General features: G+C 41.6%; 1 protein-coding gene across 9 annotated transcripts; it reads right to left on the bottom strand.

The window, feature by feature from the left end:
* Positions 1 to 12,962: 12,962 nt before the first annotated feature.
* SYDE2 (synapse defective Rho GTPase homolog 2) lies at positions 12,963 to 63,289 on the bottom strand. 9 transcript variants are annotated; one of them, XM_054038446.1, is made up of 9 exons: positions 60,968 to 62,649; positions 54,241 to 54,969; positions 36,870 to 37,969; positions 32,906 to 33,032; positions 23,562 to 23,743; positions 21,000 to 21,231; positions 20,164 to 20,238; positions 16,031 to 16,087; positions 15,338 to 15,425 (listed from the first exon to the last, which is right to left on the bottom strand). In XM_054038446.1, the coding sequence occupies exons 1-8, from the start codon at positions 62,352 to 62,354 to the stop codon at positions 16,077 to 16,079; spliced, it is 3,843 nt and encodes a 1,280-aa protein (XP_053894421.1). In that variant the 5' UTR covers positions 62,355 to 62,649; the 3' UTR covers positions 15,338 to 15,425; positions 16,031 to 16,076. The 9 variants fall into 9 exon arrangements, with proteins under 9 accessions (XP_053894427.1, XP_053894419.1, XP_053894425.1 ...); XM_054038452.1 differs by lacking the exons at positions 16,031 to 16,087; positions 60,968 to 62,649 and adding an exon at positions 62,678 to 63,289 and having other exon boundaries at positions 12,963 to 15,425; XM_054038444.1 differs by lacking the exon at positions 16,031 to 16,087 and having other exon boundaries at positions 12,963 to 15,425; positions 60,968 to 62,642.
* Positions 63,290 to 72,089: the final 8,800 nt, after the last annotated feature.

The following is a 72,089-nucleotide window of genomic DNA, read 5'->3' as shown; positions in this document are numbered from 1 at the left end:
CCTGGAAAAGCAGATGAGGTACAGCACATGGAGTACACAGCTTGCTGAAAATACAGCCACCTAGAAGAATGGATTTCACAAACTAAAATGTGATCTAAAAGTTCACTGCAGGGTGCTCTTGTTGCAGGCAGTTGCAGCCACTGAAGACTGAAATGACTCAGAAAAGTAATCAATCATTCTGGTTATCCATTGAAAGGCCAAGATGATACTGAGCAAAGGAAAGTTTGGGCTATTGAAGAAAATGTCATTACAGCATCATCAATTAGACTGTGGAACCACCTCCCAAGGGAGGGGCTGCAACTCCTACCAAGTTTGGAAGTTTTCTAAAAGCTCTGCTCTAGGAATTATTTTGGGGAAGTTCTAGGACTTGTTATACAGGAAGTCAGACTAGATGATCCTTCTGGCCTTGGAATCTATGAATCTATTGCTTGAGTCATTTCAGACTGGACTGGACAAAGTGGAAGTAGGAGCCTTTCATCTCTAGGTCCATGGTTCAATTTCAAATTTAGAGACCCGGCAAACCACCATATGGTGAACCTTGTGGGGCAACCTTGAAAGCATCCCCTCAAGAGGGCTTTCCTGGAGGGCTGCGAGATCTGCAGTGAAGGGAAGGCCCCAATCACCATCCAACATGGACAGCTGCCCCACTATAGCATGCTGCTCAGAATTCATCCTGTGAATCTCCCTCTGGGTGCTCCTAAGAGACTGCTGAGGGGAGCCCCCATAGGAGCTAACACATTAACCCTGGGAGTTCCATCTAGAAATCTGCCAGGTTTGCAGGGGATTATGCTGCAGAAAACAACTGGTTCCCTACTTCCTTCCATGCCCCAGAGCCCTTGGGAGGATGATCCTGCGAGACACTCAGAGTGGTCCCAGAAAGGGTGGGTGGAAAGCACCTCTCCAGAGGGAGTACTGCCTCTGCATTTCTCCAAGGTAGGTATTCTCTGCTCGGATAAGCAGGCACATAACCAACCCTATCATTCTGTTGTGGTCCATGGGCTCTCCTACTGCAACAGTTTCCTCATGAGAGTGTGATTAAATTGTATTAGTGCAGATTCATCCATGATTTATGAGTATCACTGTCTAGCTGCATTGTCTTCATTAGTCATTCTTCCTCGCAGACTTGGGCTATCTACTAACTTAAACATATGCCCTTAGTGCTAAATAATGAAGCTGAGTACACAGACAGCTGGAATTTCTGTTTCACTCTGTTTACTTGTAATGAGATGGCCAACATCTCCATCATCTTACACTTAAAAGAAAAAAAAGGGGGGGGGGAAGGGAAAAACCTCCAACCCCACAGCCCTCTAGGTTCAGAACTGATTGTTAAAGCAACTCTAAAGGCAACTCCAAGCATTCAGAGAACAAAGCATACAAGTTACTTTGCAAATTACAAAGCATAAATATCCTAATTCTAATTACCGGGCATAGCTGTGGAGGAGGGAGAATATTAAGTAACATTCAAGGCATTTTAGAGGGTTTTTTCCAAATAAACAAGGAAGGTGCAAAATTAATTTGAAAAGCAAAATCATTGTTTAAAAGGGGTTAGGAAAGCGAGGACGAATTGTAAGTATTAGATCATCTCTTTTTTTAAAAAGTGCTGTCCTGCATCTTTTATTGTCCATGTAATCCACATAAAATCTTTTGTGCAAGTAACATGAGCTGAATTGCAATCCATGGCACTTGTGCTAATGTAACCACCAGAATTTTCTAAAGGAAAAGGTCTATTATTTTTCTGGGATATGATTCTCATTCATTAAACCAAAACAAATCTGCACAGTGTGAAGTATAATATTTGGATCAGATACATAAAGCCTAGTGGTCGGATCTGACTTCTCCCCATGTTTCATTAATAATGAAAATGTTTGGATATTAAGTTTAAAAGAAAAAAAGGAGTAAAATGCAAAATGTAAATCTCCTAAAGTTATTTGGTGTTTTCTACAGGCACAGCATAGCAGAAAGGACAAACTGTTGCTAACCTCACAAACACAGGTGTGGTTTATCACCTCAGCCAAGAGGTGGTGTGGATCTCGGTCAATTACAGACCTGTCTATCCCAACACCTACTGCCTCAGTCAGTGCACAAATATTGTGATCTGGCAAAACACTTTCTAGTGGCTAGGAGGAGTTTTTGTGCAATTAAAAGAAAATGTTTCACTTCCTTTCAGGTTGGAAAGGTCCTGCTAAGCACTACAGATATACGCTCCTGTGGGGCTCAAACTATTCTAAAATTGCTTACAGCAGTCTGGCCTCAGAGACAACGCAATTCAATATAATCCCATTATAAAATTCTCTCAACTGTTGCTGGTTTGTGAGCAGATACACTATAAAGTGCCAGCTGTTCTCAGTGGCTTCTTTGGAGGAAGTGTGGAGGGGAGGGTGAAGAATGTATCTCAGATTGGGAGGAACTGCGATGAGCCTGGTACATCTTACTTCACATAGGGGCCTACAAAACCTAGGCCCCTGCCTAACGATTTTAACCCCCTGGGGACCGGATCCTCAGTTTGTGGTAATATTGCAGCTATGCCCATTTACACAAGCGGTGGCTCTTGGCCTGGATCTTATCTACTCCTCCTGCCTCTTTGTTCTCTCTCTGTTCTTGCACCAGAACAGCACATAGTGCTCAGAGCTTCTCCTTGCCAGTCCCAGAGCGAAATCCAGGTGTGCTGTTACCCTGCCCCCAAATCAGCCCATTTCTAGTAAAAGTGACCCTAAATAGCTACCTTGCCCTGGCTTCTGCAAAGACATCTGCTCCTATGGCTCTGATGCAGTAATCAGGGAAACTGACTTGACAGGAGCATTTAAAAGAGTTCAGAAAAAGCGTTATACTAGGCAAGCAAACAGGACTTGAAAGCCAGACTCCCTGGACTTCACAGAACATCAAGGTCAGTTCTGAACTAAGGGAGTGAGTGAGGGAAAATATTGTTCAATCTGTGCATGGATGGTGGTAACGCTGCAGGCAGCAGCAGTTCTGCCCCCATCCTGAATTCTACCCAGTCACCAAATTCCAGGAGCTTGACTTTTCATGATTTAAAGAGCCACTGTGTTTTCAAGAGCTACGAACTTTAACTCATTCCGTGCCTTTGTCTGTACAGTTGCGTGGCTGCAGAAATGGACCAGTCCTGCATGTCATGACAAAAATACTGCTAAAAATGGGCAAAAGCCCTACACAATGGTGGCTCTGATGATGAAAAGCAGCTGCAGTTTTTTTTCTTAAGTACTAGGAGGGTTAAGAGGCTGGAACCAGCTCCATTTGGTCCACGTTGCCCCAAATGCCAGGCTTTATAATAAGACATCTCTGTCCAATGGAGGAAATTCTGAGCCTTCTTCTGACATTCTGATTGGACCAAGTCAGGAAGAGGATGGTGAGAGCAGACAAAGCAATGGGGGGTAGCAAGGGCCCCTCAGTTCTGCTGCTGTGCCCTGGTCCCAGTGGGCATCAGGTCAATGGAGCAGGGAACCAGGTTACTGGCAAGAGGGCTGGAGGCGGGGGCCCTGCTGCCTCCATCACTTTGTCTGCTCTCACCACCCTCTTCCTAACTTGGTCCAATAAAAAGATATTACCTCATCAGAGTACTTCTTTCGTTAGAGGCAGGAATTGGCTTTGTCAGGGCATTTTAGACAAAGTAAACAATTGCATTAGAATTCTGTACAACACTTTCTCCCCCTGCAAACAGTAATTATTATTGACCCAAAAGCAAGACTCCTGTGAGACAGTAGTTTCAGAGACGTAGCATTACAAGGCAAGATATTTTCCCTTATACCAATTGAATTACAAAATAGGGTCTACTGTAGAGTGAAAGTTATGTCCAGTGAGAGGAGTAGATGTCTTCCATTTTCACATAACTGCCTACAAGATTTAGAAGGAGAAGAAGTGGTTAATCACCTTCTCATAACTGTTGTTCTTCAAGATGTGTTGTTCACGTCCATTCCAATTAGGACTGTGCACGCGGCGTGCACACACATCAGCTCCAGTCAGGTCAGGTCCCGAATATCTGACCCTGCCGACCCGGCCTCTCCTCAGTTCCTTCTTGCCAGATACTCGGTCAGAGGGGAAGGTGGGTTGGTTTGGAATGGATATGAGCAACAGATCTCGAAGAACAATAGTTACGAGAAGGTGAGTAACCGTTCTCTCTTCTTTGAGTGAGTGCTCAGATCGATCCAATTAGGTGACTCCCAAGCCCTACCTAAGCGATTCCATAACTCCGACCCCACCGCCGATTAGAGCACCACTCTGCCGAATGTTGCATCCTCTCTGGAGTGCTGGATGATGGCGTAATAAGAGGTGAACATATGCACTGAGGAACATCTTGCCGCCCTGCAGATCTCTTGTATCGGGACCTGGGCCAGGAATGCCGCTGATGAAGCCTGCGGCCTTATGGAGTGTGCCATAAGAGCTGGAGCTGAAACCTTGGCTAGCTCGTAGCATGTCCGGATGCAGGACGTGATCCACGATGAAATTCTCTGAGATGAGACTGGGAGCGCTTTCATCTGGTCCGCCACGAACAGCTAGTTTGACTTCCGGAACGGCTTCGTGCGCTCACGTAAAAGGCTAAAGCCCACCGAACATCCAGTGAGTGAAGCCTCTGTTCTCAGACATTAGTGTGAGGCTTAGGGAAGAAGACAGGCAGAAAAACGTGCTGGTTGGTGTGAAAATGTTACACCACCTTTGGAAGGAATTTTGGGTGAGGTCTGAGTTGTACCTTGTCCTTATGGAAAACTGGGGGGGGGGGGGGGAGGGAGTGAGTCGGAAATGAAGGCCTTTAATTCTGACACCCTTCTTGCTGAGGTAATGGCAACCAGAAAGGCTAACTTCCACGACAGGTAGAGAAGGGAGCAAGTTGCCAGTGGTGTGAAAGGGGGCCCCATTAGTCTGGAGAGAACCAGGTTAAGGTCCCACGCAGGCACCAGTTGTCTAATTTGTGGGTATAACCATCCAGGACCTTGAGGAAAAGGGCAACCATTGGGGTGGAGAAGACGGAATACCCGGCCGCTCCCAGGTGGAAGGCCGAAATGGCTGCAAAGTGCACCTTGATGGACAATGCTGTGAGACCCTGCTGTTTCAGGTGCAGTAGGTACTCCAGGATGAATGGTATGGGCACCTGGAGTGGAAGTGTGCGATTCTGAATACACCAGAATGTAAACCTTTTCCACTTTGCTAGGTATGTGGCCCTAGTGGAGGGTTTTCTGCTGTTGAGTAGGTCCTCTTTTACCGGTTCTGAGCACAGGAGCTCTATGGCGGTTAGCCATGAAGCTTCCAGGCTGTGAGATGGAGGGACTGAAGGTCGGAGTGATGAAGGCGACCGTGGTCCTGTGTGATCAGGTCCAGAAGTAGCGGCAATGTGACCGGGGCATCCACCAACCGCTCCAGGAGTGTGGTGTACCAATGTTGGCGAGGCCATGCCAGTGTCACCAGAATCATTCATGCCCTGTCTCTGCGGACCTTGAGTAGGACCTTGTGTATGAACGGGATCGGCGGAAAAGCATACAACAGACGTCCTGCCCAGGGGAGCAAGAACGTGTCCGCAAGCGAGCCTGGGCTGTGTTTCCGGAAGGAACAGAATTGCAAGCACTTTCTGTTGCTCTGGCTGGTGAACAGATCAACCAGGGGAAACCCCCACCTCTGGAAGATGGAGTGTATGACATCTGGGTGGATGGACCATTTGTGATTGCAAAAGGATCTGCTGAGGTGGTCCGCTAATTCGTTCTGTGCTCCTGGGAGATAGGATGACTCCAGGTGAATGAAGTGGGCTATGCAGAACTCCCAGAGCTGGAGGGCTTTCTGACATGGAGCCCGTTACTCTCCCCTACCTTGCTTGTTGATATAAAACATGGCAGTGGTGTTGTCTGTCATAACTGCCACGCATTGTCCTTGTAGCCGGGCCAGAAAGGTTTGGCATACTAGTTGTACTGCCCTCAACTCCTTGATATTGATATAGAGTCAGAGCTTGTCCTGCAAACTTAGCCCTGTGTTAGGAGATCTCCCAAATGTGCGCCCCATCCCAGAGCTGACGCATCCGTTACCATGGACAAGGAGGGATGGGGGCTGTTGAAGGGGACTCCCTCGCACATTGTCTTGAGGGTCGAGCCACCATCGGAGAGACTCAAGTACTTGCTCTGACACAGTGACCACTGAGTCCAGGCTGTCGCGCCCCGGGCAGTAGAACAAAGTGAGCCAAACTTGGTGGGGTCTGAGCCTCATTCTGGCATGCAGGACCACGTAAGTGCAGGCTGACATGTGGCCGAGGAGACTCAGGCATCCCCTTGCTGTAGTGGTCGGGTACCGCCTGAGGCCTTGAATAATGTCTGCCATCACTTGGAAGAAGGCCTCTGGCAGAAACGCTCTTGCCTGTACCGAGTCCAATACCGCCCCGATAAACTCTATTCTTTGGGTCGGTAACAAAATTGACTTGTTCACATTGAGGAGGAGACCCAGTTTCTCGAAAGTGGATCTGACCAATCGGACTTGAGACTCCACCTGGTTCACTGGAGCATCCCCTGAGCAGCCAGTTGTCACGGTAGGGGTATACCCTGCACCTGCCTCCTTCGGAGGAAGGCTGCTACAACCAACATGCAGTTGGTGAACACTTGGAGGGCTGTTGACAGGCTGAAGGGGAGGACTATGAACTGATAATGGTTGTGGTCGACAACAAACCTGAGGAATCGTCTGTGTGCAGGCCGTATAGCTATGTGAAAGTAGGTGTCTTTCATGTCGAGGGTGGCATACCAGTCTCCCGGATCCAGAGAAGGGATAATAGCACTCAGGGAGACCATGCAGAACTTCAACTTTTCCATGAACTGGTTGAGTCCTCGCAGGTCTAGAATGGGTCTGAGACCCCCCTTGGCTTTGGGGATTAGGAAATAACAGGAATAGAATCCCTTGCCCCTGAGGAACCTCCTTTACCGTTCCTATGGCAAGGAGTGCCTGCACCTCCTGGGTAAGGAGTTGCTCGTGAGAAGCGTCCCTGAAGAGGGACGGGGAAGTGGGGTGGGAAGGACGGGAGCGGAATCGGAGAGCATATCCCACTTCTATCATGCAAAGAACCCTGCGGTCTGATGTTATTTGGGACCAAGCACAGTAGAAGTGAGATAGACTATTCAAGAAACAAGGGGAAGGAACCGGTATCGTGGCAGGTGTGTTGTCCTCGGGTACACCTTCAAAAGGGCTGCTTTGAGCCAGACGATGGCTTGGTCGGGCCCGGGCGGGGGATGGGAAGGTTTGCGCCTGCCATTCCTACCCCTCCTCCTTCAGAAGTCCTGCCTTAGCTGGCGAGGATAGGGGTGTGGCTGGTGTTGTGCTTTAAATGTTTGCGTTGGGTTGCCAAGGTATGCATGCCCAAAGATTTCATGGTCACCCAGGAGTCTTTTAGGTTGTGCAGCCTGGAGTCTGTTTGCTCCCAAAACAGGTCTGCTCTGTCAAACGGCAGGTCCTGCAGGGTTTGCTGCACTTCCAGGGCAACCCAGATGCCTGTAACCACGAGCCCCTCTTTATGACTATCCCAGAGGAAAGGGTATGTTCAGCTGAATCCGCAGCATCCAGTGAGGCCTGTAAAGAGGTCCACACCACTGCTTTTCTTTTGTCGACTATAGCCGCAAATTCGGCTCAGGAGTCTGATGGAATCAACATGGAGGCCCAAGAGTTGAAGTTATATCTACTGAGAATAGCTTACTGGTTAGCTATCCTCATCTGCAGGCCTCCAGTTGAGTAAACCTTTCTACCGAAAAGGTCCATCCGTTTTGACTCCTTTGATTTGGGAGTCAGTCCCTGCTTCCCGTCTCTCCTTCTTGTTAACCACTGTCACCGCTAAGGAGCAGGGCTGCAAGTGCGAGAAGAGATATTTGTACCCTTTAGAGGGTATGAAGTACTTCCACTCAACTCCTTTAGCAGTAGGCGGGATAGATGCAGGGGTCTGCTATAGAGTCTTAAAGTTGCTCTGGATCATTTTTATCAGTGGCAGAGCTACCCTGGATAGCCCTTCCAGAGCCAAGATGTCCACCATGGGGGCCTCAGGTTTGACCACCTCTTCCGCCTGCAACCCCATGTTGCAGGCAATCCTGGGTAGCAAGTCCTGGTGGGCTTTGTGGTCAATCGGGGTGGGGGCGGGAGGGAGATGTCCTGAGGCCGAAGCATCTGCCACCACCTCATCTGGGGACGAGGATGAGGAGGCCAGAGGTGGTGCAGGGTCTTCCTGACCCTCCAGCTCTCTTGCGTCCTCCTGCCCAGTGCCAAGGTCCTCAGCACCGACTGTTGTCGCGGTGGCCTGGATGGGTGGCGGGCTTTGTGCTGTCGTTGTCTTGGAGCCCCAAGGCATAGGTCAGTCTCTGGGCGGTGGGGGAGTTCAACTTGCGGAGGCTACCGACCAGAAGCCCCTGGAAAAAGACCCCCGGGCCTGGTGGTAAACCCAGGGGTTCCAAAAGGGCCACTGTGCAGGTGGCTGCCACTGAAGGTGCCAAGACACCACACCTGCATCCTGTCTGACTTGTGCTGGCTACGTCATAAATAGAAGGATTCCGAATCAAGAGTCCAACGAAGCCAGCCTCGACCATGAGGACCGTGGCGGCGCCGACGGGGACCAGTGTCGCTCCACCCTCGATGTCGGGGAGGGTGATTGCCACCCCGATGGTGTCAGGGAGCCTTGCCTGGAACCCGCCTCCAGTGAACGGTGCCGTAACATGGAAGATCAGGAGCAGTGCTGAGCTGGGGAGGGCAACTGCCTCATCATGGCTGGCTTGCTTCTAGACGGTGCAGGTCGTTGCAGCACTGGAGGCTTGTCTCTGACTGCTGGGGCTGAGGTATTGTCATGGCAATCAGATCCCTGGCAGCTTCAAAAGTTTTCAGGGTGGATGGCAGGTCTAACTCCTCCACGTGAGGATTGCCTTTCAGGAGTGTTGCTGGGCACCGGACTCAACGGTCCCCTTAACGGGACCGAAGTTGATGGCACCAAGTCTGGCACTCTTGGCGCAGAGTACTCCAGCATAGGATGCACTGCTACTGTGCCAGCCGACACCACCGTCTTCGGCACGGGGGAGTGATCCCATCAGTCTTTCTGTGCCACTTGTGCGGCACTGGGGAGTGAGAGCGGTGCTAGGTTGTCTCCACAGCCTGTGGTGCCGGGGCATGCCAGTGCCAAGGATCTCTTAGGCCAGAGTCCTTCCTCTGCACCTTGTTGCGCACGGAGGCTGGGGCGCTCGGCACAGACACGCTCGGTGCTGGGTCCTGGTGGTCCACAGCAGGCTTGGAGCAAAGAGCGGACTCCATCAAGAGCTCTTTAAGACGGAAGTCTTGCTCTTTCTCCGTCCTGGGGCGGAATGCCTAACAGATCCTGCACATGTCTGCAAAAAGAAGAACAGGAGTACTTGTGGCACCTTAGAGACTAACAAATTTATTAGAGCATAAGCTTTCGTGGACTACAGCCCACTTCTGCATCCGAAGAAGTGGGCTGTAGTCCACGAAAGCTTATGCTCTAATAAATTTGTTAGTCTCTAAGGTGCCACAAGTACTCCTGTTCTTCTTTTTGCGGCTACAGACTAACACGGCTGCTACTCTGAAACCTGCACATGTCTGGTGCATCTCCCCCAGACACTTTAGGAATGCGTCATGGGGGTCGCCTGTTGGCATAGGCTTACTGCAGGTTCCACAGGGTTTAAATCCTCGGGACTGAGGCATGCCCCAGAACCCAGGGAAGGGGAAGGGATTGGGGGGTAGCCCCACCCCCAATACCTTATCTACAAACTACAACTACAAACTAAAAACTAACAGCTACTATAAACACTAAGGGAAGCACTTGCTATGAAACCGACCGCAGTTCCAATGACGGTCACTGGTGGTAAGAAGGAACTGAGGAGGTGCTGGGTTGGCAGGGTCATATATTTGGCGCCATGAAGGCACCACTCCAGAGGGCTCCACCGTCAACCCGACGGGTGCTGCTAGGGGAAAAACTTTCCAACGACTGTGCACACAGCATGCACACACCTAATTGGAAACATCGGAGTGTTGTGGTTTTTGTTTTACTGACACCCACCCTTTTACTCCATATTTATTTGCTCCTCTCAGCACATACTACGTGGTCGCTGTGCAAAGTTAATACAGACTTTCATAAATTGCTTATGAGTAGTTCGCAAACTGGAACTTCCAAGTGTCTCAGTAGTTACGCTTACATCTGACAGTCTTGAAACAATAGTACTTCCTGCCAGTTGTAGCCCGGTGGAGCACTCTGGGTCTCCAGAGGCTTTTTTGATCAATTAAACTGAAAGGGAAAAGGGAAAGAACAAGCTGCAATAAGGGCAGTGCTTTGTCAGGTGTTTCTTTAGAACAAATTCAATGGTGCTCATATTTGCAGATGACCACAGAATAAGAAGGTTCACAAATGCATGAGAGTGCAGAACCAAAGTGCAACGTGACCTGGAGAGTTGTGGGAGCTATGGTCGGGATAGTCACCAGTAAGATACGTAAAGGCCTATACCTAGAGAGTGAAAATAAACAGCACAGAAACAAACTGGGCTCTGGAGAGTAGAGGTTTAACCAAGCTGCCACATCATACCCCCCGAAAACAAATTTGTTTTCATGTTGTCCCAAAATCACCAAGCAGTCTAGTTGTCAGTGTGATTGCCAAAGGGAGACTGGGAAGAAGTTGAGAACTACCAGCTTCAAAAATGTCATTGCTCCAGTTGTTGTGGAGGAAACAAAAACAGCTGAGTGGAGATTCTCTCTGCTTCCAGCCTGGAGAAGCTCACATCAGAAATCTCACAGCAACCAGACCTAACCTCACCCTTTCCTCAAACTGGGGTAAATAAATGCCCAGAGAGGGGCCTGGCTTCCCGATCAACCTTAACATGTCTAAATGAAAGTATTCCAGCTTTACTTCTCCAACTGCTTCAAGTTCAGACAGAGATATCCACTAGCTCAGCCAGGGTAGGAGTGTCGGCAAACAATGATTGATAAACACCTTTGTTCTGAGGGAAGCAGCTGAAGTTTCCTTCACAAAGCAGGTGCATATTGCTATGGCTACTGAGATGCATATTGCCAGAGACACAGAATAGCTAAGTGGACATCATCAGTGATAGGGAGTCAGGAGACCTGGGTTCTGCCCCAGCTTTGCCACTGTCTTGCTGTATGACCAAGAGCAAATCAGCTAAACTCTTTGTGTCTTAAGTTTCCCCATATGCGAAATGGTACTTACCTTTGAGATCTACTGATCAGTGTTGTGATCATTTTGTAAGACAGTGGATAAGCATTATCAGAAGTACAGATCTTGGTACCATTCTCCTATTTCCACTGGACTGTAAATTAAGTCGTTTGATTGGTGCTTTCCCCAGGCATGCTGTGTGTGCATCAACAGACACGTGTACAAATATATAAATGACCACACTTTTCTTATGGGAAAGCAGTTTGCGTATTTGTGAGTTGGGTAAGATTTCTTGACATGTTTCTGTGTTATCTTCATTTGCATCTAACTTCTTCATTATCTGGGACAGTAGAAAGGCCACAAAGCTCAAAGACAGTCTGCCTGTGAATTATATTATGTGCTGTAAAATCTAGTTTTTACATCCCTTCTGGTAGTAAGAGACCCTGCAGAGTGCAAACCACTGCACTACCACCTTCATGAGCTGTACTGGAAAAAACACACAAAAAATGGGGAACTCAAGAAACTGTAGTTTATTACTAAATAAGTATTTCAAGGCTTATCCATGGAGTTCACTGGGAGTTTTGCCTGAGTAAAGACTGCAGAACCTGAGGCTCATCTCTTGTATGCCATGAAGACCTATCTATTAGAAGAAATGCTAATTTCCATTTTGCTAGAACTACGCTCTTCTAATCCCTGCATTTAACTTCCCTGGTCATGGGGAATTCACATACTAATCCAGCTCTTTAAGAATCTTTTACAACGCTAAGTCTGACAGAAGGATGCAACTTGAACAAATATTATATAAACAGATTTGTGAATAGGCACAGTATATAACAAACAAAATGTTTACAGGACACCAAGATATTACAGGATGTTGTCATAACCCATTTAAAAGCAAACATGGCAACCACAATCATTCAAACTGCAAAATAAATTTTGTTTACCTGCAGTTAGATCCCTTATACAAGATCTCTGAAAAGGGAAGCGCTAGTATAATTAAACAACTCATGAGCTTGACATTAATTCAAGTAATTCATTACAGGTCATCTGATTACTGTGTTCTAATGTTGTTAAGATATTAAAGTTTAAATTAATTTTGATAAAGCAATGTGTTTGCTGCATAAAATGTTAATGCACTATTCAGCCTAGGAAATACATCTGTACATTAAAAAAAAAAAAAAAAGAAATTTCCACCAAATACTTTTGCATAATGGACCCTTTTGTAGTCTATACTGTAAACACAGAGAATGTAAGAAATAGTCTGGTTTACCAAAGAATATTTATACAAAAATATTTTAATGCTAAATATATTTATAAAAACAATATGGAAACCGATTAACCAAAACTGTCAACATATCTTTGTAACATACCAAGAACTGCCATCAAAAACACTGCTTTTCAAATATCAGGGGGTAGCCGTGTTAGTCTGTATCTACAAAAACAACAAGGAGTCTGGTGGCACCTTAAAGACTAACAGATTTATTTGGGCATAAGCTTTCGTGAGTAAAAACCTCACTTCTTCGGATGCAAGTGAGGTTTTTACTCACAAAAGCTTATGCCCAAATAAATCTGTTAGTCTTTAAGGTGCCACCAGACTGCTTTTCAAAGTTGCTTACAAAAACAGATCTACAAATGCTATTGCATTAATTTTTTTAAAAATCCTATATGAATGCAAATGCAATCTAGAAAACAAAATTCTCCAAGTGACTGAAAAAAAAATTCTGCAAACCACTAGAGTATCTATCGAGCAAATAATATATTCTGCCAAAGCATGTGTACAGTAGATAGCTTTAATTAAAGTATGTTTTTAAATAATCACTTACAAGACTTGATCACATTTTATTCTCAATTCAAATTTTTATTTAGAATTAAAATTTATAGTTTTAAAATTATACACATTCTGTATAAAAGTTTAAAAAAATACATTGCTTTATTGATAAATGTGTCAGATTAAATTTACATTTAAAACAATATTGTATTGCATATTTTAACACTTATAACAAAAATAAATTAATGAGAATGAATAAATCATTTGAAACCATGCTAAGATATTCCTTTAGAAAAAGGTAGTAAAATTGTACCCTAATTCTCAATGCCATTCTACTGCAAATAAATAATTATAAAACCTGGCAATATATAGAAGTATGTACTAGCTAAAGGCACTTACTACAGGGCAATAGGAAAGATATGGAAGGATGCATCGGACATAGTGAAAAGAAACAAGAAAATTAAATCCTATACTGCTAGTTGATTAAGACTGGATGTTTTAATTCCCAGTAAAAATGCTGTGACCTATAAAAGAAAAACAATGGGTTTGTGCCCTTTTGCTTGTTATGATGTTACAAAGGTGGCTTGGGATTTAAAAAAAAAATTAAACAAAATTCTCAGCTTTTTTTATTTTAGAAATTCAGTTGCCTGCCATGGAAGACTCTAGCTGATGGGAGGTATGACTATATTATGAGATCACAGATACCAAGGAAATGAAATCTGATTGAGAGGGGATGTGATTTTCATTCTGACTGTTTAAAACTCTTGATTTTGTTTGTTTCAGTTAACACCTATTTAATTAAAACACTGATGGGGGGGGGGGTGTCACACGACTGCCTTTCATAGGTATTTATCACCTCCAAGTTCCCAATGAACATCTGAATCATGCAAGATGACTTCCAAAGACATTAAAGATTTAACAGTCTGCTATTTCTAAGATAAAAGAAAAAAGCACACACCCTCTCCCCAAATAACAGCTTTAAAACCCAAAACCCTTTCAGACCTTCTTCACACATCAGAAAGGATTAAAAAAAATAAATAGCACAATCCTTTCTATCCCCCTTCTTTGCTTGAAGGGCACCTTTAAAGGGAACAGACAGGTTCACTGGAAACACTTAGGAAATGCTGGAATACTACTTAAAACTAAACTGGATGGTTTCTTAATGTAGTTAATAGTCAACAGCTGTGAACTGAAGCACAACATGTGACACAAGGTCATTTATATTAATCATTCACTATGTCCTCTCTCTCGGCACATATTTCTGTGCGTAAAATCAAATGCTACATTGCTCAAGCGAATCCTTATTTTGGCATCACAATGTGGAGCTTTTTAGAAACGGTTTCCTTATCTAATTCAGATTTCCCGCTTCCCAATATAACTATACAAACATGTACATAAATATATACAAACAAGGTTAGAAAAATATTTAACTTTTGCAGGTTTAAATAATTACTGAAAAGTGTTAATACAGGAATACAATAATATTTTGTACAGCTAAACTTTTATATATGTATAAAAAGCATTTTTTCATAGCAGCCTTTGCATTGCAAATGAAAAGGTGACATAGATGGTAGAATGGGATCTACCTAAAGTTCATGCTGCAAATCACAGGCCAAGAAACACTAATCCTCTACTAAGAGGAATGTCCGTACCAGGTATAAAGTTTCAGGAACGAAGAGTGCTGTTGCTACACAGAGCAGACAAAGATGGCACCTTATCTCCTGTCACATACTGTCCAAGCTTCATAAGTGCATAGTACCTTGACGGGGTGAGGGGGGAAATCACTTCTTCCTAACATCATTTCGCATAGTCTAAAAGGCCAACTTAAACCACGGAGGGTGAGGCCAATGTATTCTTCTAATGAGAAGAAAAATTATCCACAATAATGGATTGGCTAAATTGGATTTGTTTATCGAAGGGAGGCCACAGATTATTCCACAATGCATTAGAAAAACCAGACAGACAGACTTTTTTGAGGAGGCGGGTGGAGGAACAGGGAGGTATCAACAGCAGGTATCATGCAAGGAAATTAGTAAGTGATATTTAGTTTGTTTTTGTTGAGTTCCCGCTCCAAGTTTCCTATCAGAGTATCAATACTTTCTTGCAGGTCTTTGAGGTTTACTCTGTGGTCCACTGCTGAATCTATTGTTTGCATTGTCAAATAGGTCTGAAATGTATGCTCTTTAGACATGGACTTTGCGTGTTCAATCAGTCTATCTGGTCCATCTACTTTGCTGCAATCTTCCCCACTTTCTGTATCTTCTGAAGGAACATCATCATAGTCTGCTTCATTTAGGGTCTCCTTTGGATTCAAAAAGTAGTTTTCCCCACAACTGCTCCAGTCTCCTGCATAGCGATTACTTGAGGGACTGTCTAATCTGGCTGGTCTGGGCCTAAGTACCCCTGACATTTCAGTACTGCTCAAATTCAACATCTGAGGCCGCTGCTTCTTGGGTCTCAGATAATTCAAAGACGACTGGTTCCCTGGAAACATGTTTGAGTATGTTGATTCTTTGGCAGTTGAACATTGCACTAGAACAAAGAAGAAGTTTAATGAAAATCATAACAATCATACTGCTAGTAGAGACCAGCAACGAAAGGTTGTCCATTTATTTCACTCTACTTTACATACTCAAAACATGCATTAATACATGCAAACTTATGGCCAACACATTCCACTATTATTTTTTTCTGCCATTGTCTGACATCACTTAGATTAAAAGGAAAATCTAGTGGAAGGCCCAGTTTTGAAGATTCATGCCATATTTAATCCGCAACTGAAAAAGTCTATTTAAAAACAGAAAACTTCCAGAGCATTGATTAACTCACGCAGTTGAGTTAATCACCATCTAGCTATGGTCAAATAAAAGCAAACAGCTTAGCTCACAGGCCTCTTCCAAACTAAATGGTGTAACAAAACACAGGCACAGCATGTAGAGGTTAAAAACACAATAAAAATACCACTTCGAGAAACACCTAGAGAAGCTGAAGGCACATCAGAGTTGAACTCTTGCATTTCTCTTTTGTTCGAAGTTTTATGCACTACCAATAGAAGCTCTTTTGTATTAATTTATCTAAGCAGCCATAATTCCATGTCAAAGATAAAATACACTCAAACAGGTTTGACGGTTTGTTACCTGAACTCATGATTACACAGCATAAGTTACTAAGACTCCTCCTCTGTTATCGGCTTCCTATGGTAAACAGTACAAATATTTTTACTGACCCATGCCTCCTAAATATCTGAACTTCTTTCTGCTGTGCAGTAGACTATTACCTCTTGAAATTAAACAAGCAGGTTATGCATTCTCTAGAAATGTAGCATACACAAATACCTTGAGATCAGGAAGATTCCAACTCGGTCTCTTTTTAATTAATGTCCTCTATATTTAAGCATAAAAACGGCCATATTGGGTCAGACCAAAGGTCCAACCAGCCGAGTATCCTGTCTACCAACAGTGGCCAATGCCAGGTGCTCCAGAGGGAGTGAACCTAACAGGTAATGATCAAGTGATCTCTCTCCTGCCATCCATCTCCACCCTCTGACAAACAGAGGTTAGGGACACATAAAGGTCTCAGTCCCGGGAGGTCTCAAATGTTCTCCTCTCTGGACCCATAACTGGTCTCTATGCAAGACATTAGTCTCATTTTAGGTATACCACAGTAATCTTCAATAACTTTTTTGGCTTTTTGTTTTATTTTACATTAACAAAAGTCTTTCTGTTTGGACTTTGCTCCATTAAGATGAAGCGTCAATGGGTTAACAATAACTTGCCAGCTTTACACTCTCCCACTGAACAAGGACCATTTGTTTTCACTTGGAAAAATAAGGAAATCGAAGTATTGCACAACAACATGTTTATTATCAAATTTGCTAAATCTACAGGAAGATTAAGCTTAAGACACTAGACTGTGCTCTTTCCTTCTTGAGTCAAATTCTTTTTTACCCTCAGAAGAATGATTTACATTTAAGCATTCATATTTTACTTTAATTTCACTGTAGTCATTGTTCTGCACAATTCTTGTAAACCAAAGGTACTGTACATTATTGGTTCAAATCCCACCTTAATTTGCGACTAGAAATACAACCCATGTTTTCATTTCTGTAGGCTGAATTAGCCAAACCTATAGCAGGCAGCTCCAGTATTAGTCAATGACTGTTGAGCCGTTATGCTAAAGCACATCCACGATGAAACAGGTGTACATTTGTTACATCTTGAAGGAATGGGAATCCTGGCCCCCTGAGTGTGGAGGCAGTGCCATGACATGATCATTGTCCGACCAGAAGAATATGGAAGATCAAGCACTGCCATTTATCTTTTTGATAAGCAGCTGTTCCAGTTCTTCTGATGGGGACATCCCCTCAGGCCCTTTGACTGGCTTCATAAGATTGCTGAGACAGTCAGAAGTAACACTGGCTCCCCACAAAGTGCTGGTCTAACGGCTGAGAATATCTGACTGGCAGTGAGCATTAGAAATTTCAATATCCAAAACAAAATACCCCAAACCGAACAGATGAGAATTTGCAAACTTATACTGGGTTATTCTTCCGCTACACAATTTAAATTTCCTAACAAACTCATTGTTTCTATTGCCAGGATATAAAGCATAAGTAGGTGCTCACAGACAGATGAATGCTGCAGCTGTTGTAGACCTTAAAATGGCATTAGCCTCCGGTGCAGAGTGATTTTGTGCCAAACATTTTTGGCAGCAGCAGCACTGATCCTAGTGATATTCCCAGGGTGGAAGTTATTTCTTGTGATAGTGATAAAGAGGTATGCATGAAGGCTGAGTCACTGTCTGTCCCACAATATTATTTATACTGATCAGTATCTAATGTAGTATGGGAAACCTTGGGGTACTTTTAAAAAACACTTCTCCATGGTTCTTCAGAAATTTGGAATTTTTTGTGGTAATTTCAAACAAGCCTGCAGAAGACTCACGTTTCCCTCTACTTGTTTATTCATCTCACCCCCTCGCATTTCACAGCTCCACCCAAAGACAGATTACACCTTCTCAAACAATTCTCTTACTTCAGTCAATCATTCTAAAGACTCTCAACAGATAATAACCAAAGTTACTAGCTAGATAAAGCAGCACCCACTTTGAGATCTTCCCCCAAGAAAATGTGAGCTAGGGCTGTGGTTCTCAAAGCCAGTCCGCTGCTTGTTCAGGGAAAGCCCCTGGCGGGCCGGGCCAGGCTGGGCTGTTTACCTGCTGCGTCCGCAAGTTCGGCTGATTGCGGCTCCCACTGGCCGCGGTTTGCTGCTCCAGGCCAATGGGGGCTGCGGGAAGCGGCACGGGCCGAGGGACATGCTGGCCACCCTTCCTGCAGCCCCCATTGGCCTGCAGCGGTGAACCGTGGCCAGTGGGAGCCACGATCAGCCAAACCTGCGGACACGGCAGGTAAACAAACCGTCCCGGCCTGCCAGGAGCTTTCCCTGATCAAGCGGCGGACCGGCTTTGAGAACCACTGAGCTAGGGTACAGCTGGTGGAGTTACAAGATTAATATTTAAAAACTTGGATTTCCATATACTTTTACTTCAAAATATATTAGTAAATATATTTGTGATCTTAAAAAACAAAAACATTAATAAACTTTTGAAGTTCACCTTTATTCCCACTTATGTAGTTATGTAATAAACTGCAGACTGCATTCATTGTGCCCATATGCCTGACCTGCACTTTGTCTGCTAATCCATCTCCCCCTCCAGGAGAAACACTTAAAACGGTTTCAACTTAAACTTAAAATAGTTTCAAACGGCCATTAACTTTTATTTATTTATTCTTGCACAACTTGCCAGAGAAATATTTAATTCTGTCTTTCACACAGTCCTGAGTTCCAGGATTCCTTCCTGGTGGTTTCTGGAATTAAATGCTTTCAGAACCATCCAGTGAGAAATTGGGCAGCTCTCTCTCTGTTGCGAGTTGTCTGCAGATAAAAAGAGCTGGAGAACCACTGCTATATATCACTGGAAAAGGGGAGATTTCCCATTTTCTAAAAGGTATAGCATTTTTATTCTATCCTAAGCAGATGATAGATATCAACCTTGAATTCAATTGTGACATGATGATGTATGGGGAAACTATTTTAGGTAAATTTTTAGGTTTTGTAATAATTATGATTTTCCTCTCCTTCCAGGTCCTGTATTTTGACTCTTGGTATTAAGGATTTATTGGCAAAGGGATACACAAATATTTATTCTCAAACATTTCTGAAACAGATTTTCTGTAATAAGCGTGGCATATGCAGAATATATGATGTCCTTCATACTTCACTTATACCTGAATCACTTGCCATCCTGAACACATGCCACAACATACCCTCAGACATTTCTTGTAGATCTGCTGTTAATCTTACATAAAAGAACAAGGATTTCTTCTGTTTGAGTTAAAAAAATAATCTCAGTTAGTTTAAACCTCATATCAAGTAGTTTTATCCCATATTTCAATGGATACTTTAACGCAAATCAAAAGTTTCCTAAGAGGCTTTAGTATGTCCTAAAGGCAAAACAGATGAGAAAATATTTCATGAAATCACTATAGTTAACCTCTGCAATCTCAAAAATAAAAATGTTCATTCTGTGCACATTTGAGAAACACGTATTAACAAGCAGGTAGGTAATGGAAGAGATTACTTCTGATCACTGTCACAAATCAGATTACTATGAAACTAAGTGGGCTTCACTGATTGTTCATGTCAGGAAACAAGAGATATAGCAGACCTTCATCTTCCACCCACTTACGTATCTCTAGGTGACTGATGGATTCTGTTGGCCAGGGAATATTTAACTATTATAAAAAGATACTAAAGACCCCCCCGTAATTTTCTCAAACTCCAGTTTACAACCCTGAGACTACAATAGCTGAGCCTGTTACTGTGAATTACTGCAGGGTTTTCATAAGGGAAGACGCCAGCTCAATAGCTAGCTACTAAGCAGGAGAAAAAGTTCAAAAATAATTTATAAGGGGCCTAATCCAAACCCCACTGTAGTTAATGCAAGTCTTTCCATTGACTACAATGGGCTTTGATCAGGTCTCTGAATACCTTAGGAAACGAGAAGTTGGCAACATCCTTCTACCTCTGAAGCACAGATCTGAACAGAACTATGTCCTTCACTTGCATCCTGGCAGGTTCATTAAAAATATCGAAGTTTCACTTCCCTTCTACTAGAGCCTGTTCCCAAGAGCTGCTAAACACATGAAACCTGCAATAAGTGAATGGGAGTTATGGGTGCCCTGCACCCCTCTCAGAAACTGGCTCATTACCTATCTCCGCAAAGCCTTCTGTTACATAGTTGTACAGATGGCGTCTCAAATTCTGTCTGGGTCTTCTAGCCACTACTGTAATACAAACAACAATAATTCAGCAGGTCTGTCCATGCAATTTAAGAAGCCATAAAACCAAAAGAATCTATACCTGTTCAGGCCAAAGTCGGTAAAATGCCAAACACAGCAGAAACCTGAGTTAGGTCATGTGTAGGAGCATTACCCCAGTAGGTGAGGTTTTTGACCTTTGTCTATTTTTATTATCATAGTTGCTTGAGAACACTACACAAAAGGCACTAAAACAGCTTTTTGTATGTGCACTTTTAAATCTTGTCATTTTCATGTGGTAGAGAGATCACCAAAGCACAGGATCTCCCACTAAATTATACATTTTAATAAAACAACAGTTGGATACAATAGATAATAAAATTACTGTGGTCTCTTTTATCACCAAGTTGTATGTTGTGACATATTAACCTATAACTGAGAAGTATCAGAGGGGTAGTCGTGTTAGTCTGGATCTGTAAAAGCAGCAAAGAGTCCTGTGGCACCTTATAGACTAACAGAAGTATTGGAGCAAGAGCTTTCGTGGGTGAATACCCACCCATAAATCCAAAGAAGTGGGTATGCAGCCACAAAAGCTCATGCTCCAATACGCCTGTTAGTCTAGAAGGTGCCACAGGACTCTTTGCTGCTATAACTGACAAGAGTCCCAATACCGTTTGTATACCCTGTAAACCACACTCTATAGTCACACAGTAAAAGATTTGGTTATATTTTAGGATCTGATGATGTTGCTTTCTCATCAGACAGAATTTTTTCATAAACTTTATTACCTGGCCATAGCTGGAGCAAATAATGAAGAACTTCTATGTGTTTTTTGAAGTCCAGGGCACTAGCAAGCTCTTCTGAATCTGTAAAGACTCTGTTATTATGGTTTGAGGTCTCCTGCCTCTGGCTCAGTAAGACAGGCCCAAAACACACAGCTAAATTCTGGCACGTCATCTTATTTACTTCATGATAAGACGCCACCAATTTCAGGTGATCCAGCAGCATCTTTAGGGTTGCCTAAAATGAAGAGTTAAGTTTCAGGTAACTAGATAAAGCAAAAATACAGTCCATTATTGTCCTTTGGCTGTTGTTTAACAGTGCTATTTTCAAGGGTACTTGTCACATATCCTATAACACAATCACTGCAGTATCTAAGCACTGAACATCAAGTTGTATTGGACTCCATTACAGTGCAGGCTGGTTAAGACAGATGTCTTGGGTAAAAAATTTCTCTCTTACATGACCTCTGATCTATGTATATAGATTTTCTTACAGTGAAAAGAGGACACCAGAGAAAGGAAAGAAACTGAAGAAGCAGCAGGGACACAAGAAGTCAGTCTGGCTTGATAAAAATTGGCCTCTATCCCTGGCCACCCAGGTATGCCTTAAGTGGAAATGACTTATTAGAATTACGTCTTTTTCAGCATTCAAAATGCTTAGCTTCCAAAGATTCTTTTGCAAAGGGGCAGTGTCTTTCATTTAACATTAAGGACTAGCTTCGGGTGCTTTTACTCATATTGTCTAGCTCCTTACCCCAGTGGTAGTTCCACTAAACAAAGTGGGACTAGAAGAATACAATACTACTCAACATGCGTTATAGATGGCCGAATCTGGCCCTACATGAATTGAGAATTCTTTAAAACTGCTGGATTGTCAGCCATGGACACTCAAGTCCTATGTACTACACCCCGTAGTTAGAAGGGCAACTTCTAGGAATAGTTGTAATCTTGAAGAAAAGGGCTTTGTTTATGAATGTGCAACCCCATAAACACCCCAATAAGGGGTTAGTATCTGCTCAAAATGTTCAAGGCTGCTCCTTTAATCTCTCCTGAAGAACGCAGATCATCAGGAAGAGAGAATGGTACCTCAGGCAATACATCACATACTCATAGGATGGGGTGGCCAAACTTACTAACCCTCCGAGCCGCATACGATAATCTTCAGAAGTTTGAGAGCTGGGTGTGCCTGCCGTGGCTCAGACTTCAGCCCGCAGGGAGAGGAGTGTCGGGGCTGAAGCACTGAGCCCTGGCAGTCATGCCCCGTGGGGCTGAAGCCCCACCAACACGCCGCAGGGCAGAAGCCACAAGCTTCCCCCCAGCCCAGTGAGGTAGGTGGAGAATGGGGGGAGGTATATGGAGGGCCTCTGTGAGCTGCACTTTAACTGCAAAAGAGCCGCATGCGGCTCAGCCACCCCTGCCATAGGACGTGCACCTCTGAGAGCAACGGTACTGTAATGTTATGTGTTAAACCGTAGGACCAAGAAGTTAAGCAGCCTTTGAACTATCAGAGAACAGAACAGATGTACAAACACAGAAGCAGGACCTGCTCCTTTCACTACCTCAAATGCAGTCCTCCTCGATGGAGAATGAGCATTCATTTCTGCAACACAGACTAGCTGCTGTCCATGGGATTATTTTATTTATTACTGAAGCATCCATCCTGAATTCTGGGCACTTTTCAACACAAAAGTGAAAAACCAACAAACAGCTGGCAATCAAATCAATAAAAATTTCTTAAAGGAACATTAATTCATCTTTTAAATTAAGGTAATAAAATACTTAACAAGCACATTTGCTGGTTAAAAGTTAAACATTTACTATGTTCTACTTTGCATAAAAGCAATTTGCTTGTCCCTTTACAGTATACACATTAAACAATCGAGTCAGTTTTCATTCTTTAGTTTTTCTGTTAATAACCTTTAACTTTTGCTCTTGTAAAATCTATTTATGCCAACAGTAAACCAGGTTAACGTTTTATTGCACTGTTGTTAATAAATAATAATAATAATAATAATAATTCAGCAAGAGGGATTTACAGAGTGCCTTTCAGACTGAATCCTCCCACAGCACTCCACAATCTATATACAGGGTTCACTTTGCCTGTCCAGGATATGCGGTTTGCAGTATTCTCTTGGATGGAACATGGCAGCTATTACACTACAACATATGGTAGCTTATAGTCCTATCTCATATGTTTAGAGGAGAAGAATGCAGTTACTCAGGTAAGCATTGGCTAGGATACCCAGGATAACAAAAATGGCGATGGGACTTCAATACAGCTCATAGTCAGGATCTCCCTTTTAACAATTTTAAAAAATACCCATATGCCATTTTTAATTCTATTTTGTACACCGGAAGAGGTAAAACACACAAAGTACAAGTTAAACCCAGCAATACAGACCCTAAAGTAAAAGACAGCTTGAAAGTGTTATCTATCAAGTGGGTATTTGGGTTACAAACAGAAAACATAAGAACTCAGAGGCATTTATGTGTAGTCTAATAAAAAGAGTTCCTTCCCTTTCTGCAACTGGTGATTTATTATCATTTTAGCTGTCCAATAGTACTCACCTTTTCAACATCTGGCAGACAATCAAGAAGGGCCACCGTATGCTCAGAGTCACTTGGGTCATTTTCACAACCGCTCGCTGTCATTTTCAAGGGATTTTTCACCATGGCATCTAACACTGTTTCATACAACTGCTTAGTTATCAGGGGAGAGGGCAGCTCTCTTAGATAATCCTTGAGGACACCTTCACAAAAGAGACAGGAACAGATGCATTTAACAAGCTGCAGACTCTCACATTACAGAATTTCTTGGGAGTGGTAAGGCACATAACCTGCACTCCTCCTATAAGAGGACTGGCCAGGCTGTTTTCTACATCTTACATTTGCAGGGAGGAAATAAGAATAGACTAAAATCATATTATTTGGGGAGCTCCCAAAGACTTAATTACTGGGAGTGTCATTACCCGATGATGGTATTTCATTCCTTCACAACATTTTGGGGCTCTGGAAACTTTTTCAAGTATGCTTATAGCACTATTAGTACTAGACTTACCGCAGACCTCTCTCTCTTTTATATTTACTATAGTATCTAGCAAGGTGTGGGCAAACTACGGCCTCCAAGTTGGATCCAGCCCACCAGCTGTTTTAAATCTGGTCCTTGAGCTCCTGCTGGAGAGCAGGGTCTGGGGCTTGCCCCGTGCCAGCTGGGAAGCAGAGTTGGGGGCTGCGCCACGCAGCTCCCAAAAGTAGCAGCATGCTCCCTCTCCCCGCAGCTCCCACGCTTAGAGGCAGCCAGGGACCTCCGCTCTGCATGCTGCCCCAGTGCCAAGCACTGCCCCCACAGCTCCCATTGGCCAGGAACAGCAGCCAATGGGAGCTGCAGGGGCAGTGCCTGCGGACAGGGAAGCATGTAGAGCTGCCTGGCCGTGCGCAGAGCCATCTGGCCATGCCTTGGCATAGGAGCTGGAGGGGGGACATTCCACTACTTCTGGGAGCTACTTGAGGTAAGCGCCGCCCACTTACCCCTTGAGGTAAGCCTGCACCCCTGAGCCTCTCCCTGCGCCCCAACCCCCTGCCCCAGCCCCGATCCCTGTCCTACACTCTGAATCCCTGAATCCCAGCCTGGAGCATTCTCCTGCACCCCAAACTCCTCATCCCCAGCCCCACCCCAGAGCCCCACCCCCGCCCTGCACCCAACTCTCCTGCCCCAGCCTGGAGCCCCCTCCCGCACCCTGAACTCCTCATTTCTGGCACCACCCCAGAGCCTGCATCCCCAACCAGAGCCCTGACTCCCTCCCGCACCGCAACCCCAATTTTGTGAGCAATCATGGCCCGCCATACAATTTCTAGTCCCAGATGTGGCCCTCAGGCCAAAAAGTTTGCCCACCCCTGATCTAAGCTCTTCGCAATCTTTAAATGAAGATCTCTTCACAACATCCCTGAGAGGTAGGAAAATACAGATGTGGAATAGATGAAGCTGCAGCATCCCAGACTTTAGCATGGGCTGTACAAACCTGTCCGGAACCCTGGGTAATTACCCAGGTGGCTAGCTAGGTTAAATCACAGCCTGTGGTTGCAGTGTACACATACCCTCAGTGATTTGCCCAGGAAGTTTGTGGCAGAGCAAGAATTAAACCCAGGTCTCCCAAGCCAGTCCCCATCCATTGAACTATCCTTCCTCTATTTTTGCACTGCCAGTATACAGAGCACTTTAGAAACTGCCGATGTTGTGCACAGTAGGTGCAGTAATGACTGCTAACATGAGAGCATTTTTCTTCTCCATGATAAAAATCTCTCCAGTTCTAACGGGTCACAAATGCATTCCACCAAAACTTGTCATACGCAATTCATACTAGTATAAAATTCACACACAAGAATGAAGATTAATTGCTTTATTCTGAATCAGAGCTCTCTTTCTCAGACATTTTCATAGTCCAGGTCACACTAAAAATTTGAAAACACCTTAAATACCCCCATTAAATGACAGAACTCTAGCTGCCCCAGAATGAGTTATATTTCTTTCTCAATACAGGATTATTCATACAAACAATGCTTCTCATTGGTGTTCAGTGCAAGTTTACAAGTTCATCAAAATTGGGAGTCTGCCCCCACTGGGATAAGATTGCTCTCTTGCTCTTCCCCAGTCCCTTTTGTTCTGCTCCACGCTACTTGCTGGCTCTGCTGCATGACAGTGCGATAGAGCCTTTGTTAGGCTCTCAACAGTGCTATTTATTACACCAGCTCCTCTGCGTTGGTGGTTCTACCACCTTCTGTAAAAGACTCTGTCCTTCCAGAACAAAAGCAGTGCAGTACTACTGTCTAGCATTATTCACAGCCAGAATAGCAAGAAAGAAAATAGAATAAGAGTTCTTAATTACTCGAATAACTACTTTGCATTAACTTACACTGAGGCCCACAGACAGTGTTTTATCCAGGTGAAGGCACCAGAGGATGCCTGACATATGAAAGGTGCCAGGTACTCCCAGAGGAAAGATGTATGTATGGGGTGGGCACATGCACACATGGAAACTGTATGCTATCAGTGATCTCATCCACAGCTCTCTCAAGGGTAAGTTGGAGAATGTCACTTCGGGATCCTGCCATTTACAAGAAGTAGGGGAGGAGCAGAAAAGAAGCTGCTAGTAGCCTTCGCACACATCTGCTGTCTCAGGAAAGGGAAGGGAGAGTTACAGTAACTAGGAATGACCTAAATCTCTCTGCTACACCAAAGCCTAGTGACACATGGCTTCATGTGTGCCTGGTGATTAATTCCTTTCCTATTCATCTCATTGTTTCTTATTATGGTTTATAAAATATGCCTGATTGTGAAGTATCACTAGAAGGCCATGCTCTGTGAATTAACACTAATCCAAAGCAGTAAAGAGTAGCCAATCCCTCAAACAAAAACATCAACCCCACCCAACGTCCCACTTTCTAACCACCTGGAGCACTTACAGCTGCTGCACTAGTCAATAAGTAGATCAATGGTCACAGAATGATACGGCTACAGCAGCCATTCCCATTCATTGACATTTCCACTCATCACCTCTTTGGCAACTATATGTCCAAGCCCAAGAAGTGCAGAACTCCTGCAACTCTCACTAAACATAAGAATGTATCAAGATCACAGGGCTTGGCTACACTAAGCAGCTTTCAGAGACAAGGCTGTGTCAACCTTTGGAGACCGCAGTAGGGAAAACACTGCCGCGTGTTTACACTGTCAGCTGCAAGCGCACTGGCATGGCCACATTACAGCTCTTGCAACGCCACAAAGAGCAGTGCATTGTTGTAGCTATCCCAGTGTGCAAGTGGCTGCAACATGCTTTTCAAATGGGGGGGGGGGGGTGGAGTGTGTATGTGGGGGGAGAGAAAGTGTGTTTTGGGGGGCTGAAAGTGTGTTAGCATGCTGCCTTGTAAGTTCAGACAGCAGCATAGCCTCCCCGCCCCCACCCCCACACAACAGCAGCATTCTACACTAATGGTTTGCTTTGTCCTGGAGCAGATAAGCATGCCGGCTGTCAGAAACGGAGCTTTGAAAGGGGATATCTGCATGCCTGCAGCCAATTTCAAAACCACAAGAAGAGTGACCACTTGACTTCAGGGGATTATGGGACATTTCCGGAGGCCAGTCACAGCACAGTAACGCAACACCTCGCCCACACTGATGCCCGGGCGTTTCAGCCAGGGCGTAGCAAGTTTTATGCTTCTCAAGGAGATGGATTACCAGGAGCGCTCCAGCTGTAGAGTACAGACACTCTACGTGCCTTTTCAGTGTGGACACACCGGGAGTTAGGGCGCTTGGAGCTGCTTTAATGAGCTCTATCTTGCAAGTGTAGCCAAGACCATGCAGGACATGCAGATGACCATTTATAAAAGTAATTTTGGAAAGGATTGGGGTAGAGAGGGAGGAGGAAAAGGAGAAGAGAAATGTGATTCTGTGGGATGCCAACAGCCAGGAAGCATTTCACTACACCTGCTTCTCTATGAGCCTCGCCATCTGTCTAAAATAGAATCGAGGGCAAGGGCAGCGGGGGAGTGGGTGCGGGGAGTTAACCTCAGCAATTGCAAATTTTTGTAAACAGGTCTAAACTCCTGGCTAATACTTCAGGGTGATTATTATTTCAATTGCTTACAGAAAAAACAAGAGCACTAATCATAGCCACTTGGAAACAACAAACACACGCCTGGTATCTAGAAGCAAAAAAACAAAACAAAACAAAACAAAAAAACCCCCCACAGAATTACAAAAACAAAGAAACCACCTAAAGATGTGTAGGTTTTACTTCTCTCTCCACCCTACCTCTTTTACCACTCTCATTTACAAAAATTTAAAAAAAAAAAACACTCTGTGCTACAAAATGTCCAAGCACAGTATATCATGCAAACAACCACTTTAATTAAGATACAAATCAGTTAGACCTATTATAATCTGATATTTCATTTTAGTTAAAACTCCTTTTATAAAATGTTACCATAATTAACCTAATAAATGCAGCCTCCACTTTGGTTAGTAGCAGCACCTGGCATGAGAGAGCTGGAAGCAGGAAATAGAGAGGTATAATTTTAAAGTATCTGCCAAACATAGGACATGTCACTCCCCAAACCAGGACAGAAATACCATCACTTTTGTGTTCTTTAACAAAGCCAGAGTTGTTACAAATCTCAATGCAAAGCCTGCTCTATGAGCCAGCTGTAAAGTAAACCGTGTCACTAAATATTTTGTTAAAAATTAATTTCGCATAAATACAGAGAGTGGGGAGATTTAGTTTTTCCTCCTTAGATGGTCTTCATACGTGGAATATAACTATTACAACTATTATCAATCTTTGTTCTTATTTCTTTGAAAGAAAAGTAAAAAAGGAAAATGTACTGCATTGAAACAATTTTAAGAAAGAACAGTCAAAATTGTAGCAAGTCAGAAAATGTGAAAGCAAAGATTCCAGGAGCAACATTAATTCGCCCCCCATTACACAAGTGTACTATTTCCTAGTCCTACTTTGCTGATTAGTGCAACATGGCCAAATTAACACTGCCGTTGAAAGCACAGCTGATTTGTTCCAGCTTTAGCTGTATAACTATCAGGGCATTAATAGTTTTTAACATTAACTCTCCAAGGTTTTTAAAGCCTATAAATAAGAAAGAAGAAAAGAAAGAACGGGCAGAGTAAAAAAAAGGGGGGGGGGAAATCTAAAGCCTTTCAGTTTGAGAAGATTATAAACTCCTTGAGACAAACAGTCCACACTTGAAGCCAAGTTCTGCTCTTGTTGAAACCAATGTGAATTTCAAAATTTACATCAACAGGAGCAGGCTCTTACCCACAGACATGCTAAATGGGTGTGCATTCCTCAGACATGCATCTAAGTTTAAGTGCACACTTCCTAACTGAAAGAAATGTTATATCATGCACACTCAGTACACACTATTCAACCCAACGTATATTTAAATCAAAATTTTTACTCTTCCTTTACATTTGTAAACACATGTCCTTTCAAGGATCCATCTCAAGATTCCGATGACAGCTTTTTTATTGCATGGTCCTCTTCAAAAAGCAAGGCTGTTATATATTCCTGGTTTTTATATATATATATATATATATATATATATATATATATATATATATATATATATATATATATATATATATATATATATATATATATATATATATATATATATATATATGTGTGTGTGTGTGTGTGTGTGTGTGTGTGTGTGTGTGTGTGTGTGTGCTGTCAAGCAATTAAAAAATTAATAGCGATTAATCGCACTGTTAAACAATAACTGAATGCCATTTATTTAAATATTTTTGGATGTTTTCTACATTTTCAAATATATTGATTTCAATTATAACAGAACACAAAATATACAGTGCTCACTTTATATTTATTTTTTATTACAAATACTTGCACAGTAAAAAACAAAAGAAATAGGATTTTTCAATTCACCTAATACAATATAGTCCATAGTCACGGGACCAACCTCTCCCTCTCCCCTCACCCCACAAGATAACTTTCTCTTACTTCCTGAATAACAGAATAGTTTTGAGCCATGGAGTGCCCTTTGACCTCTCAATCCTTTTGCTGTTCCCTTTGCTAAATTAGCCCTGTAAGAGGCTGCAGTTATTTTTATGAATCTAAGCTATGCTCTCCTGACTGCCAGCTCACTGCTGCTTTCTCCTTCACACAACCACTCACCACACAGAACAAATTTAGACAGCAAGCAGAAACCACCATCCACTTCATTAATTTCTCATTTTTCTGATCCACTGAACTGTTAACCGTATTACATGCTTTACTCAGAGATCTGAATTCACATGGATGGAAGCAGACATGATGCAACAACATTACTACTGGCTAGTTCCTAAAAACTGGCAGCCCATTTTATTTTGAGCCACGAGCGTGTAAGCCAGTGCCAGTCTCAAGAGCATTTCTCAGTCAAACTTAATCATTAAATGTTCATTCCTTAGGCTTTGGAGAACTGTCAAAAGAAAAATATCTTCATAATGTTTTGAAAACAACAGTGCTGCTCAAATTTCAATATGGGCCCACATAAAGCACTAGTCTTCAAAAAGAGCTAAGATTTAAGATTATTCATATTTTAGGGAACACATGATTTGGCTTATTAAGAAACCTGTTCTTCATCAACAAAGAGATAATGTAGGTGAATATGCACTAACAGATACTTACAAATAAGGATGGAAAAGTATGCATGATGCCTCTGATATGTCAGCAGGCATTAGAGGTTCATCAAAGACTGAACTGTTTAGCTTGTAACCAGTGATAGAACTGGCTACAGTTTGGGGAAGGTAACTAGTTCAGTGTGCAGACACATACAGCAACCCTGCCAACTGTTAGAGAACCAGTGCATCACGAGTCTCAGAACTGCACAGTTGAAGAGGTGCTGTAGCAAATAATTTTTTAAATGCGATTCCTTAAAATATGCTTTTTCTTCAGAAACAGAGCAGCATACATTTTATAACGTATAAAGAAGCATATCTGATTCTTCCTTAAAAACAAAGATATCAAAACTGTATGCCTTATACCTTATAAAAATAAAAGTCAAATGCAAAAAATGAAGAAGCTGCAGTAGTTCAAAACAAGAAGTCAGGAGTACAGGAGACCCTGCACATTCAAACAGATGTAGCTCAACAATCAAGAACAACAAAAGCATGCATCAATGTATTTTGCAAAATTAAAGTGATCTTTTGTATTTATCCACAGTATTGTGGGATTGTGCTGGAAGGACCAAACTAGTGCAGCTGCAACACCAGGGCTTTCTTTCTACACTTAGCACTATCCCAGGTCAAACCTAAGCTTAAATCAATTATAAGAAATACTTGAAGTAGTGAGGTGCACAGGTAACTGGATTGCTATGAAATATTTAGGGTTGTCAATTTTGGTTGGACATATTCCTCATAATTTCATCACATGACATAATCTTTAATTAAAGATTAATCTTTAATTCCTGTAGACTCCAGGACAATCCTGGAGGGTTGGCAACCCTAGAAATATCACTAATTTTTCTGGGTGTGGATATGAACTGTTTCACAAGTCTTCCATGTGTCTGAATTGCTTCTGTAATTGCTGACAGTTTATAGTATATGAGGCTTTATATTAAGGTGCGAGATGCTATTTCAATTTTTTATTGAGCCAAAACTTGTCTTAGCAGTACATCTGTTTGGCCATTACTTAGTTACAGCCCACTATTAAGCTGTTGGTTTCTGATGTTTGACATAATTAAACTCTTGTTTCTATGAGTTAATTCACAAACCTAAGCAACAACAGTCATCTACATTTCCAGTGCTTGCTTACAATGATCAAGAGCAACACAGGACTATAACAAACTCTTGTTGAAAGAAACTGGTCCTAAGAATTATCATCACTTTTTTCTTGTGAATTTATTAAAAGAAGTTAAATCAAAGAATATTTTAAAAGATCTTGATGAGTGTTCATTGTGCAACCTTTCAAAATAAAGAATATATAATTAAATCCAGTATCCTGCCTCTGGGTGTAGCCAGTAACTGGCAAAAACCAACAATGAAACTAGCCAAGTAAACAGTAAATAGGGTTGGTCAAATTCTATTCTGCAAAGATATTCTTTAGCAAAAATTAATTGCATAAAATCTGCTGATAAAGTTTTTCTTCTACTCACCCACCCTTAGCAGTAAGTTACTTTTTTTAAATATGCATAAAATTGAAAGTTGACTGACAATATGTTGGAAATTAAAGTACAAACAATTAAATAACACAACTGTTATTTCTTTACAAGTGACAGAGGATGTTGTAGCCCAGCAAAATTTGCACCAGGGCTACCACATGCTGAGTAAATTTTCAAGCCCTGAATGTATATGAAGGAAAAATTCCATTCCAATTTCTGCAGGCAATCAATTTATACCATGAAGCTTGAAAATAGATTAATATTTGTTATGTAAACTAAGGTTAGTCATAAAATTATTCCACCTTTTAAAAAAACAAAGATTCCTACTACTAAATGTTACAGGTGAAATACACAGTATATACCACAAAACATTCTGGTTTATTTCCAGAAGGCTATCCAAACTAAGACTCTCATCATAAAAATTGTCTCAATTCTCCAAACCCTTACCAGTAATCCCACTGAGTGGCAGGACTACACAGACAGATAAGACTTTAGATAAAATCAGCCCCAAATTAATTTTCTATAAATGACCAACAAAAAAAGTATGCATATGATCAGGTTAATAGACAATTATTTCCCACTGCACACCTTGAATTTCTATGCACTATTCACTAATCTAGCTCCCACATAAATCAATGGAAGTTTTGCTATTGGCTTAAATGGCAGCAGGATCTGGCTCTAAGGACCCAATTCTACAAGGCCTTATGGACGTGCGTAACTTTCTGTATTGTGAGTAGTCCCATTGAAGCCAATGGAATTATTTGTAAAATTAGCACAAGGACTGGGGCCTAAGCTCGTAAATAAGACAAGTTTCTTTGTACTCTCCCGTTTGGCTATATCCACATGCTGTCTCTTCTCTTAAGATTATAGGATATTGGGAGCAGGGACTGAGTTTTTGTTCTGTGTTTGTACAGCATCTAGCCCAATGGGGTACTGGTCACGACTAAGTCTCCCAGGAGCTATCACAATACAAAGAATAAATAATCTTAAAGGTTTGGCACACCACAGAGACCTCCATTCACTTCAAACCCCTATCCACAACTCATTACACTGTTTCTCTATCACTGGCACATCTCATTTTTACATGACAAAAGTTAGGATTCATCTTCCCTTTCTTGTTCAGCAAAACAAAGTGTAGCTAATGGATTTGTCTGTGTGACTCTCCAATGAGCCATTTTAAAGCACAATTTTCTTTATTTAGATAGAGATTTCTCATAGTTATATATTAAAAACAAAAGTAAGTGCATTACCTGTTATCACATTAATATCTGGGTATTGGTTTTCACAGAGAGTAACAGCCTTGCTATCCCTCTCAAACGCCTCTCGAAGCTCTTTCTTGACTGCTGCTGAACCACATAATCGGTACAGGCCTACAACCTAGAAGTAAAATCATGGCCACACTGTGACATATTACCCATTACAGAGCACTAAGTAGTGCTACTCAGATAACTGGCATGAAAAGAATGAGATGTTTTACAATGTCTTCTGTTAAGGATGAAAAAATGCTCACACCCAAAAACTTACTTAAGTAAAAAACAAAAGCATATGGCAAAATCTTTTAACGTCAAACAGCAACATGTTATCAATACTGTACAATGTCCTCAGTCTGGGTTATAATAATAAACAAATAATAATGTTCTCTACAATACTGAAACTCAATCTCTTATCAGTTTGTTTCTATGGATGCAGCTAATACCCACAGCCACACATATTGAACCATTATGTCTTTGACAGAAAGTGATTTTTATTAAGCTATTGGTTTATCATTGAGTCACTCAGGAAGAGCACAAAAAGGTTTCCATGTACCCATAGCAGATGCTAGCAATGTTCTGTTTAAGAATAAATGTTTTAATAAACTTTGATAAAAAGTTGCAGAACTTAGTGTTAAATATTAGTGTAAAGCACACAACTCCCTCCCCAAAAGACTATTCATTGTTACACACCCACACACAAACCCTTTTTATTGACAAGGAATGGGAATAATGTCCTAATCAACTTCAATGATTTTTATAATAATTTGTAAAGGAGAACTAGAACAATAAACTGTAATACAAAATGGAAAAAAATTATCAAGTCTTTACATTAATCTAAGTGCTCTTTGCTGCTCACTTTCTAGTGGCTTCTTTAAAAAACAACAACTTCCACACTCATTTTCTTCTGTTGTGATACACAAACTAGAACTCTGATCACATTTACTCTTTATAACCACTGATGAGTGGGTGTAATCTCAATGAATAATGCAAAGTTGTGCAGGTGAAACTGCAACCCTCTTGCTACTCTGCTTGTTCAGCTCACCGCTTTTGTGCTAGTGTAACTGTTTAATTCCCAATACGTTAACTCCTTCGAGTGTAAGCAGAAAATAATTTGGATTAGAAAATTGGTCTTGGACTTTGTAAGGTAATTCTACAGATATTAGTCTATTGATGATTAATAGGCCCTTCAGTAAACAAGCTTCGTACCTGTGAAACACGGCCACAGATTATGCACATTAAGAAACAAGGATATGCTGTAAATCAATTTACAAAGAAATTATTTCGATTTTATTTTGTTAAGTGAGTAATTTAGTATTGACACACTTGCTTTCACAGCAGTTAACTATATCATTACCAATATTTAATTATATTTGATATCATATCCACTGGGATATCAAGAGACAACAAATGTACTCTAGCATCAGGTAACCAAGAAACAAATTTGAGAAGTGTTAAGATATTACGCCAATATATACATTGTTTCAAGTTACATGAACACTTTTATACAAAGCAGGAGGTTATATTTCCTAAAGTTATCTAACACATTCAAGTACATGGGAACGGTATCTATACACGATTATCATGCATCGAAGAGTATTTGGCGCATATACTTCTACCCGCTCTAACTTGATATATTTATCATTTTAAAAACAACTTTGTATTTTGGTAACACCCATTCTCCATACACTTCTCAAACATTAAAGAACTAAACCTAAAACCTAAGAGTGAGAGAGTTATTTTGATCCTTAAGTATCAGAGGGGTAGCCGTGTTAGTCTGAATCTGTAAAAAGTAACAGAGGGTCCTGTGGCACCTTTAAGACTTCTGTTAGTCTTAAAGGTGCCACAGGACCCTCTGTTACATTTTGATCCTTATTTTACTGACTGGTAAACTGACTTGTTTACCTGCCCTGTCCGCAGGTTCGGCCGATCACGGCTCCCACTGGCCGTGGTTCGCTGCTCCAGGCCAACGGGAGCTGCTGGAAGTGGCACAGGCCGAGGGACATACTGGCTGCCGTTTCCAGCAGCTCCCATTGGCCTGGAGCGGCGAACTGCGGCCACTGGGAGCTGCGATCGGCGAACCGGCGGACGGGGCAGGTAAACTGGCCCGGCCTGCCAGGGGCTTTTCCTACGCAAGCGGTGTCCCAAGTTTGGGAAACACTGATCTAAGGCTACAGAGTGAGTCATGAGCAGAGCAGAGACTAGAACCCAGGAGTCCTATATTATATATGATGGCTTATAAAAAGGGGCATTTGTTTGACCATATGCTAATGGTCAAATAAGTTACCTGGATCCAAGGCTCACTGATGTACATGAAGAGTTAAGAAATGAAGGCAATGGATGTTACATCCATATAACTGAAAGCAGAAATTAGCAATGTATATGCAGATATTAGACAAACACTCAACTATTAGCCATAAGGTTTTACTATCACAGCTTGTTAAATCATCCAGACACCAGTGACATTAGCAGAAACACAAACTTACATTCTGTGTAGTTCAGTAAGAAATCCAAGAAGTTTCATGTATAGATAGTCAAATGTGAAATTAACATGCACTGTACATTTAATGTTCTCAGTCTTGTTTGTACAGGTTGAAAAATTACATTTCATGCTTAGAAGCACCAGGCACCTGAAGACAATTTAGATCCCAATTGTTCAATGAACAGTAATGTCTTGATTGCCCGATATCATCTGCATGACTAGATGCTAACAAGCAAGTGCTGTGGTAAAATCGGAGTCGCATGATCAAAGTCAAAAATGGGAGTGGTGAAACCATTTGGCCCAGAACCATTCACCAAAAATTGCACAATTTTTAAAATGTAACAAGCCAGGGGGTGTGGCTACTTCTGAATTGCAGGGCTCATCAAACAGAAGCGCACACCTTGAATGAAAGTGTGTGTCAGAGGCTCCCAGGCCTCACACATGTTATGGAGCACTATGTGAAAGTTGTTCTGCTAACTTCAATTAAATTGGCCAGAGGAGAAGTCTGCCATGAGAACTGTGCACCTTCCTTACTTTCGAATTTTTTTCAGCGTCTACAATTGGAAGTGTTACTGGAAGACGAAGATATCATGATTCTTTTAACACATTTTACAACCACTAGACTTATCAACCATAAACTATACAAGATGAACAAAAGACACTGCACAACACTACTAGATTTTAGAGTTTATCTTACAATTTTGGGGTCCCCCCATGAAGAAAGAAAGAAAGAAAGAAAGAAAGAAAGTGTGTGTGTGTGGAGGAAGACAATGAGAGTTCTGTCTCCTTTTTGTCCAACTGCCAGAGGGGTAGACCAGACTTGGCCTGAGAAGTTTTTAGTCTATTTGGGGGCTTCCCAAGCAGTAGCTTGTGTTTAAAGGCAGACGTGTTATGTATAGCAGCATAAATAAAGGAAAGGCTAAGGGACAAATCAGAGTCGATCCTTCACATTTTGGCTTGTGAATGCATTTGCTAAACTGAAGTTTTGCCAGGATGATAGCAAATAACTTTATTTTAGATGGCACAGTGCCTGAATTGTGGGTGTTTGGGAATTTTATATCTTTTCAACATGTATGCAGCAGAAATAGTCTTGTGGAATGAGCCATTCTTTGGAAGTCAGGAAGTGGTGAGTCCTAACCCCAACGCTGCCTTAACTGAGGAGTTACTCCAAGTGCCATATCTACAGTTTTATTTATGTTCCCATTGTCCTAACACACCACTGGGTCTGAAGCAGCTGAAAATGCTGGGTTCACCCAGCCTTACTGTTCCTCACCACGTTACAATGAGCAAGGGGAGAAATTTACACACTGACAGCAATAAAGTGATGAGATCAAATAAGAGAAGAAGCAAAGAAAAAAAGACACACTGTGGGAAACATACTTACTGTATTGCCTTGCTCGCTGCTCAAATTCTAAACATAACAGTGCAAAAGGAAATTCAGCCACATGATATAGGAGAATTTTTTTAAAGAGTTTACAGTACCTGGCAGCCTCTCTTTTCAATCTCCACAATACATTTCTGCATCAGAAGCGGTACCATCAAGCCCACGTTTTCCTTCTCAACAACTTTTCGAGCATCTACTCCAAATATCACTGGCTCTCGATCTGCAACTAGACCATCAAGAGAATTCTCCCACTGTTCTATGAGAGTCAGTTTGACATAAATAAGCCCTCTGGGCTCCAGTTTGACAGCCAGCTGATGCGTCTTTGTCACTCGAAAAAGAGTGGGGAGAACCACTGTTCCGTGACAGCAAACACGATTTTTCCGTGGGGTAGGCTCCCAGCTGAAGACCACTAGTTTTAAGTGCTGGCCATTTTCAATTTCTATGTTGAAAGTGTGGTCCATATCTAAAAAAGTCGTCCTGCATGTAAGCAAGGCTGTTCTTGCTTTGTTTACTGAATCTACCTGAATTGCACAAAAGACATCTTTTGAGTCCATCCGCGGCGGTTTCAAATCTTCAGCACCATAGAAGTGAACACTCATGAGTCCGGATATGTATTGGGAACATTTGGGTTGATCAGAAAAGCTGTAATGTCTAAAGGCATCAATGTCTATTTCAGTTTTATTGCTGTTACTTGGAAGGGTCTCTTTTCCTTTCCCAAACCTGCTTACAGAACCGTGTTTACCCGATTTTGCTATAAGTTCAGGAGAGTCTCCATCACTGAGATAACCACCTTTACTGGAGGATTTGGAACTCCCACTGCTTTTCTTTTTGTAGCCGTGTTGTGATGATACACTACTGTCAAGATGGTAGCGACTTATAACATTCCTGCTAGCAGCTGCTGTTGCGTTTCCAGAAGATGGTAAAGATGTGGCTTGGCTTGTATCCTGACAGTCACCTTTCAGCAAGGAAGAAGGATTATCTGAACTATTAGAGCTTGAGGTTCCTTTGATGCTCAGCTTCCTGCTGAGTTCTGGCAATTTTTTCATTTTCATTGAAAGTTTTCTCACAGTTCTAGGAGATTTTATTTTATCAGGGAAAGGCCAATTAATTGATCCTCCTTTTTTCAAAGGATTAGGACTTGGAGGAGAAATTTCTGTCGCTCCTGCCTCAGCCTTGTTTGCAGGTACGATTCCAGACCCTTTAAAAGAAAAAAAAATAAAAAGAAAAAAATAGGAATGCATTTTTAAAGTTGCCCATTAACAACAGTTAGCAGAAACAAAAAACTGTGAACTATGGAAGAAGTTAGTTTGTCAATATTCAATAAATATGGGATCTACTTAGACAAATATTGTGCATCACTTAAACAAACGTAAGTATTTCTGCACTTTGCGGACTTTTTCAGCCAAAAGTTGGCAGAGGACAGTCAGAAGCTTGATTCTTCCCATTCTATTGAGGCTTTGGCTAACAAAACAGAATTGGTGCAAACAACATATAAACAATTCACTCATCCCACATACCTGTGTAGTACTCCATCTGTTTGTACAATGTATCCTCACACAAGCTGACTTGACTGCTTCAGCAGGGTACAGATGCCAGGTAGCCATGAGTTTAGAAGGGAAGACTGTGGAACACTACAGATACTCTTTCCTTTGAGTACTGCCACTTCCCTTAGACTGCTCAGGAGAGCATAAAGCCTGCAGTGCTCTGCAATGAAGTACTACAGAGGAATCCTCCTCAGTGCACACATCTTTCTTCTTATTCTCATAAGAGCCCTGCCTCTGTCACTGCAGCTGAGAACCCTGTTCCATTGTCTCCCCCTCCCTCTCAGTGAGTATCAGAACACTATTCCACTACAGGCAAATGGCCTTAAGTACATCCTTTCTCTTGGCAGCTACTCTGTCCCCCTCACTCTGCAATGACAAGAAGGAGATTGAATGCACATATGAACAGCCATACTGGGTCAGACCAATGGTCCATTTAGCCCAGTATCCTGTCTTCCAACAACGGCCAGTGCCAGGTGCCCCAGAGGGAATTAAGAGAAAAGGTGATCGAGTGATCCATCCCATCACCCACTCCCAACATCTGGCAAAGAGAGGCTAGGGACTCTGAGACCATGGTGTTGCATCCCGGAACATCTGGGCTAAAGCCATTGATAGACCTATCATCCATGAACTTATCTAGTTCTTTTTTGAACCCTGTTATAGTTTTGGCCTTCACAACAATCCCTGGCAAAGAGATCCACAGGTTGACTGTGCATTGTGTAAAGAAGTACTTCCTTTTTTGTTTGTTTTAAACCTGCTGCATATTAATTTAATTGGGTGACCCCTAGTTCTTGTGTTATGTGAAGGCATAAATCATATTTCCTTATTCACTTTCTCCACACCAGTCAAGATTTTATAGACCTCTATCATATCCTCTCTTAGTCACCCATTATCCAAGCTGAAAAGTCCCAGTCTTTTTAATCTTTCCTCCTACAGAAGCTGTTCCATACTCCGAATCATTTTTGTTGCCCTTCTACCTTTTCCAATTCCAATATCTTTATCCAGATTGGGCAACCAGATCTGCACTCGGTATTCAACATGTGGGCACACCATGGATTTATACAGAGGCATTATGATATTTTCTGTCATATCTCTCCCTTCCCTAATGGTTCCCAACATTGTTAGCTTTTTTGACTGCTGCTGCACATTAAGTTTATGTTTTCAGAGAACTATCCACAATGACTCCAAGATCTCTTTCTTGAGTGGCAACAGCTAATTTAGACTCCATCATTTTGTATGTATACTTGGGATTATGTTTTTCAGTGTGCATTACTTAGCATTTATCAACACTGAATTTCATCTGCCATTTTGTTGCCTTGTCACCCAATTTAGTGAGATAGATCCCTTTGTAACTCTTGACAGTCAGCTTTGGACTTAACTATCTGGAGTAAATTTGTATCATCTGCAAATTTTGCCACCTCACTGTTTAGTCCCTTTTCCAGATCCTTTATGAATATGTTGAACAGCACTCATCCCAGTACCAACCCCTGGGGGACACCACTATTTACCTCTCTCCATAATTGACCATTTATTTCTACCCTTTGTTTCCTATCTGTTAACCAGTTACTGATCCAGGAGAGGACCTTCCCTCTTATCCCATGACTGCTTACTTTGGTCAAAGGCTGTCTGGAAGTCCTAGTACACTATATCCACTGGATCACTCTTGTCCACCTGTTAGTTGACACCCTCAAAGAATTCGAAGATTGGTGAGACATGATTTCCCTTTACAAAAGCCATGTTGACTCTTCCCCAGAAAATGATGTTTATGTTGATAATTCTGTTTTTTACTACAGTTTCAACCAATTTGCCTGGTACTGAAATTAGGCTTACTGGCCTGAAATTGCCAGGAGCACCTCCGGAGCTTTTTAAAAAAATTGCTATCACATTAGCTATCCTCCAGTCATCCGGTACAGAAGCTGATTTAAATGATAAGTTACATTCCACAGTTAGTAGTTCTACAATTTCATATTTTAGTTCCTTCAGAAATCTTGGGAGAATACCATCTGGTCCTGGTGACTTATTACAGTTTAATTTATCAATTTGTTCCAAAACCACCTCTAATGACACCTCAATCTGGGACAGTTCTTCAGATTTGTCACCTGAAAAGAATGGCTCATCCTCTGCAGTGGAGACTGATACAAAGAGTTCATTTAGTTTCTCTACAATGGCCTTATCTTCTTTGAGTACTTCTTTAGCACCTCGATCACCCAGTGGCCTCACTGATTGTTTAGCAGACTTCCTGCTTCTAATGTACTTAAACATTTTTTGCTGTTAGTTTTTGAGTCTTTGGCTAGCTGCTCTTCAAATTCTTTTTTGGCCTGCCTAATTATACTTTTGCATTTGACTTGCAAGAGTTTATGCTCCTTTCTATTTTCCTCAGTAGGATTTAACTTCCAATTTTTAAAGGATGCCTTTTTGCCTCTATTCGCTTCTTTTACTTTGTTGTTTAGCCATGATGGCACTTTTTTGGTCCTCTTACTATGTTTTTTAATATGGGATATACATTTAATTTGAGCCTCTATTAGGGTATTTTTAAAAAGTTTCTATGTAGCTTGCAGGCATTTCACTTTTGAGACTGTACCTTTTAATTTCTGTTTAACTAGCTTCCTCATTTTTGTGTAGTTCCCCTTTCTGAAGTTAAATACTACTTTGGTGGGCTTCTTTCGTATGTGTCTCCCCCTCCCCCGCCCCAGGGATGTTAAATTTAATTAAATTATTGTTGCTATTACCTAGTGGCTCAGCTATATTCACCTCTTGGACAAGATCCTATGCTCCATTTAGAACTAAAATCAAGAATTGCGTTTCCTCTTGTGGGTTCCAGAACTAACTGCGCCAAGATGCAGTCATTTATGGTGTCAAGAAACTTTAACTCTGCATCCCATTCTGAGGTGACATGTATCCAGTCAATATGGGGATAGTTGAAATCCCCCATTATTATTGGGTTTACTATTTTTACAGCCTCTCAGGTTTCATTCCTCCCAAGAGTCCCAAGTTGCCCTGCCTCTTAGCTGCCAAAAACACTTCCCTCTTTCTTGGCACAATGCCCCCAAAACAGGCTTGGAAGTTAGGCAGTTCCCAGGTGACCTTCACCTGTGAAATAGCTAGTTTCCCAAGGCTTAAACAAGTCACACCACACAGACACTTTGTTGAAGAATAAAAGCCTTCCATCATATTAACAGTGGGAGGAGGCCGATGAGGAACGCTAGCAGGCATACACCAGAAAGGTGTCATGTAATTTTCTATGCTAAGTGCACACATGCTCTTCACCCTATGACAGAAATCAGGACGTTGAAGGGAATACCAGTCTCAAAGACAGTGGATCGGATTTTCTTCTCATTTTCACCAGGGTCAATCAGGAGTAATCCCACTGAAACTACAGAGTTACATCAGAGTAAAATTAGGGTACACACGAGAGGGGAACTGGGCCCAGTAATTCAAGCTGATCAGCAGGAGTGAGATCATAGTGCTTATTGACAGTCTCTTCATTTTGAGTCATCTTTTTCTCCCTTGTAATATTTATTTTCCTCCTTGGTAGCAGCTACTACCATATTCATTTTGCAGTTTGGATAACATAGCTGTCGCCACTGAGAATTTAAGACCACTTCACAAAAGATCACTAGATATGGGCAACTAGAAAGACTGTACAAAGTGCACCTTTCTCCCACCCCACCACAACAGGAAGAGGTCAGAATACTAAAAAAAAAAAAAAAAAAAAAAAAAAAAAAACCTAAACTTCTATTTTCTACAACTACAAAAACAGGAAAGTTTTAACTATCAATCTTGGTAATAAAATGCATGCTGATCCATATAAGATTAGATGTTACATAGCTTCTGTGCATACCGAACCTCTTTAATATACTTACTTTTCTAGTTGGCATATTTGGTCATACCATTGATAAAACTTCAAGCATAAATTACAATCCTTTGCTAATACAGGACTGGGAGAATCTGCAAATCAGCAAGCGTTGCTTACAAAGGATACTCAGTAAGTCACACTGTCATATTTAATAAAATGTCTGCACCTTTGTTACTACGATTAGATTTTTAAAATGCTTTTAGCTTTAATTCATAGCACTTCACATAACCAAATGACTGTACAGTCATTAATTGATCTTCACAATTCCCCTCTGCTAACCTGATTTTCTTTTCAACATTTACAAGGTTAGTTTATTTTATGCATTTCACTCAGCTTGAACAGTGAAATCATATAGGCTAGTTTCACTATTTTATTAAAACCTTATTTTTAATTTGTTTTTGCAGATGTTACAAAAATCTAACTTTTGGGGACTAATTTGAGTATTATTCGGATAATTTTTACAGATACCATTTTTTTTTCAAAAAGGTTCCTGATAGTAAAAAAAATTCCAGTTCTGAAAAATAGTGTATAAGATCTGTTTTCCAGCAGAATTTTCTTGCTTCCTCAGTTGCTGTGTCCCATTGAAATAGTTTCCTTACAGTGAAAGAACTTTTTCTAGCATGCCTGCTGTGTTTTTCTGGCAAGAAGCTAGTAAGAAATGTGGCATTTGATAAAACTGGACAAAGCCTTTCCTTGTACTGCAAATCACAGCACAGTCCCACTGGTGGGCTGGCCTGAAGCATTCCATAGTAAGCAGTACCATGCCTGCTAACATTAATCTTCCCTTCCTGTCAGAAGTCTCTGGCACAGGCTTAGAAAAGCAAGCCAACATATTAAGCTTCTCTCCGTTTCATTAGAACTGAAGAGTCAATCTAACATTCTGACTTTTATGTGTCCAACTTCTGCTGTATTCAGCACTGAACAGTTAAAATGAAATATGTGGCTGAGTGAAACTTTAACAGTCAACTATTATACAGGCCGGTATTTCAATGAGTATTAAGCCACATGTTTTTCCAGTAAAGCCAGAAAGTTGCTAAGGTATGCACGTGATTTTCAAAACAGTATACGAAACAGATTTTAACAATCTGCAAAATGTAACCTTACTACAGTCTAAATCTAACAACTTTTTACTCTGCAATACAGATCACTCTATATGGCTTTCATATAATATTGCTTAAGGAAATAAACTGCTTCTGGTTACCTATAGTATGACAAATCATAGAATGTCGTTATGTAAACTCAATCCTAATTTCCAACTACCACCCAATCAGAATCTTATGATCACGTCTGTTACACTTAAAAAATATTCTGCAGGAAGGATGGCATGAGGAAATGATATCTACGAGGCACCTGCTGTTTAAATGACTACCAAGGCATCACCATGAAAAAAACAAAATGCTTTGTAATTTACTGCCCAACACACCAGACTTTTTCAGTAAGTTTGAACTTTTGCAAACAGTCAAGTTGAAATAATGAAATTGAAAGCCATTACTTACGTTTTCTACATAAATCAGCTTTATACACTTTTATTTGTTGGCTTTATAAGCATGAGAGAGAGAAAAAGATGTTTTTTGCAGAACAACTCAGTTCAGAGATTTATAGTTTTATATTAGACTGGTTGCAAGTTTTCCTGGAAGGACACTATATTGAACAAAAATGACTTGGCATTGTACGTGATTACCTCAATGAGTTATTTATTGACTCTGATTAACAAAGCAAATGTTTAGGTTTGTGCAATAATGCGATTGAACGAAGCTATAAAACCTTTTTCGTAACTGAAAAGAGGCAAGTAGCCCATGGGAATTGCTACTTTTCATCTCAGCTTTTTATTCAGAATCAGTGTCCATCAGTCCTGCAGGTTAGTCCTAATGAAATCACATCTACACAACTGTGCCCTAAGGGAATAAGTTAGCTCACTTTAACCTGGAGAAGAGAGCTCTTCTTCAGATTCTGGAAGCTTGAAAGCTTCTCTCTTTCACCAACAGAAGTTGGTCCAATAAAAGATATTACCTCAGCCACCTTGTCTTTCTATATAAATCTCTGTCAGACTGATTGCCAACAAGCTGTATTATTTTAAAGGCATAATATTTGATTGTCCTGACTTACATGCAAGTTTTCCTCTATTTTCAGAAGTTTTAAAGGTTTAACATTCGCTTTAAAATTTACCAGAAAAAAATGTAATTTTTATAAGTAATGAGTTAAGGTGAATGGATAACTGGCCAACAGTCTGTTACAATTTTAAAACAAACATCCAAGTATATAACGCCAATGAAAACCTGAAACTACTACTGAACTAAAACTGCTGTTCAGTATAACCTTTTCCTATAGTTTTCCAGGAATACTTATCTTAGTAGGCATGATACATCTAATTCTGAAAACATCTGTTTAAGTTCATATAAAGCTTTGTGGTACAAACACTACAGTTAAAACCATACCATTCTTTAAAAAGACAGCTTTTTTCAGTGGCTTCTAACAAATTTTTCTTTACATCTGGATTTCTCATGCTTTTTTTCAGCCTACTGATGAACTTTGGAATGTTTATAAGCAAATCAAAACAAAAACATCCACATACAAAAGCAATTCTGGTGTAAGATATCCAAGCCAGGGGGGAAAAACCCCCACACAATATTATTTTAAGTCATAAGACTCACAAAAATGTTGGGCCAGATCCTCTCCTCTTGTAAGTGGCATAGCTCCACTGAAGTCAATAGGACTACACTGATTTACACAAGCTGAAGATTTGGCCCATTAAGTCTTTTTGTGCTCAGAGAGCTCCAAACCTGTTTCGATGTAAAAAAATAGAATTATAAGCAGTCTCTAATGAAGAATGTGCACTTTCCCAAATTTGAACAACATTGGTTAAGAAATATAGAACTTATAATTTCCGCCTACTTTGGCAAAATGAAAAGGAGACAGAAGGGGGCAAAAAAACCCCATTTTTTAAAAAAAGGAAGTAAGCGTTAAATGTTTGCAAATAATTCAAAGAAATCGAAAATTATTCCTTCTTTAAACCTATGGACTAAAAATTTTTTTCCCCCATGACAACTACCATTTTTCGATCAGATCTAGCTAAAAGTTCTGGGCTCAATTCCTGCTGATGACCCAAAGTGTGGGAGTAGAGAGGTTGTTACAGGTTTAAAAATCTCCCCATGCTGCTTTTATTAGGAGTTAAAAACCTTTCCTGAAAGAGAGGAGACTTGGTGTTCTGATAGCAACTAGGCTGTGATAAACCCCTCCACTCAGCAATCCTAGCTATCCGCTGTCCCAATAGACTAAGAGTGAATTATTTTAAGTAGTCCATAATTAAAGAGGTGGTGACTAGAGTCTCCAGAGGCACATAATGTAAGTAAACCGGCTGAACTGCCTGCTCTTCCATTACAATAATGATTTTTTGCTGAGCACCATACAGCTTAAGTAATATTTCACTAGAGGAAGAAACAGATGAATAATAGTGGTTTAGCTCACTAGCCAAACGTGAACATTCGAAATCTACAAAACTAGGATGAATTTGCTGCCAATTTTTCATATCTTAATGTTTCTCCAGCTCTGATATGCCAGTCTGGAACATCTGGATCAGTCACTTTCCTCACATAAGTTATAAGCATGCCCTTTTGACCCCGCCCTGCCTCCTGACAGACCCAGTTCTTGTTGTTCCTTTCACAGTGTAAGATGGAAAAGCAGTTCCTACTCCTTTGTGACAGCCAGGTCATAAAAAGAGTTATTTAGCACAAATCACAAACCAAGAAAGAGGGACAACATCACTACTTCAACTCGAGCTGCTGGGTCTATTTGCCTTTTCTGCCTGTAAGGCTGAGCTGTCAACTGATGCCTCACATACACATATGACTAGGCCCTCAACCTTCAGAAGCGCTAGCAAACCTGCTTCAAGTACACAGAAGAGATAGGAAGCCCTCTTCCATCTGTAATTTATTGGAAGGAGGTGTAACACTTTCTTCACAAATCACTTACAGGTTTAAACTAGTGTAAATGGTGAATTCTCTGTAACTTGAACTCTTTAAACCATCATTTGAGGACTTCAGCAACTCAGCTAGAGGTTAGGAGTCTATTACAGGAGTGGGTGGGTGAGGTTCTGTGGCCAGCAATGTGCAGGAGATCAGACTAGATGATCATGATGGTCCCATCTGATCTTGAAGTCCAACTTCCTCTGTTCTGCTTGACTTGGCTTCTCTCCTTTTGTTCTAGCACCACCCAAGTAAAAGATGACAGTTACAATCCCATTTCCTCTGCAGAGTTCAACTACCTTAATTATCAGGGAGCTGTGGGGATAGAGTGAAGCTTAACACATCAAGATTGATGGTGTCCTATCAATAAAGAGCACTAGGACCTTTCTAAAGCATCCCAGGCTATCCTAGTATTACAGTCACTACCCACAAGCCTACCCACTAGGATTTTACACTGAGTCAGCTATCTTGGTATAAACACATCCCCCCCCCTTTTTTTTTTAAAGCAGTGAAGATGTAAAGTAAAGTGACTGACCCAGAAGTTTCACCATACTGTTAGAGATGGAGAATAGGAAAATGTATCTGTGCCTTACCTGAAAATTTAATTACTTAGAGGAATGAGGCCCACATGACATTGGGTCTCAACTGTATGCAGCCTTGGAGGCAGACCAAAACCTACCAAATCAGCGGCAGTCTAGGTGAGGCTCCCCCTCTGCCAGTTCCATAGCCCTAGGCAAACTAACAAAATGCATGGTAAGGAAAATTAAGCATTAAGACTAAACACGACAATCCTCCTGCAGAGCAAGATATTCAATGTATAAGAAGCTGAGTGCCAATTAATAATCCCATCTCTTTCCCCAATTAACAGCCAAAGGAGGGATGGATCTGTGAACGTCATTGCTCCAAAAAAGGAGATTTTCAGATAAGATTTTCCTATTCTTACTCGTAATGAGGTCCACAGATCCATGACATTGGAATTTTCATAACAGTATCCACTGTGTGTGGGGGGACTATATACAGTCATATACAGATGGAAAAGGGGGTAACCCTTTCTTAATAGTTACTGGGATACTACAGTGAAGAGCACCCATGTACTGAAGGCAGCATCAGACAACGATAGCATGTTCAGCTTGTAGAATTTGGAGAAGGTGTGAACAGATGACCAGGTGTGAACAGATGATCAGGTGGCTGCTTTCCTCTTTTGCTTGTAGGAGGTCTTTCTGCCCATGAAGCTACCACAGCTCTGAGGAAAAAGCTCTGCTATTAGAAGTTGGGAGTAACCTTTCTTTAAAAATTTTATATATTATATTTAGGGACCTACTAAATTCACAGTCCATTTTGGTTAATTTCACGGTCATAGAATTTTAAAAATCATAAATTTCAGTTTCAGATATTTAAATCTGAAGTTTCATGGTATTGTAACTGTGGGGTTTCCAACCCCAAACAGGATCGTGGTGGGAGGGTCACAAGCCTACTGTGGGAGGCGGGTCATGGTATTACCACCCTTACTTCTGTGCTGCCGCCTTCAGAGCTGGGCAGCTGCTGGCCAGGCACCGAGCTCTGAAGGCAGCGCCACCGCCAGGAGCAGTGCAGAAGTAATAAGGGTAGCAATACCATACCATGCCGCATTCACTTCTGAGCTGCTTCCAGCAGCGGCGCTGCCTTCAGTGCTGGGCTCCGGCCAGCAGTTCCCGCTTTCCGGCTGCCCAACTCTGTGAAATCTGGTCTCTCCTACAATAGCCAGATTTCATGGGGGAGATCAAATTTTTTACGGCCATGAATTTGGTAGGGCCCTTATATATTATATTATATGCACACACTTTTATGCTTCTGACATACAATATCTTAGCCACTTGGAAATGGAAGATTTTGAAGCTTTCTTACCCTTTGACACTGGATAGTAAAACATAAAAAGCATTTGTCCTTCTGACCTAAGCTATACAATGAACATAGACTTTGAGAGCTCTGCAGACATCCAAAGTATGCCACAGTTTCTCTGTGGAAGGTATTGGAGCTGGACAGAAGGATGGAAAGATAATTTCCTATGCTCTATGGAACCTGGGGTTAATCTCCCACATTAAAACAGGGTTGATTCTTATTACCACGTTCTTTATAGAAGGTGCAGCAATGAAGTTCCAGGAAAAGAGGTCCCAACTCAGACAGTTTGCAAACTAACATGATGGCTAACAAAAAGGCCATGTTAGAAAGTAATTAACACACTTTCACAATTGATTCAACTGGATGACCTGTAATGGCACTAAGAACCAGGTAAGAGCCCACAAAAGAACTCTCTGTACTTCAGGAGGAGGAAGAAAAGATGCGGCTCCAAAATAAACAAACAAACAAACAAACAAAATCTCACCACATCCACACTATGCTGGACATCTGGATAAGATAAAATCTATTACTTGTCTGCCGCACTAAGGATGCTAGACAAAGCAGCCACCTGGCCTCTGAATGTCTGAACTGCATGACCTAGCCTGAGTCCAGCTTGAAGAAGTTCAAGAATCTGCAGATGTGTGGGTGAGACCCTTGTTCTGGTACCAATGGTAAACCTCAACCAGTCCCTAGAATATGCAGAGTTAGTAGATTTATTACTGGAATCTACAAATGTGGCTATTAGCTCTCTGACTAAGCTTGTTGGCTTAAGAGGGTCTGTTCAAGAACCAGGCAGCTAGGCTCAGACTGTCTGGATTCTGATGCATGACTGACGCTGGTAGTATCATAGAATATCAGGGTTGGAAGGGACCTCAGGAGGTCATCTAGTCCAATCCCCTGCTCAAAGCAGGACTAATCCCCAGACAGATTTTTGCCCCAGATTTCTAAATGGCCCCCTCAAGGATTGAACTCACAACCCTAGGTTTAGCAGGCCAATGCTCAAACCACTGAGCTATCCCTCCCATCATATCCCTTCTGGATGGATAACAGATGGGAGGTCTTTGTATTCTGTCAAGTAGGTCAGAGAACTGACGCCTCCTTGACCAGAATGGGGATACCAAAATTACCAGTGCTTCAGTTGCTCGCCTGGTCTTCTGTAGCATTCTGGCGAAGGAGAGGAAAGGCACGTAAGAGACTGTTTTGCCAATCTTTCTGACAAGACATCTGTTACCTTAGCTTTGTGATGCTGCCAGCAAGAAAAGACAAACCTTGTGATTCAGGTGGGAGGCAAACAGAGCCCTTGCTGGGAGACCAAATTCTTTAACCAGTTGATGGAACACCTCTCGGTATAGTTCCCACTTGGGATTGTCTAATTTTGGCCTGCTGAGCCAGCTGGCTGTAACTTTCAATCTTCCCTTGGATGTAAAGGGAGAGAATTGACTGCAGACTCTCCTTTGCCCAAGTCATCAGGAGGTGAGCTTTTCTCTGAGGGACCATAGAACGCAGTCCTTTTCTGTTGAAATAAGACATTTTGCCTGTCATGATCAGCACAAGAGAAGAGCCCAGACATGGGAGCAGAGCCTCGAGATCATATCAGATTGCCCTGAGCTCTTGCCAGCTTATACTGTGCTTGCTCTCTTGTTTGGACTAGATCCTTGAACAGTCCTTGATCCCGTGTGATAGTTTTATCCCTCCAGGCTTGCATCTATGGCAGTAACTGTCCTGACTACTTTACCTCTTGAAAAGCCTGCTCTGAATCGGCCCAATGTGAGCACAGACCCGCTTGAGAGGGGCCTGAGTCTCCACAGAACAGGCACAGATCTCCCTGCAGGCACTCAATCAGCAGCGAGGTGCAGTAGACACAGTGTCTGGCTTTCCCTCTCTTCTGAGCCTTCTCTGCCATGCTGCACTCTGCTTGGGTGAAGAGAAGGGATGGACTATGGGGAGAAAGGGAATCACCTCTGCCAACAAAGGCAGATGGTGACAGCCTGGAGATTTAAAGCCCTTTTTTAAACTGCCCTGCAGCAAGAAGGCGCTGAAGCAGCAGACAAACATAAGGCAGTTTCTCAAAGGTGGCAGGATAGGTGTGACTCCAATGACAGACAGGTTTGGCCTGCCTCCAAAGCTGCATAGACAGAGATCCAATGTGATGGATCTGTGGCCCTCATTACAAGTAAGAAACATCATTTACAGGTAGCTATTCTAATTTCTTTTAGACCAAGACCCAACACCACAGCTTCAATTATACTAGTACATTAAAAACCACCACCAAAAATTGTGCCTAAATCTTCCAAAGTAACATTTTACAATTCTGTGATGCAAACCATTATAAAGGAGGTGTCATTTTTCAACATTTTGCAGGTTATACCAGCACTGAATAAGCTGTACAGTTAGGGTTCATTTTTATACAATTCTATATTTTGAATTTTGTATATACTAATGTTTAGAAAAAAAGGACTTTTCAGTTTGTACATCATATCTACTTCTCCTTAAATGCATGTCAAAAAAGCACACTTTTTATTTGCATCCACTTAAAACTTTTTTCCTACAGATTCCAAAGCATCAACTCACACTTCTAATTTAAAATCTAGGTTACTTTTAGAATGGATTACTTTATCATAAAGAATTAAAAGTACTTTTATAAGAATTTTAAATTTGCAATTTTGCTTTGTGAAAAATACTAAATATTTGGATTTACTTATATCTAATTCTATATCTCAGTAACTGTTAAAATATTAAGCATGGCCAGGACTATGCACCAAGGAAATTAACTTGCAAATCCTTATTTACATGAGTAGTACATAAGTGAGTAATCCTACTAATTCTGGAACTACTTGTATGAGCGAGAACTAAAAGCAAACAAGAATCTACAGGATTAGGCCCCAAGACACTGGTACAGTATTTAAAGAAAAAGCCCATTCAGTACACTGTTTGGAAGGACTGCTGAGAAGTAATTAAATCCCAATGTTTATGTTTTACTAAAGAATAGTTTTCAAAACCATTGTAGCGTTTTCAAGAAATTAAAACAAAATAATCAAAAACAATTGGTATCTCTGCTGAAAAACAGTCATAAAAACAATATCTCATTAATAAAAAGAACACCCTAACCATAACCCCCCCACACTAAAAACCATCGATGTTATTAGGAAAACAGATAAAAAGCATTGTTTTTGTATTTAACCTATAGTAGTACTCTTTGCTCAGACATCTTCCTTGCTGGTAAAAGCAGACTTGCTAAACAGTCATGGGGCATTAGACTCAAATACATCAAGCAGTAACTCTCGTCAATGAAGATATAGACATTCATCTACTGCATAGCAATTGCTTGTGTAATTCAGACTCTGCCCTAATACAAATAAAGTTAAATCGGACGTGCTGCCCTTCATGTGGTAATTTTGTCTGGATGAGCTGTCATTTTAAATTTGACTGAAAATAACTGTAGACACCTTAACTGGATTAAAAGAAGCACTAACTACTCCTCCACAATAAAGCCAATTACTTAACAGCAGGCATCCACTTCATCATCAATTAATCCAGTCAATGTGATCACTATTCAATGCACACAAAAAAAGAGAGCTGCTTTAAAATAGTTTAATTAACTCAATATAGAGTAAACTTCACAGGAGAAATCCATGATCAATTTTATCAGACTTCATTATAGACATACATTCAAAGCTTCAAATTAATCTGAAGGGATACAACTTTGATTCTCCAACATGAAAAACTGTAGCCAGTTTTGCCTAATACATAAAAGGGTTTAGTTCTTCAAAAGGAGCAAGTGACCCCTATTAATGTTCCTGAGAATCACATATGTATTGAGAGATTAATCTCTTAAATGGGTCAAACACAGTTTGTAGGGCAAGCGCACATTTGGCTTCCCTGCACTGGTCTGCTTATTCTGTCACATTTTGCAACCAAATGTAATAGTACCAGTTATTTAATACAGACTACAAAGAAAATATTTTAACTTGAATATTCTAGACCAGGGGTCGGCAACGTTCGGCACGCGGCTCGCCAGGGTAAGCACCCTGGCGGGCCGGGCCAGTTTTATTTACTTGCTGATGCAGCAGGTTCGGCCGATCGCGGCCCCCACTGGCCGCGGTTCGCCGTCCCGGGCCAATGGGGGTGGCGAGAAGCCGCGGCCAGCACATCGCTCGCTCGTGCCGCTTCTCGCCTCCCCCATTGGCCCGGGACAGCGATCGGCCGAACCTGCTGCGTCAGCAGGTAAATAAAACTGGTCCGGCCCGCCAGGGTGTTTACCCTGGCGAGCCGCGTGCCGAATGTTGCCGACCCCTGTTCTAGACCCTCACATATATTTTGCAGCTTAAACACACACACACACACACACACACTCCTACCTCCATTATATTTCCAAACAAAGCACAAAAGCACAAAACGTGGGTTCCTAGATGTGACAGTACATCATGGCACAAATGGCTGGTTATAGAGGGTAAAATCTGTATGTGACCTAAGGGGCAACAGGATGAGTTTCAGAGCCTGAGCTCCAGCTCCAGGGAATGTCTACACTGCTATTTGTAGTGCTATAGCACAAGCCCCAGCTTGTAGACCAGGGCTCTGAGTCTTGCTGACACAGCCTTTTTTTTTTTAAAGCAGTGTAGATATACCCTAGGTGACTTTGTCTCCTAAATCCCATTTTCAACAGTGACTTAGGCACTTGGGCAAAATAACTTAGTACGCAGACTTTTTATTTGCAAAGTTTTTACCAAAAAACAGTAATTAATCTTCACAACATGGACACTAATATGCCCATTTTATACAGGGAAACTGAGGATAACAAATTAAGTGACTTGTGCAAGGGGACAAAGTTCATCAGAACCAAATCTGGAATTGGAACTCAGGAGTATCTTGTCTCCCATTCCTGTGTTCAGATCACATCTCTCTCTCACTCAATATGATACTACAAGTCAAGGTCAGCAAGTTGCTTGACCTTGTCAATGAGAAGTTATCCCTTTTTAGGGGCGGACACCAACCTCAATATAATACTGAATTTATATATTCAGTTGAAATAATAATTAAAACTGGAGTATAAAATGCTTAAGGTATGTCTACACTGCAAGAAAAGATCTGCAGCTGGCCTAGGTCAGCTGACTCGGGCTTGGGGGCTCAGTGTGGAGCTAAAAAATTGCCATGTAGATGTTCAGGCTCAGGCTGGAGCCTCGACTGGACTCTGCTTGGGGGGGGGGGGGACGGGATGCGAAAGGGAGTGTCCCTGGGCCCAGGCTCCAGCCCAAGCCTGAATATCTACACTGCAATTTTTTAGTCCCGCAGCCTGAGCCTGGTAACCCAAGATAGCCGCAGGTCTTTTATCACAGCGTAGACATAACCATTGATGAACATGATAAATAGGGACAAGCCAGCACAATTTCTTTAAAAGAAAACCGTTCTTCTCCCACCTATTAGAAGTTTGCAAGGGAGTCAACAAGATAGCAGATAAAGGAGACGGGGTTGATATCATGTATATGGATGTTCAGAAAGCCTTTGATAAAAATCCCATACAAGAGACTTCTGAGGAAATTAAGTAGTTACAGAGCTAGAGTTAAAGTTCTACTAGGGTTAGAATTGGCTAAGACATAGAAAACAAAATATGTTGTGTTTGTGCATCATCAACAGAAATGTTAACCAAGCTCACTCTGTAAACTTTTTATTGGTTGGCAAGGTGTGAGCCATAACGAACCAGTTTATATTTCAGATTCCAGGCTCCATTCAAAGGGCTGGTAACCAGGGTTAAAAAAGGACATCTTTTATATCTGAGATGAGCAAATTTGATCCAGAAGTTATCAATACATACAAAATGTGGAACCCCGGTCTTATGGTCACTGTTCAGAGCAGAAATGTGTTTTAAAGGCTCCAAAAAATAATACTGTAGATAATTACCATAATTTTCAAACTTGATTATCTAAAGTTAGGCACCTAAACTCATATTTAGGAATATAGATAAATGGCCTGATTTCGCAAGGGGCTGAGCACTCACATTTCCTATTCAAATGAACATGAGCTGTCCGTGTTCAACACCTGTGAAAGTTAGGCCATTTATTAAGTGCCTAACTTTATGTACCCAACTTTGAAAATTATGGCTTACATATTTTATAATCAACTTTCCATCAAATTTTATAGAAATATTTACAATGAAGAGGAAAAAAAAACAATGTTTAACTTTCCTATAAAAATAAAGACAGGAGTATAACATCTATATATTCCATATCCTTCTTACCTGCTGAACAATATTTAAATGCAGGGCTCTCTTCTATTGCTGTCGCACTCTGAGTCTTGCACACAAAACTCTGCTTGTGCAGCTGCACATACTCTGTGGAATGTATGGAATCTGCTTGATTAATTTCACAGGCCTGAGCCATTTGATTGTCTCCTGCAGATTCTGAGAAGTATGGAAGGCCTTTATTGTGCCCCATTACTTTAATCAAGTCACTCCCAGGCAACATCTTGAAACTGGTGGTATGGGAGTCCAAATTAACAGAGTTTTTCCCAGTAAAACAATGGACTCTGGGGAAGTCAGGCTCATCATCTTCAGGGATAGGGTTGTACCATATTTCTCCTTCATCATCTGCATCATTATCCTCACTGAAGTCTAAAGTACAGTTTCTCAAAACTGAAGGGTTTGTAGAATGGTGAACAGCAGTTACAAAACTAGAGGTTCTTGTAGGACATTCCTGTCCTATAGGTGATTTGGGAGGAACTGGTGGCAGTTTAGGTCCAGGTAATGGACTGGACGATTTGGGTACATGGATAGTATTTCCTTGCATTTTCTTACAGATATTTTCTTCTTCCAGATTAGGGGCCTTTAGAGTACTCTGATGTAGCCAGTTACGTTTCTTAGAAACTGTGATGCTGTCAAGCTGTGGATTATGCTCAGGGACTTCACCGGCCATAAGAATTTTAAGTTCTCTCTCGCTTGTGGAGGATATGTAAATATTTTCAATTAAATCTGTTATTAAAAGAGGAAAAAGAGATGCTTAGAACAGTCTTCCAGTTTTGATAAAACACAGACACATATGCTGTCATGTCCCATGCACACTAAATCTAGTCCCACAGGACAAAAGACATGCTGTGCTATCATGAACTTAATTTCAATCCATCAAAAGACAATGTGTGCACATAGTAAAGAAACAAAAATATCTTTTGACATAGCAATGGAAATGATAGTACAAGCACGTTGGTACTTGTTCCACATTCCAAGAACATGCACATAACAAAACAGAATGTGGGGAAGCAGTCAATCTGACACTCCTATTGATAATGAGCATGTAACAGACGTGCAATATTAAAGTTAATATATCTCATGACACACATGATATTCTTGACTATGGTCTAGATCCTGCAAGGTGTCAGGTGTCTTCTGAGAGCTGATAAAGGGTCTCAGCTCCCAATGAAAGACCACCACATCACAGGATCAGGCTCTAAGTGAGATGTAATTTCAAGCTGCCAAAAAACTGTCTAGCATCCAAGTCTATAGAAAGTACTTGAGAGAAAATGGTTCAGTCTCCCAGAGTTTAATGTTAATAGCACTTGTATAGAAACGTTTGAGATACTATTTCCATTTGACATTTATATCTTCTTTAAAATCGCACCCACATTGTTTGCATTTGTAAAACAATGAAGGACTAACACTGAAATTGAAATGTAAACTGATCAAGTTGTAAAGTTGCTCTGTGTGTTTCAATGTCTTAACACACTACTTCAGAAATGAAAGTGCTTTGGTAGTACATTTAGAATGAAACCTGTACCCCAGATCAGCTTTATAGGCAACCTCTAGTCTTAAAGGTACTGCCCTAAATCAAATACAATTCTGCTCCACTTATTAGAAACTCCATTAAGCAACCAATTTTATCAGTACTTCAATGGTCACTGTAGATTTCTTCATATTATGTTTTGTAAAGAACAGAAAAGAGACAACAGTCACGTAAGACTGGTTTCACTTTGTTAAAATGTATTTAGGAAGAAGTTAATTTTAAAAGTTTATTGAGCCAAAAAGCAATGTTCTAAAAATGTTAACATTTTTGAGCATTCCTATTATCAAAGTACAATAAAAAAAATAAAAAAAAAAAAAACACAACTAATTATGTAATTTAGATTCATGACACTTAAGTTTTGCTTGTGCCTTTATTTACATACAATCTGAAGGTTTTGAGTTTTTCACTGAATTAAATACAGATTGCAGTTCTTCTGAATAACACCAGACATATAAATTACATAGTACTACAAAGTTGATTGTTCATTACATTTATTCTAACTTGGATGTCAGCACTTTACATTAATGTAAAGTTCACATTAAACGTAAAATTCTGGGTCCAGCATTTTAATAAGTAAATGTGAAGTACCTTCTACCTAAGATCAAGATGAACACACAGATTTGCAAAACAAGTCTTTATTTCTACTGTAGCTATGCATCAAGTCTGTACAGTATAATTAACAGATTCCTTCTAATTAAAGTCATTTTATTTCCTCATGAATACCTGTAAAAGAATGCATGCAGGCAGCATTTAATGCTTTTTGAACAACCAATACTTAAAATACTTTTGCTAACTACTTTAACGATTATGTTTGTTGAAGAAATATTGTTTTGCAATAAATCTAGAGAATTTATAACTATTGAACATTTAACTAGGCATACTCCTAAAGAAACCACTATTTTGTTGAAGTTTTGAAGTAGCAAAAACAACCCTGAAGTACATTTTCCAGCACTCTTGTTCAGTGTGCATTACACATGTAGCTTAAAAACTGTGAAAAACACTGTAGAAATTACCAGTATATAAATGGTGTACAGTTTATAAAAATACAAACGAACTGTTTAAGGACAAGCCAAGGATCACATCAATTTTCATACTTGAACTCAATATTCGCATTAACTGTGAACAACAATTCAGCCATCCTTATATTGAGTACCGTATATTGGGTGTTTACACTAAGATTCGTTTTGTGCACATGCTACTGTATTGGTGTAAAACCCAAGTGTACATATGCTACATCGGTGCAGTTACAGTAGCATAGCTATACACATACTAAAAAGACCCACTGTAGACAAGCCCTCTGTTTAAAGCTATTGTAATGTTTATTGATTTTGCCTGTTTAGTAAGGAAATCTTAATAATGATTCTGATGTGAAGACCTACCAGTATATTTCTGTCTACAATATAATAAAAAGGCAATTATTTCAACTTGCTTTTTAATTAATTTCCTTGCTCCATTATTTTCCTTGCTGCTATCGTTGCTCCAAATAATTAGATTTACTATTTTGAACATTTATATTTTGTATCATTTGCAATTAGACATTACACGAAGTCAAATATTTATTTAAACCAGTACAGTATATGCTAGGAATGCTTGTTTTCTACATCTGATTGCTGCATTAAAATCCTCAATTTTCCAGTAACAGCACAAGGAATTGTTCCTCTCTAACAATTTAAATAGATGGAACATTCAAGTACTCTAGTTCTACAACAAAAATATCTGTGTTACTGCCAGCATTGCACAGAAATGTGTGCCCTTTAGCATTAGTTAGGAAAGCTTACAATCCTCAGAAGTGCAGACTCTTAAAAATTATACACATGCCCAAATATACAAACCAATCATATGTCTGAAATCTGGGCTTAAGCTATCTTTTACTCCTAGAACAGCAAAAGTTCAAAGTACATTTGACAACATATACCTGTACAGTGTTCCATATTCCAATTACAACTTTCCTAGTAAGGCTTACTAAGGAATACAATGATAAAATGTGTTGAGAATTTTTGAATAACTTTCCATGACATGATTTACTGCTGTGTGTCACAATTTGAATTTAAAAAATACTCTTCGCACTCTTATGCTTTATGCAGACAATAATAAGCAAGCTTGCTACTGCCAAAATTCATTGTCAGTATTACAAATTTTCAAAAAAACAAAACAAAACTTATCCTAAATTCAGAACCAGCCAAATGGTATACTTCAATTTAAACATCAAGTCTATCACTTACAATCAAATGACATACAGCTGTATTTGTAAGCTCTGCACTTCTCCTTTATATAGTCTTAGGCCCTGATCCTGCAATCCTTTACACACGTGCTTAACTTCAGTACCACGAGCACTGCCACTTAAGTCAATGGCAATAGTAAAGTTAAGCACATGCATAAAGGATTGCAGGATCAGAGCCTTGATTTCAAAAGGCATTTTTACTTTGAAATCTCACAGATACCACATGAAAGGACAAGGAGAAGCACAGAGAAAACTAACACAAATATTTTAATATACCACATACATATTTGCACTCATGCATGTTTTGATTTATCTGAACTGCTCAAGGTATTTTTGAAAACAATTAAAGCAATTCATTTTATAAATACACCTCTACCCCGATATAACTCTGTCCTGAGGAGCCAAAAAATCTTACTGTGTTATAGGTGAAACCGCATTATATAAAACTTGCTTTGATCCACCGGAGTGCACAGCTCCGCCCCCCGGAACGCTTCTTTACCACGTTATATCCGAATTCATGTTATATGGGGTCACGTTATATCGGGGTAGAGGTGTATCTATAATGTCTAAATATTTTTTAAATCTTACAAAAGTAAGAAATTTCTGAATGTCAGCTCTGAAGTTTGCTACCTCAACCACTTTTGCAGCTAAGACTCAATATGTTTATATTATTATATCTGACAAAAAGTAAAGTCAATATATTATTAGCCATTACTGAAAAAGCTTCAGATAGATCCTAGTGAGAATGTATATTTTGTAAAGTCCCAATATGCAAGTACTGCCTTGTCTGGACAATAAATATGCACTATTTGACAGAAATACATCTCTAAGAATACAATTAGTTCAGTAAGCCCACTGACATATTTTGAAGATTTTCCAATCTTATTAACTTTAGTAGTGATCAGGCCTTAAATACGTAGAAGGATTTTAGAAATATGCAGGTCATGCATATCCCTTACCCTTTGTTCTAAGACAGTCTGATTAATAATAATATTCGCTAGATAAAATTATTTTTAATTATTTGTATTATCATAACACTTGGGAGTCCCAATCATCGAGCAGGACCCCAGTGTGCCAGGCACTCTACAAAACAGAACAAAAAAGATGATCCCTTCCCCAAAGAGCTTCAGTCCCATGTTTGTTTATTACGGTTTTCTTTAAAAACTAATGATTCAATTTACCTAGCAACAGACTGAGTACTAGCTAAATACTTCTTTATAAAAGAGTAAGACCGAATTTTACAAACATGCACATGCAGATCAGGGCCTCAGTGTCTCAACTTGATTGAGGTCAAGGTTAATATTCTGCCTATCAACTGTGTGTAGAAAATTTTTCAACCAAAGGTTGCACTCTACCTTTCTAAGCCGTATTTTTTGGATGTCAGGATAGGTTGACAACCAAGCTTTTAATTAATTGGGAAGAGAATTTTTTGCAGTTCCTCCACATCTAGATCAAAATAGGTCATTCATATTTTCCCTAAAACACCTAAATAACCAGAATTAATTTAGACTCCAATAATTTTTTTGTTCAAACCAAACTAACAATTAACTTGCAAACATTCAAGTAAATTAAAAAAACAAGTTAAAAGAATTATGAAGCAAGCAGCAGTACAAAGAAAAAGCCTGGGGAGTTATAAAACATTTAAATATTGAACAAAGTAGGGGCCCCAATTCTGTAACTTTTTAGTCACATGACCAGTATTTACTTCTAGGGTTACTCATTCCTGGAAGCGGTTGCAGGATATGCTAAAGCACACTGTGTTTATTTGCATTAAATTATAAAGCAAACAAGATTGGGAAAAAAGGTGCATTGTTAAGAACCTGCACAAAACTAATTTTGTTCAACTGAAAGGCTGGTAGTTAAATTTAAAGCCCTTTTCAGTTTTAAGAGATGAGTTTTATTGCCCAGAATAATGAACAGATTGTTTGTGTGCATCTACACCTTCTAATTAAAAGAAATCATTTCCAAATGTGAATGAGTTGCTTAAAACATGCAATACTGTATAAAAGAGACAATACCAATAATTTGGGACTATATTTGTTCAGTTAACTTCCTACTTGAGTTTACTGCAAGTAAACACATGGGCTTTTTAAATTAAAAAGGATGGCTTTATGATTTCCACATATTATAGTGGTTAATCTATATGTAAATCATTTTACTCTGGTGTGTACAGTAACAAGTGTAAATTACAAAATTCTAACAAACATACATCATCTGGGTACTATTTTTAACAATGCACTATTAGACCTACTAAAAATAATGTCAGTTCTTACATTTGTGGAAGTACCATTTTGTGGATTCACCTCAATTTCCCCCCCGCTTTCTATGAAAGTTAAAGCCAATTTCCACAAGTGAAAAAGCCATTTTCACTGTGAAAAAGCCATTTCATTGGAGAAATGGAAAACATGTCATAACTTTGCCTTTGGCAATGTTTTGCCACAGTGTATTCACAACTCCAGTACTGTTAGTGACAGAACTAGCAAGTGCAATCTACCTTGATCAAATCAAGAAACCGCCCAAAGTTTGATATGGGAGTATTCAGAGGGAAATTTAGGATTTCACATAGCTCCAGTATTAAGGTCTAATTTGCAGATGGTACTGGACTTTTAAAGTATACTGCTTTTATAGGAGCATGAACCTGTAACAATAAATATCATAAATCGCTGATGCCAACCCCTAAAACCAAGAACACTAGGTGTGTTATATTAAAACTACATACACATTCCCTGCTATACCACAACCAGAGACATTACATTGGCATTTGATTATCACCCTGTAAAAAATGGTTGAACGTGCCTCCAAACTGCAGGCCACCCTCCACCATTCAGTCACCACCCCTTGGTAAGACAGACCCAGAGATGGGGTTATTTTGGCTCCAGGCCTTCCAGGGCACAAACTGCTTGGCGAAGTGTGACAGGTTGAAGCCAGGCCCAAGCGGTGGGGGGGTCTGGTCGCCATCCCCGCGAACATACCTGTCAGCAGAACTCTTTGGTCCGGGGGAGCTGTCAGGGCCTTGCTTCCGTGCCCTCTCCAAGCTGGCGGAGTTGCGGGCCTCTCTTCTCCGAGGTCTGGCTGAGCAGGCAGCGCCGCACCGGTCCCAATGGCTCTGGGGTCAGCGGAGGAAGCCCCTGCCCCGACGCGCCCCTTCATTCCCAGGGACAGCAGGCGCCCTTTGCACACCCACTTCTGCAGCTTCCCGACGCTGACCGCGGGCGGCCTGAAGGAGCTCTGGGGGGCATGCGGGCGGCTGCAGGGGCACGCTGCCGGGAGCCCGCCTCCGGCCGCTGCCTCTTGCGGCGCGGAGCCCTGGGCACTGAGCAGCAGCCGCTCGGCCTGGCGCGACCCCGCGCTCCGGCTCTCCCCGCAGCTGACCGAGCACTCCGCGGCCGCAGGAACATCGCTTCCCCCGCGGCCGCCGTCCGGCCGCCCCTGGTCCCAGGCCGGGCCAGGCGACTCGCCCTGCAGCAGGTGCCCCAGGGCGGGCTCCACCGGGTGGTAGCGGATCACGCTGTCGCTCAGACACCGCTGCAGAGGCGGTGGCTTCGCGGGGCGGCCGGGGGGCAGCAGAGGAAGGCTCCCCAGACTCTGAGCCCCGCGCCCGGGAGGGACCAGCTGGCCGGGACGCCCTACTGAGCCCTGGCCGGGCGGTGGCGGCCAGGCGGTGGCGGACACCTGCTGCTGCGGGCTGCCCTCCCCGGAGGAGGAGGACCAGGCATCGCTGCTCTCCGCGGCCCCGCAAGAGGCGACGGGCTGCGGGAACCCTCCAGCGCAGGCGGGGCTGGCCGGGGGCAGGTCGTGCATGGCATGGATCAGCAGGTAATAGGCCTCCTGCAGTTGGCTCTGCAGCCTCCCCGTGCTCTCCCGGGGCCCGGCCAAGCGGCCCTCCCCTCGGCCGCGGGCACAGGCGGCCGGTAGCCCCTGCGCCTCCTCCCGCGCCTCGGCCGGGCGGCAGCCCCAGGGCAGAGTCTCATTATCGTAGTAATCGCCCTCCTCGCCGTCAGGAGCCCGCCGCGCGGGGGCGGACACGGGCTGCGGGGATGGGTCCCCCGGGGTACAGCCAGGGGGGGCCGGGGCTCCTGATGTCCCTTCCCCCAGAGCTGCGGGGCCACGCGGTGCCTTCCCCCGGCGGGACCAGCCTGGCTGCCGCTGACCGGACTCCTCCTGGCTCCCAGCCCCCGGGGGCGCCGAGACCTCCCGGCTCCTGGGCTGAGCGCACGGCGCCCCCCTGGCCGGTGGCTGCTGCTGGGCTTTACCTTGAGGGGCGCCGGTCCCCCCGCGGGGGTGCGCGCCTGCCGCCGCCCCGCGCTGGGACCTCCTGCCCCGCAGCTTGGAGAGGGTCCTGCGCAGAGGATCAGCCATGCCTGCCCCCGCCCCGCCTGCCTCAGTAGCTGCTGCCCGCCAGCAGGAGGGTGCTGGGCGCCCCCCTGCGCGGCTGGTGGTGGCGGCGGCGCCCCATAGTCGGGCGGGCTCGGTGTGCGCCGCGCTCCCTCCCCGCAGCTCGACTCCTGCCGCCGCTCACATACTTGGCATAACTGAGCGGGGTGAGAGGGCGCCCTGCAATGCGCATGCCTTGCTGCCCGCCGCGGAGCGCGCGCGGCCGGCTCTCCCCGCACGGGCTCCGAGCTAGGGGGGCCGGGGCGGCGAAGCCCTCTCCTCCCCCCCGACCCGGCTCTGGCCGCTACCTGCTGTCCCAGCACATGCACACGGCTGAGGGGGCACCGAGGGGTGAGAAAGCACCAGTTCCTCCTTCCTTGCAGCTCTTGTTAGGGTCACAGCCCCTTCTGCTCCCTCTAGCCCGCTACATCCATGTGTGCTAATACCTGGGGCAGGGCAGGGGCTTGACTAGAGCATAGCGGGGCCGAATCTCCTCCCCCAAACCTATACCTGGGAGGGAGGGTGAATGTGCCCTCGCCCGGCTGCACCTAGGCCGTGGCTGGAGTGAAGCATCCAAAGACGCCCCCGCTCCCAGAGTTGCACGGGGGAAGGAATATCAGTGCTGTTCATGCGTGGTACAACAAAGCGACTAAAGCACGAGGATGGTGCAGAGATTCATGACGGTGACATTGCCAGGAGGGCTTTGCTTTTGTTTACTCTGTATGAGAAAACCAAGGGAAAAGACAAACAAGTGCAACAGGTGGCCTTGAACAGCAGCAAACCCGCACTCAAAACCCTATTTGCTGAAACAGTATTGAACTAAATTTAACAAGTCCATCTTAAACTCCTTTAATTTTCTCCCTGAAAGAAAACCTGCCTCACCTTGCAGGCCACCTAACTAATGCTGACCTAGAAAAAGAGGAGGTTCTGCTTTTTTAAAGCATCTAATGCACTGAGGATTTTTAAAAAAGTTTTTGTTTTAATCCGTTTGATTACAAATATATTTACTGTACTCTGTTACTCGGGTTTCACTTGCATGGTGTCTCGCATGTCAAAATTATTAGGTCATGAAATATTTAAAGAACAGAATTTCTAATGTTCTCTCTCACCCTTCTCCTCCCCCCTTATGCCAGGCCTTCTTCATATATCCTACCTAAAAGAACAGACACATCCATAGGTCACAAACCTATTTTTTCCTCCCTTTGCACTTCACCTTTAAGCTAGCTGGTCAGTAAAGCCCAGCTCTGTTACAGAGTTTATAATGTGGGAGAACTGTTTTTAAACATGTCTAGTCATTTGGAGAGGAGCCAACTGACAGAACCCCATTAAAGATTGGCATCAGAGTTGAACATGCTTACAGCAAGGCTGAATTTGGCCCCAATTATTATAGTCTCCAAGACAAATACCATGTTTGTAAAGTATAAATGGCATTTTGAAATACCAAAAAGCATGCTTAGTCTTAGTCTAGGTCTAGTGGGTGGAAATTTCTACTTCGTAAATTAGTTACCCATACGTTATGTGAATGGTGTCTTCATTATCAAGCCTGCATCCCTACATAAAAACCATATAATTTTAAAAGAGTTACCAATAGAAACATTGGGGCATCTTTTGCTGAGAGAATGGCTTCAGCAGCCTATCGTAGTCTACAAATATCCCCTAGCATTAATAGGAAGATCTTGCTGAGTGCCTTTCTTTTCTTTCACAGCAGAGAGCTCCAGGAGAGCTTATCTTAGCTCTATTTATATATCTTAGAAATGAGAACAAAAACATAACTGTACAGTGGAGAAATATGGCATATGGAACCATAACTGGGTCACACAAACTGTTTCACAAACATCTAAGTAGAAGTTCCAATCTTTCTCTTATAAGTATTACCTGTTTCCCCGAAAATAAGACAGTGTCTTATATTAATTTTTGCTCCCAAAGATGCACTAGGTCTTATTTTCAGGGGATGTCTTATTTTTCAGAAATGAAAAATGCCTTATTATCGGTGGATGCCTTATTATCGGGGAGGTCTTATTATCGGGGGGATGCCTTATATTACAACGAGAGGCAAAACTGTAAGTAGGCCTTATTTTCGGAGGATGTCTTATTTTCGGGGAAACAGGGTATTAACAAGATGAACTATTTTGTTTGTTATTCATAACACCCCCAAACTCTCCACAATTAAGCTATTAGATATGTTCTTCCTATTTTGTGGAAACTAAATTTAGGTTTGCCTGTGAGTTTAGAGAACATCGTTCTAACTTTCCACTCACAAACTATTATGGGATTTATACATCATTCTAAAAGTTTTTAAAATTAAAATGCTGAAAGAATATTGCATATAGGTGTAAATAGCACCAATCCAATAACATCACAAGTAATCCATTAATATAATGCTTTGTTTATATATGAATTAAGCTATGAGGAAAAGAAAGAGTAGAGGATATGATTGCTATCCAATATGTACTTGACAATAGTTTATCACTTCTGTTACACCTTTGCAGCTTGAAAAAGGAACTTCTGCCATTTTTGTCCTGCTGCCTTTTATATACATTTTCCCCCTTTTAAAAGAAAATCATTTGGAAGTAAGTATACTAGTTTGTGTAACTAGGTATACAAAATATTGCATAACATTGTTGTAATTAAATTTCCTTTGGGAAGAAAAAATTTAGGTTGATCTGATGTGTTTGACTCAATCACAATGATTAGGTCCACATCCTAAACATTGAAAGTAGTGATAAGTTTGATAACTGAACTCTTTCTAATAGTCTTATTTTTATCTTGGATCCTTGTGTTTCATATATACAATTACCATAACAAATGTTTCTGCCCATATATGTCAACTAAAAATGCTATTATTTTTTACAAATGAACATCACTCTTGGTTCTGTGTTAACTTACTTCTGTCTACTATTAGAGTGTCCCCTGCTGGATGAGTTGGGGACTGCATGTTGGTCCCAACTTGACTTCAACTCTAAATCTATGCACAAGAAATGACTAAAAACAAAATGATCCGAAGTCTTCTGAGAATATACTGGCCCCATTTCAACATTGTGTTTCCTAGTTTTGGTGGATTAATCCAAAATTGTATGTTTGTGTGTTTCTTATGCTCTTTTACAGATACCCAGGGTGCAGTTCTTAACATTAGGTAGTGATTTTTGCTTATTTTCAGTTGTGTAGGAGCCACGTAAAGAAAAATTCCAGTGATTAGCTGTAATACCTCCTAAGCCAAATACAAATTTAGTCCCTGATCCTGTAAAGACTTAGGTATGTGCTTAACTCTATGCACTGCAAGCCGGCCCATTGACTTGAATGGGACTACAGTAGAACTTCAGAGTTATGGACTAACATGTCAACCACACACCTCATTTGGAACCAGAAGTATTCAATCAGGCAGCAGCAGAGACAAAACAAAAACCCCTCTGGAAATATAGTACAGTATGGTGTTAAATGTAAACTACTACAAACAAGGGGGGGGGAGGAAGCAGCATTTTTCTTCTGCATAATAAAGTTTCAAAGATGTGTTAAGTCAATGTTCAGTTGTAAACTTTTGAAAGAACAACCAACCATAACATTTTGTTCAGAGTTAGGAACATTTCAGAGTTACAAACAACATCCATTCCCGTGGTGTTCGTAACACTGAGGTTCTACTGTGCATAAAGTTAAACAAATGCCTAGGTCTCTGCAGGATTGAGAAGCTAGTAGATCAACATATATTAAAAGAAATTTTTGAAACAGTTTTTGAAAAACCTTAAAAATGTCAGTATATTTATTCAGCCTCTCTCTTATTGGGGCTGCCATCTTAATTGTACTTTCAAACAGAGTCATAGTTGGATGACCAAGTATGAACTCAATGGAGGCTGACTGCCATTGACTTCACTGTTAGAACTCCATGCAGCCAGGAGGGCCAACCTACAGTGTGCCCACTGAGATCAGGGTCCAAGTCTGAAGAGAATTGAGACTTTTCAATTACAAAGCACTGGAAACATTCAAAGTTGCTGACAGCTAAGTTCTAGATCTATATATATACACACACTAGAGAAAGTTAATGTGAGTTGGCTGAATTAACAGTTAAAAACATATACACAAAAAAGAAAATATAGACCTTCCCTATCAGTGGTTTTCATACTTACAAATTTCCTAAACGCCATCACAGGAAGGTAGATTTTCTCTCTCCTACTCTGCATTGCCAAATTGTTAAGATGGCAGTTTCCTTCTTTGTACTTAAAATATTTTAAAAAGCATTGTAATAAATTCCTTGTTTTCAGTCTCAGATGTTGTGTTTGGAATCTTTTATATTACACTGGGATTTTCCTTTAACAGGCAGAACATTTGTTGATAAAATGTATTAGACATTAGGAACCCAATCCTTAAAAAACTTGATTACTCACATACATTGTTGCAGACTGGGCCCTTAGTTTGCACCCCTGGGTATGTACTGCCATGAAAGAAATTTCAGTGTAATTTTGCTTGCATAGTTGTTTCACTGAGCATTTGCTTCATGGACTCCCAGGCATTTAATGGAGCAGTTTATGCATTTAACTTATTCCCCCATGAATGAGCCACACAGGAAATAATTAAATTAAAAGCTGCCAATAATTGAGTCTATAAAACACAGTTTGATCTCTGTCTCAGAAAGTTATTTCCATTCCAACTTGTGGTCGCAAAATACGTTTTCTTGTAGATAACTAGAAGTTTAAAAAAAATTCTTTGCATCCTTTATTTGCACAACAGAACCATCAATTGATTGCATACACAAAAACCCAAATAAAATACCATTGAGGATCTGGCTTGAGCTGACTCAAGCCAGGCAAAGAGGAGTCAAGACTGAGTTTTTGTACATAACTCACTATGTTCTGCTCAGGTGTTGCAAAACATGTAGTACAAAATGTGACCCATTGTTATCAGGCCTCCTACAAAAAGTACAGGGGTTTAGGAAAACAAGATTCAGTGTGAAGTTTGAAATTCTTTTGGGGAGATTGCCAGGCATTTAGGGTTATTTTTACATAGGTTTCTAATATGTGACCTTAACAAAAATAGAAAAGGACAAAGAAATTTTCCTGTATGTAACACAGGAGAATTTATAAAGCAGCATCACCAATTTGGTTTGTCTAACAAGACACAGGCTCTCTTGCCATTTGGGGGCTCTCTTATTCAATACATCTTTCCTAAGCTGTTGCGCTCCCAAATATCTTATGTGGCTCCACTACACTGAGAATGCAAATGATTGCCAAAACATAAAATTTAAGAATCGTGGTGATAAATAGCCTGGGCGAAGAAAGCGTCACTGACAAAAAGACTTATACATATGTAAACTACCTGTAACAGTGAAGCCATGAACCTGAGAGAGAGAGATGGTTGAAAGATTTAAAGTCAGGTGAGGCAGCATTTGTGACAAACTACAATCCATATCTAGGACACCTGTGTCAGCAATAGCTCTCATGACTGATGAAAAGCCACAATAGCTCATTATGGAAGATTGACAAATACCCTTTAACATCCTTGCTGTTACTTTAGACAGCACAGCAGATCTGCCTCGGAAAATAACCTTTCACACGCTAGGATTTTCTGAAGCGTGCAAACGTTAGGTCCCATGGAAATTCAGTGAAATTTTTGAAATTGCCCTGATATAATTTTGAAAAATTCCATAGCCTATACTCTATAAAGCCCCATACTAAACATTTAAAGTGCTATCTAAATGTATTTATACAAATGTAGGCCTTAATACTGCGAACATATGCTTAACTTTGCACACATGAGTAATTCCCCTGAAAGCAGTGTAAAGCAGCCTTCAGTGAATGTGAATAAGACCCCTCAGTCTCCTTTTCATTGAATTGAGCAAAGCAGTTTCTTTACTCTCCCAGATTCTGGCAGAAAGAGAAACAATATGAAAGCAAAAAGATAAACATGGAGATGATGCTGATTGGTGAAATCCACAAGCACTCCCTTTACCAAGAGAGTGTCTACATTCCCATTGTCAAAATGGTCTGAAATAAGAGTCCTATTACTCATTTCACAGTCAACAAACAAGGGTCGGAATCTTCTTTTTTATTTGTCAGCTTGCCAAAATATTGATCCCTTTTTCTTTCAGGTGCAGACCTAACTCCAGTTATCCATACCTTTGTTACCACTAGACCTAGTCTATTTTGATTAACTAGGAAAGACACCTGAAAGCTTCAGCTAGCACAGAATACAGCTGTATACTTTCTGAGAAAAGTGGATCAAGAGACCGTAATACACTTGTGCTCCACATTCTGAACTGGTTGCTTGTCACCTTCCAGGTGGAATTGAAGGTGCTGGTTACAAAAAACAAAAAAAACCCTAAATGGTTTAGTCACCACTTTCCCCATCTCTGACCCAACTTGCCATCTGAATCAGGAATATTTAAGCTAAGTGTTCCAAAAGCGAGGATTAATGGATTCAGGAGCAGAAGAGTTTGGGAGCAGAACCTCCTCTCTGGAATTCACTTCTGCCAGAAATTTGTCAAACCCTGGCCATTTTCAGAAAATGCTTTAAGATGCACCCATTGTCTAGGCTTTAAACTAAATGTTGGCTCCAGTACTCCTAACATTCAGGCTATTGGCATGGTCTCCTTTTCCGTCCAGTATGTTACAAGGGGTCAAGAAAGGGTTTTCACAAGCTATGTAAAGTTTACCAAGGTATTACAGTGAAAGGCACAACGTAAATCACTTGTAGCAATAATAATCATTCAGCATCACAGTTTAAGTTAACTAGCAGGTGTATTCATGGCTCTGTGTTCTACACTTGGGTGAAATATAAATAAGAGCAGTTGCACTTACTACCTCTGATATTTTGAGCTTTTTTTTAAAAAAAGTTTCTGTTGGTTGCTGTTATAGAATGCAAGTTAACACCTTAATGAGCCTTCCATAATATACTGTCATTACCTCCTTTGATTATAGTCATCTGATGCAATTACAGGGCTATTGTAGGAACTTATTCTCAGATCCTATATAAACCTTGTTAAGGAGACACTGAAAAATAAGAGTGGCCAGAACATGACCCCACAGACTGAAAATGGTCCATATCATTTTACAAGATAGCAACCGCTATCATCTTTGTTTGGTATAAGAGGTCAGTGTGCAAAAACGGCAGATCCCAGTTCCTAACATTCAATCTTGATCCAACCTGAAGGTAGACATGAACTAAGGGTTTAATGGGTTCAAATACAATAAGATCAGAGTCAAACCTTCACTCAAAACATGAACCTTTTCTGAGTTCAAAAAATTAGATACAGTAATTATTTCCCTCCTCCTGCACCCCATTATTTTTGTGCATCTCTGTTTTGTCTGGTTCTGGCCAGTACCAGAGGTAGAAGTGCCAAATTGCCACGAGAAAGGATTTTTCCAGCTCTTTCTAGTCTGACCCAGAGAAGGAAATAATAGAAAGCCTGTTTTCATGAGCATTTCACCTCAGCTTCCCAACTTCAAGAGGTTGCTACAGTAGTTCAGAAAAACATCTGAATTTATGGGTGTTAATCCAAACCAGATTAACCTTCAGAACTGTTAAATGTTCACTCATATCAGGACAGAGCCATATTTTAGCCAGCTGCTTTAGTGGAGTTTGAACACTGTCCTGTAGCTCTAGCACAGTTTAAAATATGTATCATGTGGAAACAAACATGTTCCCAAATCATGTTAAGACTCTAAAAAGTGCTAGTGTGTACAATGTTAAAATCCACTAAGCCATAATAGTTCAATTTAATGTCAGTCCCTACCAAAGAACTACTGATATGTTAATGTGGGTTAGTGTGGGTAAAAACTCATTATGGATAAAAGTGATGGAAACACAGAGTAGATTTTTGAAAATCAGCACATTACTTTTACACTTAAAAATAAATCCCCAAAGGCTCCAATTTGTGTGATCATTTAACGACCTACAAAACCTCAGTAAGGAAAAAGACTTTTTAAAAACTACATGCTTGAGAGTATCTGCATTTTTAAAGTACTGTTTTTACTTCTATGATTTAGAAATGAGGGTGAAAAAAATCCTATATAGACTTAAAAACTTACACAAAGCTTCAGCGTGGAGCAAAATTTTGCAGTTTTCAATCTCTGAAAAACGAGGTTAATATTCAAAACAGAAACATGATAGGTTCTTAATTGGGGTGTTTTATTCTATTAGAAATCATGTACTGTGCTGCATTTAATGTGCTCTAGTTAGGATAATCAAAGGGACACATCAATGATATATAATTATGTCATCTCGAACTTTAAGCAATAAAGTGACTAAACATGTAAGATAAAACCAAAACTAAACAGTGCTAACACATGGAGAAATCTTTTATCAACAGTAAGGTACACTGGGTGCAAATCTGATTACTAATAGATTGTTTCACATGAACTTCCAATGCTGAAAAAATGTAACATGCTTTTTCCTTCTGCGTGAATTATGCCATTTACTAATCAGGAAACTTCTTTACTATATACCTATACAGTAACTTCATAATTATACACCCAAAGCCACCAACAAAGCCCAGTGCATAAGCTCAGACTGCCTGGAGGTGTGTGGAGTTCTATGTCTGTTTACTTTGCCTTTCCAATAAATAAATTAATATTTAACACATAAATTGCAGCTACACTAGGTATACATACTATTGAGGGAAACAGTACAGAGTAGTTTCTTAAAAGAAACTGAAAGAAAGTATGTCTGCGCATGCACTGATGGTTTCACTCTTATCTGGGGACTTATTTTTCCCAGAACTTGGACACGATTACTGCTATGAAATAGCTGAAAACTAGAATGGCATTCTGCGTACTGGTATGCAAATAAACATACTGAGTGTCTTTTGTGTCATCTAGAATACACCTATCAAGTGCAACAGATCAAAACTGAGTTTTAAAGAACAGAGTTTCTCCTGGCTATGTTGGCAACCATGTTTTGACATGAGGGGCTCTAAGATATGCAAAGAACATTCCAGTTGAGAGGAATCTAGGATCTAGTTCCTCCTGGGTCACACACGGAAATTCCATTATTTGCTCACCTGCCAGTATTGCGGGGGGAGGGGGCCGGGACACTTGATAATTAGTTATGTTCACTTCATTGCTAGGGTTACCAACGGTTTAATCGCACAAACCCAAACACTCTTGCCCTGCCCCTTCCCCAATTCCATGCCCCTCCCACACCCCTTCTCTGAGGCTCTGTCCCCCTGCTCACTCCAGTCCCCTCCCTCCATCGCTCGCTCTCCCCCACCCTCACTCACTTTCACCGGCCTGTGGCAGGGGGTTGGGGTGCGGGCTCTTGGCTGGGGCCAAGGGGTTTGGAGTATGGGAAGGGGCTCCGGGCTGAGCCTGGGGCAGAGGATTGGGGTGCAGGAGGGGGCTCATGCTGGGGTAGGGGTGTGGGAGAGGGAGTTTGGGTGCAGGCGGGGGCTCAGGGCTAGGACAGGGTGTTGGGTGTAGGAGGGGGTTTGGGCTGTGGGCACTGGGAGGGAGTCTGGGTGCAGGAGGAGGCTCGGCTGGGGCAAGTGGTTGGAATGTGGGAGGGGGTTTGGGGTGCAGGCTCCTGGAGGGAGTTTGGGTGCAGGAGGGGGCTCAGGGATGAGGTAGGGGGTTGGGCTGTGGGAGGGGGTTCAGGGTGCAGGCTCTGGCCGGGTGGCGCTTATCTCGAGTGGCTTCTGGAAGCTGCAGCATGTCCGTCAGCAGCTCGTAGACTCAGAGGCGGTCAGGTGGCTCTGTGCACTGCCCCTGCCTGCAGGCATCGCTCCCTCAGCTCCCA

The sequence above is a fragment of the Malaclemys terrapin genome, chromosome 8, assembly GCF_027887155.1.
Source record: "Malaclemys terrapin pileata isolate rMalTer1 chromosome 8, rMalTer1.hap1, whole genome shotgun sequence".
In the NCBI taxonomy this organism is placed as follows: Eukaryota; Metazoa; Chordata; order Testudines; family Emydidae; genus Malaclemys; species Malaclemys terrapin.
Note: the sequence above shows the minus strand (reverse complement) of the source record. Positions and strands in the feature narration are given on the sequence as shown.

Bases quoted from the DNA above. Each gene is read 5' to 3' on its own strand.
- SYDE2 (XM_054038444.1), bottom strand. From the start codon at position 62,354: ATGGCTGATCCTCTGCGCAGGACCCTCTCCAAGCTGCGGGGCAGGAGG. The intron at 37,970-54,240 runs GTAAGAAGGATA...TTTCTTTTAAAG, and splicing joins ATTTAAATATTGTTCAGCAG to GGTCTGGAATCGTACCTGCA. The intron at 23,744-32,905 runs GTAATGCACTTA...TCTTTTGTGAAG, and splicing joins AGATATTAATGTGATAACAG to GTGTCCTCAAGGATTATCTA.